The sequence below is a fragment of the Martes martes genome, assembly GCF_963455335.1.
Source record: "Martes martes genome assembly, chromosome: 3".
Lineage (NCBI taxonomy): Eukaryota > Metazoa > Chordata > Mammalia > Carnivora > Mustelidae > Martes > Martes martes.
The window spans coordinates 2,944,111-3,015,372 of record NC_137890.1 but is presented as its reverse complement, the minus strand read 5'-3'; the positions used below and the strand labels follow the sequence as shown (position 1 = coordinate 3,015,372).

Sequence of the window (71,262 nt, the reverse complement as noted above, 5' to 3'; positions counted from 1 at the left end):
CTACTTAATTTAATGTCCCCTGAACATTAGTGATTTGAAAAAAATCATTGTTGTTTTGACGACACTGTTGACATTTGAGACAGAGGAGCGGTTCACGGTGGGGACACGCAGGGCTCTGATCCAGCAAAGTGGAGAGACTCTGTGAGGCCAGACAGAGAAGGACCCGCCATGCTGGTCACGGGCAACCTTCTCGAATGCAAAGTGTGGGTTTGAACTCACCTCCTGCCTACAAGCCCTGTGGTCTTGAACGAGTTTCCGGAACTCTGCATCTCAGAGTCCCTGGGGACATGAGATGGCTGGGGGCCTCACGAGATGCTGCGTCCGAAGCCTTTTGCCCCACACCTTGCACGTGGGGAAGGTACAGTCGGTGGCAGAGATGCGTGTGTCCGTCCATATCCATCCCTACGTACACGTAATGTTTTAGGGTTACCGCTGGTTTTATGACACTGCTAGGACTGTCATGTCAAAGTACCACAGATCGGGGCTTACACACCAACAATATGACCACTCATACTTCTGGTGCTCAGAGTCCAAAATCAAAGTGCCGGTAGGGTTGTTTGTCCTGAGGGCTGAGAGCGAGAGTGTCTCCCTGCCTGTCTCCTCGGCGTGTCGACAGCTGTCTTCTCCTTGCCGCCTCACATCGTATGTCCTCTGTGCGTCCCTCCGTGTCCAAACGTCCCCTTTTCAAAAGGACACCTGTCATATTGGATCAGAGCCCATTCTGAACCTCGTTTCACCTTCATTTCCTCCATTAAGACTCTAACTCCAAGTACGGTCACATTCTGAGGTTAGGACTTCAACCTATCAAGTTGGAGAGAACACAATTCAACCCCAACACTGCTGCTGTAGATAGTAATAGTGATTGTTACCGTCACTCTAATTCCCATGGTTATTCTTGGGGCAGGGCTCAGTCATTGCAACAAAGTGCCTGATGGCTTTGGAGGTAGCAGATGACTTGCAGGGGTGAGGAGGTATGTGTATGAGTGACCCGGTGACAGGGGGGCAGGTTATGAGTATTGTTAAGGACTCACACCCCGCAGGGCTGGGCCAACAGAGCTCCCAGCCCCTTGGGGGATAACTCACAGACGTGAACAAGGAACCCTGTCAGGAGCCCCAGGCCATAGGAATGAGAGGACAAAGCAAGGACATCTGTCACAGAGGAATTAAGACCAGAAAGAAGGTTGCAGAGGCTGACTTGGGTTCCCTTCGCACCTCCCCCACGTGCCAGTTTAACCTCTTGGAAGCTCAAGGTCGGCCAAGGCTGACCTTTCTGGAAGGATTCGGTGGGTAATGCACAGAAAGCACCGTGCTCAGAGCCCGCACGCCGAATGCACACAGAAACGTTAGCGTCCTTTCCTTCCTGCAGTTCTGGACCCTTCGGGATGGCCTCTGACAGCCCCGCTGAGGGACCAGCTCAACGTGAGTCCTGGAGAAAGCGCCCAGGGCCCTCCTCACTGAGGAAGAGGAAGCCCCGTCTGAGCAGGCAGGACCGAAGCTGGCAGCAGACACCCATCTCCCCAGAACGTCCCGAGGAAGCTGTCCCAGGAGGTGACCCAGCCGCAATGGTCAGCCTTGCCTTCAGGGTACATTGACGCCGTGCGGAGAGCGTGGGGAACAGAAGCTTCACGGGGCGGAAGGCACTCCACGGACATCTGGTCATACTTAGAGACTTGTTTTAGTCCTGTTTGTTTGATTTTAATACAAGAGAAAAGCTGCTTCATTTTCAAGGCCAAACTTCCTTTCCTAGGAAACCTTGCTATTAATTCGTATATACCTACTAGCCAGCTGTGATTGAACTACGACCCAAAGATGAGACGTAAGAATGTCCTTTTAGGAAATCAATGGGACACACACACGAAATCTAATTCAACATAGTTGACTCAATGTGCTGGTTGGAAATGTGATCATACGTAGCCAATAGCTATCTCCTATAAAACCTGCTTTTTTAAAATTTTTTTGAGGAATGCCTGGAAATTCTCCCAGGCCATAGCAAACTCAGGCAAACAGATCATTTACAGGGGGGCTCTGCTTGATGTAAGAGGTTCTAGAGCAGAAGAGCTTTGGGAAAAGGGGAAGTAAAGAAGGTGGGCGGGACAGGAAAACTCTGCTCTGGGTTTGGCAAAATGGCTTCAGTTGTTCCTAAACGTGATTCACAGTTGATGTTACGGGCTGGACGGAAGGATGAAATATCTTAAAAATGGATGCTTGAAGACCCAGAATGGAATCAAGACCACTGTGAAACCGAACCCAAATCACACTTCCTTCAAGGATGATTATTTTTCAATCAACAACCTAAATATTTCAAGAGCACTTTTGGGAGACGAATGTTTTCTGGGGGTGAGAAACCATGTATTTTGCAAAGAAATAAAGAATATATCCAAAAGGACTTATTAAAAGTTCAGGGAAAAAAAAAAGCATGACTGAGGAATCACTGAAGTAGGAATGAGTGAAAGTTCACATGCATCCCCCCAAAACCCGGGAGCACACACAGTAAAACACAGGGTGGGCCAGGAGGGATTTCGTCACACGGTCCCGCTGCCGGAGTGGAAGCAGTGAGTGCTTTCTTCACGTGGTGGGTTACTGTATTAGAATGTTCTCAAATGAGAGAAAATGTTCGTGGTGACCTCTCACCAATTTCAGAGAAGTGAAGTTTCGCTTATGAGTCTCAGACCGTAAGCAAGGAGTGACCCAAGCAAAGCTAGCCTCACTCATCCTACAAAACAAGCTAAATTAAGCTTTGCCTGTAGGACTGACCTGCTTCCATCCGCTGAGAGACTTTCCAAGTCTTGTCTCTATTTGTGTTTGATTTCAATAGACTGAAATGTATGTGTGTGTACACGCACACACACGCACTTATATAATAATACTTATACATAACAGTGTAATAAATACTCCCATAATATCACACATGTCTGTATATACTTTATATCACATATATACACGAAATATATATGATACATACGCTAACAAGTATCTATAGCAAATCCATCTCGTGATTCTGTGATGCCCTCCGCACCTAGCCGCCATCCAATAGGGATATATTATCCTGGTGTTAACCACCAGGGCTCTAAGACTATGCTTATATTAACCTTAAAGTTAACCTTTATACTTAGAATTCAAGGCTGGTCTCTCATGCACAACCGGAATGGAGAATATCACAGTTCTCAATAGAACTTCATTAAAAAACGGTGAAAGAGGGAGACCACTGCTTTTGAACGAGAAGAAAATTAGTACTTTGCATGATAGTTATAAGAAAGTTGTTGGAATCCATCGCAAGAATTTTCCATCGCAAGAATTTGCCTTGAGAGTGAATGGGTGAATTGGCAATACCTGTGTCAACAAAGGGTCATTAACTCCTGCCCACACTCTGTTTAAGGACGTTTCGTAAGGAACAGCCACAGGATTTGGAAAAGTCCCTCGACCTTATCAGGAAACCCCCAGTTCCCATGTGTCCACCAGGTTTAACAGATCCTATTCTGGAGAGCTCAAAACTTGGTAGGACCCAGAAGGGCTCCAACGAGGGTCAGACTCACTACATAACGCTTCCGGTCCTCAGAGATCAGCCCCGGGGTCTGAAACACACAGGAACCCAGAACAGGGTTCAGGTTCTCTGGAAACTGGCAGCAGGTACAATTCCGACAGCCTGTTCACTTTCGGCTAGTCGGCGAAAGGATCGAGTTTAACTACCTGTGGGAGATAGTCTAGGATCCTGTTCCAAATATCTGAATAGACTTTCAAAGCCTGAGTATAGACACCTGCGCAATGTCCACAACCATCCACCGGGCATTCACGATCGACTCGGCACAGCGCTAGGCGCTATGGAGGACAGAGACGGCCATGAAGTCCCCTGCTCCCTTCAGGGCAGATGGTGTGACGGAGACAAGACACAAAACAGAGCAGAGGTCATCAAAGTTGTTCTGGTTTTTGTTGTTTCATTTTTCAGATATGAAGCCTGGATGGAGCCAGCCTTGGACTCTCAAGCTATCAGTTAAGGAGAAAGAGCGAAACAGGGACATCGTGTCACATCTACATCGCGTCTTCATGGGGTTCAAAAATACAGAGAGGAGAGGGAGTCAGAAGGGCTGGGATGGCCGGGGGCGCGACCCAAAGGCAAGGGGTCTCAGCAGGGCTTTCAAGAAGTAAGGTCCAGGTAGGCGGGTGAGAAAGGTTGACTTTCGGGGTCCCCCAAACCTGCAAACCCACCGTTCCCATTTTCTCATTAGCATTTGCCAGCACCATCGACTCTTAAAATTCTGCGTGAAAAAAACATGAAAAGCAGTTCGGTGATGAAAGACAATTATTTCAGTGGAAGAGATTTTTGTTTCCATAATCTCCTCTTTGTGTAGAGCTCGCTCTTGGCTATGTCTGCAGCCCAGAGCCTTTGCTCTGTTTACTTTAAAAGAATAAGCCACTGTTTGGTTGGGTTTCTCATCTTCAGTCAACCTGGTCTCTCGCTTCTCTGTTCCAGGAAGGGAAGATGAGAGAACGAGGCCCTTTCAATATCCGAGAGCGGCTGCTCCCACACAGACACACGTAGCCTCCACATTCTATGGAGACGTGACTCCCGAGTGCGGATGAGAACTTCCCAGCCCGCAGCCCTGATTTGGCGGGTGTTTCTCAATTGACCCAATCACTTCTTATTTGGCCATCAATCCGTTTGGTTTTTCTGGTCGCGCTGAGCCGGAGCGCGTGTTTACTGCCAAAGGTCATTCACCGACTCCACGGTTCAAAGGGACGGTTTTGGTCCCTGAAAGCATCACTGTAGCGGGACGTGCAGACGCAGCGAAGGAAGGTGAGTTGGAATCGTGGGTGCAACTGTAGGAAAACCCGGGAGAATCCAGCACAAAGCAGAAAAAAAAAAAAAAAAACAGAAATAAAATAAAAGCATCATTAAAAGCAATGACATTTTTTAATTGATTTAATTTTATTCCATTAAACAAACAAACAAATGGAGAACCACCCCCTCAAAAAAAATCCCAAAGCAAAAGCAAAAGATCTAGCCCCCAGCAAAGAACATTCTTCCGCGGTAACTAGCCACGAAATCCCTGCGACTGTGAACACTTCTCTCGTTTATGTTCCTCATCTTCTGCGCTGACAGCATCTTCCAGTTCCCTGCTTGGTTTAACTAATCAGGAGCAAATGAAAAGTCAGGATTTATAGAAATTTCATTTCATACATGGATCATAATAAAGTCTCGATTTACACTTCGGGGTTCACTGGAGTGGATGAACCTGTTTCCCACCAGTCAGCTTCCGGGAACCAAGACCAGGATGGCCCCAGAGTCCGTGTTCTGTCCTGCAAAAGCCATTCTTATAGCCAGGACGAGGAAAAATGTTTCCAAAACATAGCAGGATTCTTCGATACAATTCCATCTGATGGAAACACTCCTTGGCCAACAATGTGGCTATCTTCAGAGGAAAAATGGTTGCTGCTATTCGGTTTTACCCTATCAAATATTCGATTCTCAGGAGGTTTTTGTAATTGCACTACTGTGCTTTTTACCGATGTTTGGCCTGTAAAAATGTTGAAGTTGACAATGTATATGCCACCTTCTACCTGTGCCCATGGGGGCCTCAAGACAGAGAGCAGAGCCCCGTGGAAGCCGGGAAAGCTTTGAATGAACTCCACCCCTGTTTGTCATGTGACTTCCAGATCCCTGTTCTTTCCGAGTCTGACTTACCGCAAACGTGGAACTGGGGAGGGCATCGGATCTACAGCAGGGTGCCTGTGACCGCTGGCTGGAGAGAGGCACTTGGGCGATGCCAACCAGCCCCTTCCCGGGGAGAAACCACCACCTTGCTCCAAGGGGCACACGCACTGACAAGGTGTGTGTCTAGACCCTTCTGGGGGCGCCAGGGCTGGGAGCAGAAGTCAGGCGTCTTGATCCCCGCATTTTTCTCACTAACTGACCCCGTCTCTCATTAGGCTCATCCTGAAGATGCGGACTGGGGCCCCTGCTCTCCTCTGCAGCTCGAGAGGCAGGGTCGGGGATGTGAACCCCAGAGTGGCAGTGGGCTCCCTTCCAGCCTTTCCTGTTTACACACTCGGATAAACGTAGGTTGTGGCCACAAACACGGCACCAACTCCAGGGGCACGTACCAAACAGAACCTCAGATACAAACCAGAACAAACTGCCCTGATTTGCTGAACCCCAAACAGAGCCCAATTCAAAGCTTTTATTTTTGAAACTATGAACAGAACCACAGTTTCAGTAACACCAGGAAAATAGTCTCAACGAGACAGGACTGCAGGAAAGAGGTCCGCAGCCTCTTTTCAGGGCGAGAACACTGTGTCTTATTCCTCTTGCTAAAATCGCTGAATTTGTTATTCACACGATAACCTAAATAATGCGACGAACCCTGCATGGAGCCCCGGCCCGTCTTCCTGAAGATCCCTCCGTCAAACGGGGATATGATCAGTGTTACCAAGTTGGGTATTTCTGTGGTGTCTATTCCGGTGACATATTAAATCTATGTCTCTACGAGAGCAGTGCATTGATTTTTTTACAGCAGGATTTTTTTTTCAGCTCCGAGAACAGCTGACGGCTGCAGAACGAGCAGATGGCCACATGGAAGAATCTGCTTGGTTGATAAGATAGTTTAAAAGAAAAATCACCTTATCGCATCTCCTGAATAACGTCAAACTAGGTCACGAGCAATGTTCGACTGGACCATCCGAAATACTTGACGCATCGAGGAAGCCCTCCAAGGAGAGGTCCTGACAGCTTGCGCACGGACAGCTCGCACACATTTCCTTCATCTGTCGTTTGTTTGTTTGTTTGTTTCTGTTTGGGGGTTTTGTTGTTGTTGTTTGTTTGTTTGTTTTAGATTTTATGTATTTTGGAGAGAGAGAGAAAGAGAGAGGAGGAGCAGACTCCCAGCTGAGTGCGGAGCCTGATGCAGGGCTTGGTCCCAGGAGCCGAAGGAGGTCACGCCCTGAGCCAAAATCAAGAGTCAGATGCTCAACCGACTGAGCCCCCCAGGGGTCCCCACCCCTATGTCTAGAAAGCCTGGCCTGTGACCAGGGCAAGCAGCCTGGGCAGTTGCCACAGTGACTGCACGGTGGTCTTTACGACGATAGTGTGTCCGACCCAACGACAACGGAGTCCATAGTAACCCTCATAAAATGCGGACGCCCTGGGATGCAGTACGAGCACTCAGCCAGCCCCTGAGCCCAAACACGCTGAAGTCCTTTTGCAGATCCTCAAAACACGTGAAGTCCGGGGTTTATCAGAGAAAAAAGATTCTTCTTAGGAAAGAGATTATTTTCCTGATCTGAGAAAACAGCCTTCCAGACGGGCACGTCTCCTCTTTGAGGTGCTGGGTGGCCTCCGCCTTGAACAGCAAATCCGCAGATTAATGAAGATAGTAAAATATAACCCATCCTCCTGCCTCCAGGTATAATGTTTTATTCATAAAAGAGCTGCGTGAGCCTTGATTTATATGGACTTTCATTATTAGGCAAAATTTAGTCACAAGGTTTCCACTCCTCCCTCCAGGCTTCCTTGAATTCAACTCCCTGTCAAATGGGGATGCGCTTTCTCCCCTGGTGAGGGATAATTCCCGAAAAGAAAACAGCCATGGTGCAAGGCGTGCCCAGTGCCCACCCCCACAGGTGACAGGGGCCATCGTGGGGGGGGCGGCTGCCTCCGTTGCGGGCGGTCAGAGGTCCAGAACTTTGCACTTTATGTCCTCCTTACAGTGCAAACGTTTTCCACTTAGTCCCCGAAATTCTCGGAGATGTCCGGCTGCCCCAGATGAAGTTTGGTCCCTCCTGTTCGTCCCCTTTATTCTCCGGCGTTGGACTTGGTCAGGGTCACAGCCCTCATTCCTGCCTTCACGTGGTTCAGAGCCGTGCATGGAGCGAGAGCAGAATTTCAGGGAGGGCTTAAAGTCACGTAGGGCCCCCCAAAACTGTGATCCTTTGTAACTTTTCTGGAGCAGCATGTGTGTGTCAAGCACACGTCTGTGCGGAGCGATCAGGAGAGCAGGGCAGGGTGTCTTGGGATCTGAAGACGGGTATTCAATCTTCAGGCTTTCCCTGAGTTACGTGCTTGCCGACAGCATCGGATAGGACCCCCTCCAGCCACACCAGGGCACCTCCAGGCCGATCAGAGCAGAGGGGGGCTGGGCAGGGACCTGACCACCCCCCACCCCACCGAGCCGCCCCTCCCAAGAAAAACAGAGGGGTCGGCCTTGCCTTATGCAACTTCTGAAATTAATTTGGTGCTTAACATGGGAGGTGGACCGACACCGGGATTACCTGAGGTCGCCTTTGTGCGAACAAAGGCATCTCTTGAGCGTGGTGAATCGGGGCGATGGCCCTGGGCCCAGAGCGGGGATCTGAGAAAATCACCCGGGGCGACAGCTCGGCGGCGAGTCCTCCGCGACTGCCAGAAGCTCCGGGAACATTGGAGGCAGCGGGAACTTCTACGTCATCCCATTTAGAGCAACAACATCAACAACTCCGTGTTCCAAGGGCTGCCCAGGAGAAACCCGCCCCAGGTCTGCAACGAGCTGGAGCCGGAGGCCGGTACTCGTGACCCCTTCCCGGGGCCCCCCAGAATAGCTCCTGGCTCTCCAGCCCCACCGCTGCACCTAGCCAGGCGGGCCCCAAGGAAGAGGCGGCTTTGCCACCAAGCCTAGGCTTCCTCGTCTGGAACTGAGCACCTACCTCCTAGGCTTTGCAAGGATTCAACGTCAGCACGGAGCACATGCTCAGTAAATAACACTCCCCATTATCCTCCTCCTCCAGGCTGCTGTCTGTGCGAGAGGCACGTCCATAACTGAGAAGCAAAGGGCACGGGACAAGGCGACTTAGCCCTCTGTCCAAACAGGGGGCCCCAGGGACCCGAGCGTAAGCCCCGCGGAGGAACTCTGTGGCTTGGAGCTCCGCGGCCAGGCCCACTTTACCTCACCCTACAGCTTCCTTGGACACCTCAGAACATCTGAAAGCAGGGAGGAGCTTCAGGAGGGAGGACACGGTGAGAGGCCCCTAACAAGGCACGCTAGCGGCCCCTCCGTGCCCCGGCATCTCTGGTGAAAGGGACGCAGAGACCGGGTGGGCACTGAAGGGCTGAGTTTCCCACGCGCAGGCCTCCTTCTCCGGTGGAAAAGCCCCGCCTCGCATACAGCTCAGAGAGGGTCCTGTCCCTGCCCGCGGAGCTAGAGATGGCGAGGAACACAGCGTGCGGGGCGGAGAGAGACGCGGCCGATTCCCGGGAGTATCGCGGGCCTCGGGTCCAGCAGGGCGGCACCTCGGGCGGGCAGTCCCGAGTCGGGTCCCGGGCGCCGCACAGCGGCTGTGCTTGGGACGCGGCTGGATCAGCAAATTCCTGGCCACCGCAGACTCACTGAATTAGAAACTCCAGGCAGGACTCAGCCCCGGGTCTTCCCGCACCCTCCAGGGGAGGCCAGTGCAGGCCCCCCGGGGAAACCGCTGGTCTACATCCATCCAGGGACCTCCGTTTCCTGAGCCCATGAATTCTTAACTTTTTTTTCTTTTTGCCTAGACGTTGATTATAAGAAAAACAACACCAAGATAGTTTTGGGTTATTTTCATGTAAAAAAAAAAAAAAAAAGGAACAGAGTCCTTTTGTAAATTGCACAAGAACGTAATGATTTTGTAATGATAAGCTTTTCCTCACAAGGGTCCCTTTAAGGTTGTGTCTAATTTTGTTTTGTTTGTTTGGAGTGGAGGCAAGACATCGCCTGGACGTTTGCAGGAAAGAGGCCATCTGAGGCCTCACAGATAGGGCCCGTCTCTGCCGGTGGGGGCAGCGCAGCGCCGGGCGCGGGGAGGTGGGTACCAGTTTCCGACCCCGCCAACCAGAGAGCGGCCCGCAAAGCGCCCAGGCCACAGGCAGGTGGGCGGCACCAGACAGCGCGTGTCCGGCCGTGGGATAATTCCATCTTGGAAATGAGGCCATGCTCCAGCCAAGAGAAAATTACAGAAAGTGGAGCCTTTGCAGAGGGCTGGAAGTGAGGTGCCTCCTAAGACTGCCAACAGGCCGGGAGTCGGGGGCCCCGAGATCAGCGTGAAGGGGACAGGGGACAGGGGACCTGCTGGCTCACAAGGTGGCCAGCCATCCCAGAGAAGGAGGCTGTGGCCAGTGGCTTATAGCACTGCCCCCAGGTCCGAGGCTGTGGCTTACGAGAGTCCTTTGGATCCGTGGATCAAGAAGGCCGGTGAGCTTCCCGCCGAGCGTGGAGACCGTCACCCGGCTGAGCTGGAGAGTGAGCACGGAGATGTCGCAAGCAGCTGTCCTGGGGTTGAGGGGGCCAGGGGTATGCTGTGGTGTAGAACGTGGATGCAGGTGTGTCCTGCAGAGCCTGGGGCGGGGCTCGTCCTAGGACCTGGGGTGGAGTTAAGTACAAAGCCGTGACGTGGGGTAACCTATGAGCCAACACCCTCGGAGAAGTGGGAAGTTCACGGTGCAGGGCTGTGTGTGAGAGAGTCGGAGACAGAGACAGAGACAGAGGGAAATCACGTGGCTCGGGCCCGAGGGGGGCCGGAACCCCCGTCCTCTGACTCCGGGGCTCCATCCACGTCCCTCACCATGTCTCTCCAGAGGCATCCATCTGTGAACACAACACATGCGTGAGGCACCAGGCCTTGTCACTGTCTCTGCACAGACAGAGGGGCAACTCCCTGGGGGGTGTTGTTGGGGGTGGGGGTGGGACTGGGGCTGTAACTTCCACACCGTTAGGTCCACCAGCCCCTCAAGCCACCCAGATGCCCTCCCTGGGTCATCAGCCCTCTGTAGGTCACAGTTCTCGCTGCAGAAATCGGGGGCTGGCACCGCCCTGGGAGCTTCACCCACAAGGACACAGGGGACAGAACTTGTGAGGGCAGAAGCTCCGCGCCAAGTGGAGGAGACCCTCAGCCGGGACCGTACGGGCTGTGCTTGGGGAGGTGAACCCAGGGGGCGCCCGGTGGCAGATATCCGGGATGTAAGGAAGGTTCCATCACAGGAACAAGGAGCGTCCCGGAGGGAACAAGGGTGGTGTGAGCGCCAGGGACGCGAGGAGCTGGGCCTTCTGAAGACAGCCTGCAGGTGTCCCGGCAGAAGCACGAGGACGCAAGGTCCGGAACACCCACAGCACTCGACTTGCCCGGAGCAAGGCTCAAAGTCCCCCGGGACACGATGCCAAGCTGGCGTTTGGGCTGCTCAGGCGGCCACAGGGGTGCCCTGGGGAATGCGGAAACCCAACTCTGCCGGCGTGGGGACAGATGGGAAGGACCCCACGCTGGACGCTGGGATGTCACAGACAATCCAGGCAGAGCAGGGGTGTGTGGAATTCCAAACAGAGGCAGTGAGGGGCAGTTTCTAGAGGCGACCCTTTCACCGTGCCAGATGGGGTGCGCGAAACCCCCCGAAAATGCAAGCCAACTTTGCACACGTGGGCAAATATGCTTTTCCTCTGGTGGGAGAAGTTTAATTCTTAAAGAAGCGTGTGACCCAAGAACATGTCTGTGTCTGACTTTGGAGATGCTTGAGTGTTTGATGGGTAGGCCTGGGCGTCGTATCTGATGACGCTGTAGAACATCCCTCCACGCTCCTGGGCCCCCCCACGGGGTGTCTGAGGACCAGAAGCAGACGTTGCTCAATTATCTGAGGGCATGGAGAAGACAAGAGTCAGGACTCCCCGCCCCCCACTGTCACAGGTCAGCAAGTCCTTATGCTCCTTTAGTTGGGTTGATGGTTCGGCACTGAACGAAGCCATCTGAGTCCGATAGAGGGAAGACTTGTCGGCTCTGCTCCTTCACACGCCTCCCCTTGGGGGACCCTGGTCTTCGCCAGAGGCCGGTCCTGGCACAGGGAGCGTGGAATGCAGCCTGCCCAGGTCAGGGTAGGAGACCTCCCCCGGGGAAATGAGCCCCGCAGTCCCACCCCAGGCCGGTGCCCAGCGGCCTCCGGAACCACAGGACGCCCGCTCCCCGCATTCCAGAGGTGGCCTGCCCGGGAACAAAGGAAGCACCAGAAAGCCAGCCGGGCAGCAAGGCCCCGGTCCACACTGCTCTCAGCTGCTTTCCGCGGGCCCCGAACAACAGCGGCCGCCCAGAGCCCCCGGTAGGTTCCCACCGGAGGATGCATTGCAAATTAAAAACCACAGCCTGCCCGTCAGAGGCCCTGTGGAAGCGCAGAAGAGGACCGCCACGGTGGGGGGCAGTTGAAAGGGCCCGCCAGCACCTTCGGAGCTGCTCCCAGACAAAAGCCCGTCTGCGCCTTCAAACAGGAGCTGCTGTGAGTGTCCCAGGGTTTCCTAACCAGAGAGAGTTGCGCAGTGATGTGGTTTGGAAATTAACCTCGCTTTTCTCCCCACTGCTGTTTTACATATTAATTAAAGTGTTTTCCTCGGATTCCGGAATGCCTGCAGGCTGGCTGGGGTGCGTGGAGGCTCTGTGTTCCCAGCCCCTCCCTCCTGGGTTGCAGGGAGTTCAAGGGTGAGGATGTGCCTGAGTGGGCGGCACCCCCTCCCCCACCCCCATCCTACAGGGCACAGGTTTCCCCGTGGCCTCTAGAAAGGCATGGCTGCTTCCCCGTGCGACTGTGCAGCCTTGATCAGGGAGGCCGCCTCCTGGAAGAAATATTGACAAGGCACCGGGCACCGGGCTGCTTTCTGCACCGCACTTACCTCCCTCGGGAGCCTGTTTCCTTCTCTCTCTCCTCCCCCATCCCCCACTCCCCGGAAGCGCTGGGAGAAGGTGCTAACAACTCACAGGCCGTGAAAGAGTTTGGTGTAATTCATGCGTTTTTGGAGAATCCTGATGGCCTAACGTTGAAGACCAGGAAAGGTCCAGCTGCCGCCTTGTGAAATTAATTCTTCAAGAATTCAGATGCGTGCGGGCAGCCTGTTCCCTGTCCGACTCTGGGTACTGATCTGCAACTCCAAGAATCATTTTTAAACACCAAAGAATGCTAGTGGCACTTGAGATATTCAATAATGCCAACACTAATTTTCTAGCTAAGTACAAATGGTTAGGGTAGCTGAGACCCGAGAAAATAAAATTAAGTCCTAGTTACTTCTGTAGGTTTGGGTCACTTCAGTTCAATACATGCTTTTCAATCTTGAATTATAATTTGGACGGTATCCACGAAGCTCTTGGATTATGCTAAATAAATGTATTTCTGGGATTTTAGAGAACCTGTTTGTTTCCTATAAGTTCAAGTGTATGGTCACTTAAACTATAAAATGCAAAATGATGGGACAATTGGTAATCTATAATGAAGGCAATTAAGTTTATATACCAAAGGGCAGTTTATTCCAAAACTTACACAACAGATTTTTTATATGCAGAAGTACATTCCGGTATAAATAAGTAAATCCAGCTGATCTGTTGAAAATAAGATCAAGCTGCTCTATTTCCTGACTTGGCACTTAATCGGAAAATCTAAAAGGGATCCATGAAGGTCGGGATTCATTTTAAGGAAGGTTTCATGTGCCAGGGAAGGTGGCTCCTGCGCCACGGGTCGTCTGAATCACCAGAAATGCCATCCTTGTCACCTTGCTCCTTGGAGCTATGTCTGCGGCCCACCTGTCCTGAGTGTCGTGTGTGTGCGGTTAGGATGGCAGGAAACCTGGATTGAACTCGTTCCGTGAGAGAATGGGGTGTCCCCTGTGACCGTGAGCCCCAGGGCAGAGTCTGCTTCAGGACTGGAGGGGTCAGGGCCCACTGATGTTTCTGCGCTGAGAAGGAAATGGGACTCATCCTCGCCGGGCCTCTTCCAGTTCCAAGATTCCAGAACGTCAGTGCTGTTTCTAACAGAGCCCTGTCCCAGGTCGTCACGACAAAGGACTCACAGAGGGTGTGCTGAATGCCCGCTGTCCACACCAGGCACTCTTCGAGGGTCTGGATACCTAGGAGTGGCCACCTCACATACATTCTGGGAGGAAAGACGGACAACACACAAGATGAACACGACAAACCCGCTGTGCTGTAATGAGAGGCGCGTATGGGAAAGAAACGAAATAGGAAAGGCGTCTGGAACTCTTGAGGCAATGGCTGGAGTTTTTAGGTGGACAAGTAGCCAGGACAGGAGCCTGCGTCTTACCATGCCCAGGACAGTTCCTGCAACAAGGACTTGGGCTCACCTGGGGGATTTGGGGAGGCAGCTAGAAGCCCAAGGGGCGAGCCCAGTGGAGAGGGGGAGGGGAATGCAGAGAAGGGCAGGGAAGGGCAGTGGGTGGCTGAGCCCGACGGAGCACCTGGGGAGGGGTCAGCGCCCCGAGCTCAGCCCAGGGCTCCCCAGGACCGTGCATGGGGAGCCACCCTTGGGGATCGGGGGAGCTTTTCAGGACACAGTTAGAAGTTTGCTCTGAGCAAAGCCGGGACACATCTGACCTCTTCGCTTCTGAATAGAGAATCAAGGTTAAAACAAAGGGCAGGAGCCCTGTGAGGAAGGACAACAAAATCCAGGGCGGGAGGTGAGCCGGGGCCCCACGGGGGCGGGTGTCACACCTGGGTGGAGAGCCTGGCTTCCGCGGTCAAGCAGGAGGACCACCACCTCTGCTGTCCCGAGCACCTGGGAGGACCGAGATGCCATGCGGTGGGCTGGGGCAGCGGCAGGACTGTCCGGTGGAGGGAGGGGCTCAGCCTGGAACACAGTAAGCTTCTGGGGCTTGCCAGTCGTCCGGTGCATATGCCAGGAGGCGGTGGGTAGTAGTGTTAGCGGGTGTGCGCAGGCGGCAAGTGTAGCCGCGGTCCCGGGCTTGCAGAGGGAGGCTCTGAGGTGTTGTCGGTGAAGGGGCAAGCCCAGCAGACTAAGGACGGTGAGCAGAGATGAGACAGAGATGCTAACCAGTGCCTTCTGGAAATCACGTGCAGACTTGTGTAAGGAGGAAAGGTGGGTGGTGTCAGGGGCAGCCACTAGGTCAAAGCTACTGACTGAGACATTGAATGGAGGGAGACACATGGGAGGGAGATGAGACGGGGAGAGACGGAGAGAGACGGGAGAGTCGGGAGAAGGGAGGAAGAGGTAAAGGAAGGGAGGAAATACGAACAACTCTCCTTTTGTTTGCCTGCTCGTGGCTTTGCTTTTATGACACCAAGTGGAACCTTACATGCGGGGTGGGAATGTGCGGCATCTTGGAACAAGGGTATCTTGTACCTGCTGCTGATGGTGTAGGCGATGTGGCTTTGGGGACTGATTTTCCTTCCCCCGAAGATATCTTGGCCTTGGGGAGGGAAGGCTGGACCTACATCCCACACATTAAACTGTCATTTTATTTCTTGTGACGTCCTCGCATGTTCAGAATAATGCATGCGTGTCGCGTGGAGTTTCACAGAAGTTTCGGTGAAGGAGGGAATGCGGGTAGAGGGCTTCTCGAAGTGCCCGCGGTGCCCACTGGTGAGATCTTCTGAAGGCACGTCCGGGCTCCCCTGATGAATAGGGTTATTAAATCCAAGAGGCCAGAAAAATGGGACCCACGCTTTTGACGTATTTGCTGGTGTTACCCGTAATCACATTTTGGAAGAACAGAGCCGCCGAAACATACAGCACAGAGTATAGCTAGGTTCCCCCAACTGACCCCAAAACTCATTTATCAAATCCCCCAACTGACCCCAAAACTCATTTATCAAATCCCAACTTCATTCCCTACAGTGCAGCCTTTTCATATCAACCCACAATTCCACAAACAAATGACTTCGAAGACCCAAACACTCACATTCTTGGAGGGATCCTGCAGCGCTGGTACAAAAAGTCTAATCGGCGACAGCCTGCCGCCCCAGCAGCTCCCGGCCCCCCCAAAGCCGCGGCCCCTTAGCAACCCCATGGCGGACCTCTCCAGGCTGGTCTCTCGGAGTGTTTGCGCATTGCTGCAAGGATTATCCCTGAGTTCTAAAACCGTGGCTGCCACTGTGCTCGTAATCGTAACTTATTATTTCAAGGCCGTGTTCTAAATAATTACGATCCATGAGAGTCGAGGTTCCTGGCAGATGGGACGGTCCCTCTTTCCTGCTCTCTGAGTAGGGGGATCAAAGAGGTGCCCCGATTCAGAGGCAAACGTGGGCCAAAGGAGTGTCAAGTGTCAGTAATGGGTTCGAGGGCGTCAGGGAAGTCTTCCTGGAGGAGGTGACAGTGGAGAAGGGCGGCGGAGGATGGGCCGGCTAGCTTTCACCAGGCAGACGGGGGCGGGGGGGGGGGGACCCAGGAGCCTGAAGACACGGGTTGTATCTGTGACCGGCGACTGTGGCTCAGGGACTGTGTGGAGCGGCCGTCGCCGATCGGGCTGCCATGGATTCTCAGGGCTGGGACACCGCAAAGCGGATTTGGGACTCTATTCCGGCATCAGGGGATCCACAGAAGGTGGTCAGCGGCGGAGACGGGCCACAGGAAGGCTGGCGCAATAAGTGACGTGTTACCGGGGGAACAGCGGGGCGGGGTGGGGGGGGGTCCCCTGCCATCTCCAAGACTCAACTCCAGGGGCCGTGGGGCGGCCGTGGGGCTGCAGGAGCGGCCGCGCCCTCTAAGTTCTAGCCTCACGGACTCGGAGAAAATGGTCGGGAGGTGGAAGTGGTCTCCAGGGAAGACAGCAACCCTCTCCGCCCTCTCCGGACCAGCGGAAGCCCGGACGCCCTCGGGGGCACCAGATTCCTGCCTGTGGCACACACCCGCCAGGGCAGGGGCAAGGCTTCCAGGAGGAAGAAGGAGCTCACGGACCACGGGCGACAAGGGGTGAAGGATGAGGGAGGCTCAGCAAAGGAGGCAGGGCTCTGTGTGGACAGAGCGCCACGACACACACTGCGCCGCACGCCTGGCCCCTGCCCTGCCCGGCCCCAGCGCCCCTTCCTCTGCCCCTCCCCCACGCACCCCTGTCCCTGCTCCACCATCCTGGCCCCCCACACCTCTGCCCCTGCGCCCCCCCACACCCCTGTACCCGCTTCACCACGGCGCCCCCTCTCCCCTGTCCCTGCCACCTTCGCACTCCCACGACCCTGTCCCTGCTCCACAACCCTGCCCCCACCAGGGCTGCCCCCGACCCTCCGTACCCCTGTCCCACTACTTTCCCTCCGGCATTAGCCGTGAGCTGTCTCGAGGGAGACGTGGGATGCCAGGTGTTTGGTGCAAGGCCTGGCTGGTGCTGGCGATCCCGAGTCTCCCTGTGACTTCACCGAGCGGGGACCGGTCCCTTCCGCCGCTCAGGGGGCGTGAGCTACTGTTTGGATGGCTCAGAGGCCGGCCCCACGGCCATGTCGGGGCCAAAGCCAGATGCAGAGGCGGAGAGAGTGCGGGGGAGGCGGCAGACAGACGGCGGGGCTGTCCTCCTCCACCTGGAAGACGCCCTTCTGCGCCGGCCAAGGGACACCGGCTGCGCACGCCTCCCCCGCCTCCCCGGACTCCTCACAACGGAATCAGCCGCTCCAGCCTCCGGTGTCTCCAGGGCCTTTGTTCTTTATGTGAGGTTCCAGGGACACAATCCAGTCATTGATTTGCTCCCGGGCTCCCGTGTCCCTCCTCCCCCCCAGGAGGAGGCTGAGGGCCACTGGGGCAGGAAGATGTCCTCGCCGGGGACAGGTGCAGACCAGTGCGGAGGGGCAGTGCGCGGGCTGCGGAGGCAGAGGGGGAGGGGTGGGGCCAGGAAGAGGAGAGGAGAGGGAGCTCGCCGTGGAGGTGGGGCCCCCTGCACAGAGCTGGGTCTCCCCCTGCACAGAGCTGGAGCTCCGGTGAGGACCCGGTGAGGCAAAGTGAACTACAAGGGGGGGTGTGTGGAGGGGATGGGTTAGGGACGGGTGAAAACACCAGGATTTGCTGAAGGATGTAATGTGGGGTGTGGACGGAGGTGGCCCCCAGCTTCTTGGCCTGTGTGTTTGGTGGGTGGGTGTGCCCCGTGGTGCGGGGAGCAGATCGATCAGCAGTGCACTGTGGGTGCACGAGGGTGTCAGGGGAAGGGCGTCGAGTTAACAAGCAGTGGGACAGAGAGCATCACGGATTTCTAGGATAGGGAGAGGAAAGGCACCAATGAAAGGAGCCGTGTCACACAGACTTTAACCCTGCTGGAGGGTTTCCTCACCCCCCAACGCCCACCCCCGGGTTAGTGTCCCTGTCCTCTCTCGCCAAACATGGGGATTCTGGTCCTGAAGCAACAAGAAACTGAGCAGAGCGGGTTTGATTTCGTGATCCCTCCTAAGGACCGTGGGGAGAATTCGCAGGAAGGTAGGGGAAGCTGAGCTGGGTCGTGATCAAGTTGGAACCCAGGGGCCCCAGGGAGGAGAGCGGCTCTTCCCATGACTTCGCCTGACTCCACGTGGCTTCTGGTCTAAACTGCAGAAGCCGATGTTTGCTTAGACCTCTGTGACAACTGGGTGACAGACGGAGAGGCTCCATGCCCTGGGTCGGGGTTTGACGGAGATCATTCTCACGGCATGGCGGCACTGGTGGGACGGTCATGTGAGTCACATGGGACGATCCAGGCCACCCCGCCTTGGAGGCTGCCCGGTGGGACCATGGCCCTCGGCACCTCCGTGTGTGGATAAGCAGGTACAGTTCCCGCATTCCCATGTCACAAGTTGACCTTGTCATCTCACTCGGGTTCACTAGCCCTATTGCTAGGCAAGGAGGGTTTGCAGAATAACAGAGAAGGTAGGAGGCGCTGCAGCGGAGAGCGAGCTCCTCGTCCTACCCACGATGCTTTGCATCCTCTGCCCCTTGCTGCCCCAAGGACGGTGCCTACAGCATCAGCTGAAAACCATTATCATACGCTATTAAATGACGTCCACTTGGGTTTTGCCAAAGAAGAGCTTTCGAAGGAGCTAACCAGACTCCTCAACTTTCAGTGAAAGGCTCCCCTGACTTAGTCCGCGCATGCACCGCACCCCGATGGGAAACGGTGCAGACAATCCCCTTAGTGGCTGACGCGCTTGACTCACCCTTCAAAGAGCACCTTTGGGCCCCTTCGCTGTGCTGTGGGTGCCGCAGAGGCCCCCAGAGCTCTTCCCCTCCTCCTACTGCTCAGGAAGGGGGTCGCACCCCTCAAAGCCAGCCGGCCGCCCACCGCCATGTGCAAATTAATCTGGGGGCACACACACGTCCAGTCTATAACAACAAATAAAGATTAGAAGTTATTTGATAGGAAACAACACAGAAACTATTGCAACAGATATTTTAAATTTATCTACATGGGCACTTTGGTGTCCATCAATGGTTACAAGGTCACACCTTGCTGTCTGACCTTGAATGCAAAAGAAACATAGTGAAAAGTTTGCTCTTCTTCCTTGAGAGTGTGGATTAGAGCGCGCGAGATGGTGCGTGGGCCTGCAGGGAGGGGGCATGAGATCCCCTTTCCGAGGAACTGCTCTTAAGCCATCCCATGAAAGCGCGCCTTGCGGTCCATCTGGCCTCGGTGTCCCACCCGAGTCACCAAGGGAACAGCTGTGGGTCCCTGCGAGCACCCACGCTGTGGGCAGCCTGCCTTGCACTGCTGTGCGCGCCCCTTAGTGTAGACATTTACTTGGGGGGCTGAGCGTAGTTTGAGGCACGCCTGCATGCCTCCAGGTAATCAGGAGAAAACTCTTAGTGGAAGGGAAACGACACACCTTTGCATAATTGGAATGTGGGTGCAGAGGGAGGTAATTACCCTCTTTGGAATGGAGCAGCTTTGCTTCCTGTTGGAGAGGAGGTAGACACAGTCGAAGACTCTCGTTAGGGCTTCCTGCTGTATTCAATTAGCTTTCTAGAGGATGCTGGAAAGGAGGCTCCGTTACCAGAGCCAGGATTTAGGAGATCCCAGAGGAAACCCATCCCCCCTGCCCCAGGGGAGGGCCACCTCGTGGTCGGGGTGGAACCCGAGGTGGGGAATGACGTGATCAGTTGAACTGGGTTCGGCGTGTCACCAGGGCCTGGGTCAGACAGGCCGCCTTCCCGTGCGGTGTTCAGAAGGGCACTGACACCGAGTAACTCCTAGGGGGTTGTGGTGAGAAGAGGGGGCACACAGCTCTCTGGAGGCTGAGCCCCCCAGCCTCTGTGCACTCGGCAGGGACAACGGCGCTGCCCATGTGGGACTGGCTCGGGCAGCCGGCTGGACCCCGTTGGTTCAGGCCCGAGCGCATGAAAGCAGGAAGCAGTTAACTTCAAGCCAAGAGCTTCGTGTTTTCAGAAAATGGACCAGACGGCAGGAAGGAGTGCGGCTTTGCTTTGAGAGCAGTAAACAAAGTCCGGGCCAGCTGCCAGGGAGGAGCACGGACGTCTCCAGCAGGTCCTAGAAAGCTCAGGCGGCTGGGGGGGGGGGGGGGAGTGGCCAGTGCATATGCCGGCCCTTCCCGTGTCCCCTGGGGAAGAAGCCCCCAGGGTGGGCCCCGCCCTGGAGTCAACCTGACCTGGGGCCACAGGATGGAGGAGTGGAGACAGGCGGCACCGGCCGGGCTCTCGCCGCAAGACGCTCCGGCCGGCCAGCAGCTCCTTGTCTGGGCTCCCTTATCCCTCGTGCTCCTCAGGGAGGGCCCGGCTCACTCTCAGCCTGAGGCTTCCTCCTCCTCTGCAAGGACTCCGACAGGTGCATGCGAGAGCTCTGCAGACACGGACATGCATGTATGTCATCTTACGCCATTGCAGGTTAACCCGCCTCTGTTTCTTTTTAGGGGAAACCTGCTCCCCATGGACGCAGCTCGATGCAGTTAAAAGCTAAGCCTCTAATCTTACAAAGTTGCTGTGGGAGTGATTATTTCTGGACATCCGCCGGCATCGCCGGATGGCGGAGCGAGATGCCCTGTAAAATGATATAACCACGTGGCCTGAGAGAGGGCACATTCCTAAAACCTTGTCTTTGCTCCTTTTGGCAGGACACGCCCATCTCTGCCCCTCAGCAAGGCAGTGAGTGTCCCCTGCGCGAACCGGTGAGATCACCATGATGTTCTGTGCTTTGCTTTCTTTGGACAGCACGGACATTTTTAACAGAGGTCACGGATGGTGATCATACACAAGATCCCAATAATGTGGTAGCAGTAATCGCATCCGTGGGTAAAGAAACTGCACAGTCTGGTAAGCTTGGATGATGCTGACTCATGAATTTAACTCTCTGAAACGTGGGGCGATGGACCCAGCCAGTCAGCACCCCGCTGGCGAGGGGCCCGCCTCATTTCCGCTCTGGACCTCAGGAGCCCTCTGGGTGACCGGCCAGCGATGACACGGTGCAGGTGCTGCCCGGCAGCAGAGACCAGCCCAGCCGCGCGGGCTGCAGACAGCAGCTCATCCGCACATGTCCAGGCGACGGAGCGTGCTCGTCAGCCCCGACGGCCTCGGCTCCCACGTGCTGCCCTTGACCACGTCAGCGAGGGGGTCCCTCGCTCCCAGCCCTCTGGTGCTCTACAGGCGTAGCCTCCGCTAGGAGACATACTGTTTCTGATCATGTCCAGCCTGCCTCTGTCCTTCCCTTTCTCCTGGAATATATACTCACTGCAGATGAATAGCCCTTCAAAGCCAAGGAGAGTTTCTGTTTTTGCTTAATGCTCTTCGGTCTCCTATTCTGCCCACTCTCTGTATTAGGCAGTAAATCAAAGCTCTTAACAATCATAATACACTTTGATAGATTATTTGCATAACTGGTTCTCATTTAAACAAGAAACTAGTTCATTGAAAACCTGAAACGGCAGGGCGGGGACTGAGACTTCGGCCTCCTTGTTTCTCCAGTATGGCAAATCGGTTTCAGTCCCAGGGCCTTTGCACATGCTGGTCCCTTGGACTTTGATGCTCTTCCTCTGAATCTCCACCCAGAGGGCTCCCTCAGGGCTCTGTTCAAGGGTCACCTTCTAAGAGAGGCCTTTTCTGGCCACCACAGAAGGTAACGCTCCTGCCATTTCCCCCACGCTAGCCTCTCTATACTGTCCCCTGTCCTGTTCGTCTTCAATTCTTGTTTAGTGACAAGTTCTGTGAGTGCTAGGATGCAGGTTTCCTCCCCACGCTACGTCCTGTGCCTGGAAGAGTGTCCAGCACAGAGGAAGACACACGATAAACGTGGCTGAAGACACAAATGGTGGAGAAAGGAAAGGTTCTCAGTGACATGTTTCAAACTCACGGGCGCATGTAGTGACATGGCTTCTCAATTATTTGAAGGCAGACACCTTCACAGTCAGGCAGGGACAGTCATGCTTTTCTACGTCTTCTGAGCGGGAAAAACTGAGTGAATATCCTGGTCTAGTGATTCTTGTCATGAATTAGTGTTGAGCGAATGTCCCCATTGCCTCCAGGTAGCTGAGTGAGGGAGGGACCAGAGCTAAGGATGTCCCACCAGAATTGAGGTTCACATGTCATCTCAGCCATTTTAAATGTGTGCATGTTCCCCTGAGACAGCGGAGGCGTTCTCACGACGTAAGATCATACGTTGTTAACAGACCTGTCCCTGTGTGTATTTCCTTCCCAGCACTGCACAGGTCACAGTGAACACGTGTTAGTTAAACCATCACTCTGCTATGGGTGATGCTTTCGGTGCTTGTCCGTGAGCACCATGACCCTTGGGACTAAGTCCTTCATTCAGTTCGGAATCATGCCGAGTTTAAAAATCCTTGAGAGAAAAGGAAACCTAATAAAAGGTATATATTTTAAAAATCAAACCCCATGATGCTGTTATACAGAGGAAGCAGGTGTTTTTGAAGTCAGATCTACATACACGATGTGTCTCCCCTTCTTCCTTAGACCGAGAGCCCTGTCACATTTGGGGGTGGGATGCTCCCAGTTCCAAGTCTATCCCACAGCTTCTCCGGCAGCTTCTACATGTGTCTAAAGTCTAGCCTGTGAGGCTCAACCGGAAGGTTCACTTATAAAGCAGCTGACTTCACGTCCCCTTCATCATTTTGGTTGGAAAAGCACGTGTGATGGCTGGAGCTGCAGAAGCCACATTGGGTCATGAAGAAAAACTGAAGACAGAAGACGTGCACTGAGGATGGCAAAACTTAATGACAGAAGGAGATGTGATCCTGGGAAACTTCATGAAATGTCCACATCGGGTCTCATTTTACCTGAGAGAATAAACCCTTTGTTTGAACGATTGTTGTTTTGGTTTTTCTGGTCTAGGGAGCTACGTGTAATTCCTGCCCATGCTAGGTATTGAGGGAACACTGGGATTAAATATCGATCACTTATTGTAATTCAGATGTATTTTAATTCCCTGAGTAAGATTATGCATTCATAAAGCTAATAAACAAGATAAATTTTGAGAAATAATGCACACATACAGTATAATCATTCAAAACTGATGAGGTCACTTGGACTGGTACTGTTGGAAGTGTACAAGACAAAGGCATTCATTCAGAATCTTCAGCAAACACTTGGTCAGCCTACTCCCTATCAGGTGTTGTGTTAGCTCTACCGAAGCACAGCGGCAATGACCTCGCACTTGGAGCGAGAGCTCTGAGTGCTGACTCACTGTTTATGAGCTATGTGACCCTGAGCAAGCTGCACCATCTCTCTGAGCTCCAGTGCTCTGGATCACGCTTAGACCTTGAGGGTTTGTGAACCCAGAGAAGTGAGTAACCAGCTCTGCTTAGGTGAGTTGAAAATAGGTTGTGTTGTCATTAAGACGGCTCACCCAATGTTTCTGGATCTCCTTTCTGGTCCATGGTGCGTCCCATCCCCTTTGAAGATGTGGACATAACATGCGCTTGGGTCCATGAGAAATGAGCAGAAGTGATGACATGCCTCACTTCAGACTGTAAATTTTAAGAAACGGTGAACAATCTGCATTGTTTCCTACCGCGCAGTGGTCCTGGGAGCAAATCTGTGTGCCTCCATCCACCCGGGTCTCTGGTGACTACCATAAGCTAGACCTCGCTCCTCCCTCCGCCCGCTCACGTTGGAGATGTCATTGTGAGAAATATGCCTCTGAGTTCCGAGGCTTGCTTCTCACGGCAGCATCACCTAGCTTATCCTGACTGGTCCAGCTAACGATACCTGTCTTGAAGCCGGCGTCCAGGTTTCCAGGAGAAGAAGGCGCCCTCCACGCTCTAAGGCAAAGGGAACAGAGCCTTGAAAGGGTTCACACAGGTCATGAGTTCAGTGTAACTGTTACCAGCACTAGGAGTGTGGGGCAGAGAAGCGGAAGCTGAGTCTGGTTCGGTGGATGGGGGCAGGGTGTATCGTCGGTGGCAGCTTTCATGAGGCCAAGTCCCCGGAAATGACTCAAACTCGGAGACCATTCAGCCGAGTCTCCAGATTCAACACATTAAGGGCTCTGAAGTGAATCTGTAACAAAAGTCAGAATAAGATCAAAAGCAGAATGAAGTCCGAAAGCAACGAATTAGGACCAAGCAACACTGACGCGGCACGAATGCATTAGAAGCGTAAGCAGCGGGTTAGACACGGTTGGAGGGAATTACTGACGCGGAGGAAACTCTAACCATAGTGAATACAGACGTAAAATGGGGAACAGTATCAAGACATTTACAGAGCAGCTGATGACCGGATATGAAGAAGCACCAGAGGTAAAACCCATCCAATGATCATTGCCCCTAAAGTACAAAACTCAATAAGTTTCAAAATAAGAAGTTTCCAAAGTTTTATAGTACAAGGACGTTTTCAACATGATTTCAAGTCCGGCAGTTCTTACCGGCGTCATTCTATCTCCACGTGGTGAGCTGGTGGTGGCTCCCGGACTTTGGCAAGACTCGGGCGCGGACGAGCGGAAGGGGTGGCCGCGGCGGGAGCCTCGATGGGCCCGTCGAAGTCCATGGGCTGTGTCGACCAGGCTCAGGAAGCTGGACTCCCTGTAAGAAAGTGGGCTGGGGGAGGGGCAGAAGATCTTTAACCAAGATGGAGAGATGGTCACGCGTGGATTTTGTAAGGACCATTCTGTCACTTTGGCTGCGCCAAGTTTTGTCATCTCTCAACGTTGTATTACTGGTGGTCGTCTAGCAGCAGGACTTGATAATGTGGGTGATGGTCAGGATTGATCTAAGACCCTGATCTCGTCCTCAGGTTTTCAGACCTTTACTACAGATTCTTTTTTTTTTTTTTTAAGATTTTATTTATTTGAGAGGCGGGACGTAAGAAACAGAGCTCGAGAGTGGGGTGAGGGGCAGAGGGAGAAGCAGACTGTCCGCTGAGCAGGGAGCCGGACGCAGGACTCGATCCGAGGACCCCGGGATCGTGACCCGAGCCAAAAGCTGACGCCTCACTGGGCCCCCCGGGCGCCCTTCACTGCAGATTCTTAAACACTTGCTGGCTACGCACTGGCACGACAAAGTAAACTGCGCGTGATCGTTCTCCTGTTCCTGCGCAAACCCAATGCTGCGTAGAGTCCCCGTCTTCAGCGATGCCAGGACCAGAAACAGCAGCGGCTCCACGGGCTTCCAGGCCGCGCTGCTCCGGAGGGCATCTGGGACAGCGGCCTCTGGCGCCCGGAGCTGAGCAAGGCCGGAAGGGCCCGCCCGCTGTTCTCGGTTCCCTTCCAAAACGTCCTATTTCTTCAGGCTTCCGAGAACGTACACTACAGTCCTTTCAGCGTCAATGTTGGCATTCAACAATCCTCGTTATTATCGAGTTACTCCTCGTGGAAAATGAACACGTCTCTCCCACTGCCTTTTGTCCCTTTCTCTGGTGCTATCTTCTTTCAAGAAGGTCGGTGACAAATCTCTTTTCTTACCATAGCCTCTAACGGCACTGATGGGGATAAGTCACGGCGGCCTTCTCTCTTCCAACCCAAACAGTCCTTGCTTTTAGAGCTGCTGCAAAGGCCCGACTTTCCGTCCTTTGCATGCTGAGCGTTCACAACATAGCTCCCAGCGCCACACGGAGTAACAGAGAAGCCCACCCGCCCAAGACTGTGGCGGAGTGAGTCCAGGGTCTGGAAAACAACAACTCTGCAAACGCAGGCTGGCATCACTACTATGTCTTTGATCAAGCTAAACGCACCACTTTATTCCACGGGTACGTTACTAGGAGCCCCCTTTCCGAAGCCGCCCGGAGATAGGGGGTGCGTGCACCTTGAACGTAGAGGGCCTGTTTGAGGTCTACTTGCATTGGAAAGGGTTCTGATCATGGGTCCACTTTCTGCTGCCCGTGCAGCCGCGGCAGCCCCGCCCTGCGAAACCCCACGCCCTCTCCGAGCTTGTCACCAGCATCCAACACCACGTGGTACCTGGCGTGTCCCGGGATGCTGACGGCTCCCAGGCGCAGCGGGCAAGCGTCATTCCGTGCAAACCAGCTGTGGGGATCTCCCTCCCCAGGGAACAGCATCACGATGGTCAGGGACCTGGTTCTGGTCTGTGGGAGCGAGGTCTGGCTGCTCTGGGACCATTTGCACCCCTTCCGAAAGTACCCAAGGACAAGCGACTGTCTTTATTGGATATTTTGACAGGAGGATATGCCCTATGGGGCCACTACACCCATCTTATAAGCACGAGGGGACAGTCTGAGAAAGAAAAACCAAGATGCTGAGTGTGGCTAAGTAGAAGGTGAGAAAGTCCTGGGCCCTTGACGAGGCCAGGTAGTCTCTGGACCCAGCTCTGGACCCTTGTTACCGGAGATAACAAATCCCTTTACTGTTCAGTGGTTCTCAAAGTGGGGTCCCAGACCAGCAGCCCCAGCAGCCCCTGGGACGGTTGCTAGAACTGCAAATCCTTGAGCCCCAGCCCCCAGATGACCGGAAAGAAAATCTGGGGACCGACCCTCCGGAGATCTGGTCTAACAAGCACTCGGGGTGATTCTGATCCGCCCACGTGTGGGAGAGCAGACGTCAGCCACTGCCCTGGGTTTTCTGTCACCTGCAGCAGACTCTGCCTCGTGGATACCTGCATGGTACTTCACACCCCCTTTCCCGGGAAATGCAATCAATTTGACGTTTTTGTTCTACGTGGGGGTCACCCGGGAATCTGTGACATCTGAGATGGGCAGGCTGGAGAGGGGGGGCTGGGGCCGCTCCAGCAGCATTCTTGAGGTGTAAGGAATTTTGTGAAAATTTAGAGCTTTTAGAGTTCCTGTCCTCGGTGAAAGGAGTGCACTCACTCTGAAAAAAACGGGAAACCAACCAACCAACCAACCAACCCACCCAGGAGGCACAGCTCAGGTCAGAGGAGCCCAGAACTCTCTACACGTCGGGGCAAAGGCCATGAGTCACTCGAGGGCCGGGCGGATGCAAGGAGGTCGTTCTAGCACGAAGTCAAGGAGGTACTAAGGACAGGCAGGCAGGAATCTGCCCGACAGCTCAGCGGCGTCCTTCGGAGAGGCGGGAATGAGCTGGGGAGCAGGACAGAGCCAGGCTGCAGGAGAGGACCCCGGCCAGATCCCGGAGGGACGGTCATGTTGCCCAGCTGTCGAGGGCACGAGGTGACACGGCCCTGTCTCCCGCATCACTGCCGAAGCAAGAATCGGAGACCTCACATCCCGCCGAGTTGCATCCATCAAAGAAACGCGGGAGGGCGGCGCAGGGCAGCAGTGATGGAGAAGACGCAGGGCACATTTCAAGGCACCAATTATCATCCCTTGTCCTTCAAGCGGGGCATCAAAGCGCCGCTACGATAGGTCCGTCGTGCTGGCTTCACCCAAATGCGCGCACACCTTGTCTCCTCAGACCTCCCTGCGCCCGCGGGCGGACAGCCTGCTCCCTACTGTCGACCGGGGGCCCCGGTCCCACAGGGCAGCTTGGATACCGGACCTCCACGGAGGACGCCAGGCCGGGAGACCGGGAGCGAGACGCGTCTCCCAAGCTCACTACGGAGACCCTCCACGGGTCAGAACCACGCTCTTCCCCAAATCAAAAGAGGGGGCTCTCCACCCTTCACATCGTTCCGTCCTACGACGCTTCGCCTTCTCCTCCAAGTTTCTAGGTCAGTTTCAAGCGAGCGCTCCTGGCATTTGCGGGTTCTGGCAATGACTCCTCACTTCATTTGGGATGAGATCTTTTGAGTAAATCCATTTGCCGATTCCTACTTTATATGACTCTCCCAGGATGGCGACCATGACCTGCTCTTTTCATTAAAGTAGATTTCGGAGGCATCAGACCTGGCAGGCCATCTTTCCCCTGTGGCTAACGGGACCCCCACCCCCACCCCCGCCCCGCCACGGTGTCATCTGTCCCACCTCCGTCCGGCCGTCCTGCCACCTCCAAGTCCCCAGACACCCCTACACAGAGGACGTCAGTCTCAGGACTTAAAAACCAACATTTAAAATCGTCTTCCCGGGCGCCTGGGTGGCTCAGTGGGTTAAAGCCTCTGCCTTCAGCTCAGGTCATGATCTCAGGGTCTTGGGATTGAGCCCCACATCAGGCTCTCTGCTCAGCAGGGAGCCTGCTTCCTCCTCTCTCTCTCTCTCTCTCTGCCTGCTTCTCTGCCTACTTGTGATTTCTGACTGTCAAATAAATAAATAAAATCTTAAAAAATAAAAAAATAAAAAATAAATAAAATCGTCTTCCCAACTGCTCCGGTTCTACTTGCTCAAAAGAGGGGACACCCACATGTTGTATTCCTGTGACGTGAGGGTAACGTGGAGGGGCAAAAAAATTATTTCCAACAAGGAGGTAAAGTTGTTCTCGATAAAAATCAAGAGTCATCATTTTTATATTTTCTGCCTCCTAAATTCCAACCTGCCGGCCGCCGCAGTGACCCCGCCTGGTGGCTTCGGGTCACCCCGTCACGTGGGCATCCCCGGGAGGAGGCAGGGCCCGGAGCGTGACTGTGCCCATCGGCCTGGACCCTGGCTCCTGGGCTCAGAGCTCCGTGCCCCCGCCCTCCCGCCGCGTCATCTGTATAATGGGTCGGGGGCTCCGACCGCCGCGGTGGTTGGGGACTACAAAGGACTTGGTGTGGGGACAGACTCCTAACGGCGGGTGGGCAGCACGCAGGGAGCAGTCTGTGTGTTTTGCGAAGTAACATCTTTGTTTTCCTAATACACTTCCTTTTCATAAGTTCTATCATTTGGGGACCATTATCAGGCTCCCGGGATGAAAACATTTAAATTACAAGGCATCAAAGTATTTGAAGAGCTTCGTGTTTACTCTTTCACTCTCAAACAGCAGGAGTGGCTTTACCCGAAACTCAACATCCACGCGGAAGAAGACATCCTCGAGGCGCTCTTCATTTCATAAATAATGTATTTTATTTTATTGCATATGGCTGTTAAGGAGAGCATCCATGATCAATACAGACTAAGTACAATGCACTACTCTAGGCCCGTTATCGCCGTCTCCAGCAGTGTCTCATCGACGCTTTATGTACAGCGTGGACAGTGGAAGACAGAGCAAGTAAGTCTTTCGTCATATCACAATAGCAAGAAATATATTTAACATCTTGATATCCAGAAACAATACGTAGCCAAAAAGAAAACACTGTTTAATAACTGTTAAAGTTTATATAGCAAAAAATATTTTAAATTTAAGGTAAGTCAGGCAAAATGTACAAAGACCCAATATACACTGTGAAGTTTTAGCAAACATAACATTTATACATTTTGGTTCCATTCTGTAAACTAAATTAAAAATGTAAATATTGCATATGCCTTTTTTTTCTTTTTTGAAATGTACAGGATAGAGGAAAATTTAGTATATTATCAACTTTTTATTCTGCTTGTTGTAAGCTGCGGTATGGACGGGAGCCACGGGGAAGGTGCCGAGACCTACTGTAAGTGTAGAGCACTATTCAACCACGCCAGACGTGCGCACGCTGTGTCCAACAGGGTCCGCACTCAGTCCTACTGGACCGGGGGGGACTACATGGCAAATACCACCCACCGATCCCGAGTCCCCAAAACTAAATGCAAATTTCAGGATGTTTATACATTTTCATAAAGTATATGTATCATACACTGAAACTGATCTTCGCGCCAACATCGTACGGTCCATACGCTGTTGCTACGTGTAATTTTAGAAAAGTAAAACTTTAAAAATGTTCTGGGGGATCACTTTACATTCAACTTTGTCTTGCAATACAATCCTCTGTTCTAGAAGTCAGCATGGAAGCAGGAAGACGTTTGCCAGTCAATATTTTTTTTAAGACATTGAATTTTTTTGGTCTTCCTCTTAAAAAGCCTCATTTTATTAATGCATTATTCTATAGTGATATATATCTATATATTTATATATATTTTTTCTCCAAAAAAAAAAAAAAAAGCTCCCATCTCCAACGAATTAGTGTAACCTCTACAGGACTATCCCCAGCACACAGGCACCGCAGACGTGCCCGCGGGAGGGGGCTCCACAGCCCTCCGCCACGTGTCAAGGGGGCAGCGAGGTGCCAGGACATTCTGCTGGTCAAGGTCAGCAGTTGTGGGTGACACCTGCAGAAATCAGGACGCTGGAAACACATAATGAGGGCAGCCTTGTCGGGGACTTTTCGACAAGTCAGATGTACCGTGAGGTTTTTCTTTGTCTCCTCCTTTTTCTTCTTCCTTTAACACAGGGGCCAGAACGGCTCTTCTACCGACTTCTTTGCTTCCCTTGTCTTTTTTTGAGTTGTTTTGTGTTTTGTTTTTTTTTTAATTGTTGCTCAAGACAGCCTCATTGGCTGACACAACAGCATCGAGTAAAGATAACACACTTTTTTCTTCTAAATCTGCCGAAGCCGTGACCACCCTGGGACCGCTAGCGCGCCTGCGTGAATTTTTGGTTAAAGAAATGCGAGCTCAAGGTGAAGGACAGCAGAGACGGCTGAGCCGGGGACAGGACCGAAGGCTTTTGCCGTCTGAAGTACCTACAGAAACATCTATAGAGAGAAGAGTCAACAAGTCTGTTAAAGGTAAAAACAGATAGTTACCCCTGCCCCAACCCCCACCCCCCACTCCCCAATATAGTTGATGATTTTTTCAAAAGTAGGTTGCTTCCGTTACGCATCATTATCGTCATTTATGAATCCATCTTCGAAGTCCAACCCCAAACTGCCTTTCCGTCGAGAAACGTCAGTCCCGCACTGGGCTCTGTCTGAGTAAACACGCAGGGACCTGGATTGGAGCCCACGGAGCAGATGCGTCCTGGGACCAGTTAATAAGGCTGAAGGGCCGTCCTCGAGCCACGCTCAGCAGCGGCGCGCAGAGGTCCCGCCAGCCCCCCACCGCACAAATCCGGCTTCACCTGGAACTGAGGTAGGACTGTGGTAGGTCTGAGTGCATGCCAGCAAATGCCAGAGTTCACCACCTCCGTGGGCATCGGTAGAACCTCCCAGCATGCCAAGGGATCAATTTGCTTTGCCAAAATGAAAGTAAGAAGAAATTAAGACACTGGCCATGATTTAGAAGGCCAATGGGAACATCCAATTTTCTTGAGAGTAACTTCTTCGGTGAGTTTTGTCAACAAACAAACAAAACACAGCACAAAGAGCAGAGTGATGAATGCGCCCTCCCCCACCGCGGGAGCCAGGAGCGGGGCAGGCGTCCTCATCTTGTTGGTTCAGAGTCTAACACGCTCGCAGATGTTCCCAAACCTAGTCATTGCTCAGATCCAAAAGAAAATTGTAAGCAGCTTCAGATTTAAAAACAGAACAAAAAACCCCACGCTGAGCATCTTCCTTTGATGTCATTCTCGGACGTGTGACGTCATAGTGGTCGAGCCAGACAGATCCTCACTCTGGAAGAGAAAGGAAAGAAGTCAGTGGTGACTGTCGCAGGAACAGAGCCATCCTGAGTGACAAAAAGTCCCCTCACGACGCGTGTCACTTGCAAGCGTGATGCACTCCGGGAAGGACCACCTCCTCATTGTGTTTTCTAGGGTGGTCACCCCCTCCCCCCCACACACACACCCCGCGCCCCTGGAAGCGCGGCCCAGGGCTAGTGACTTGTGAGGGTCGTGCATGCTCTCTTGTGAGGCCAGGCTTGGACGAGACACAGAGATAGGACGCCGCCCTTGCCCTCGGGGACAGAAGCCGTGGAGCCAGTGGCCAGCCTGCCGCCCAGGGCCCGGCTCTAGGCAGGGGCTGCAGGGGAAAGCTCACGAGGGGACGGACACCAGGGCCCGGGAGCACGTCCTGGAAATCGAGCCATCGGGGGTTGGTGGGAACATGGGACAGGCAGTGAGTCTGCACCTGCCTCGGAAAACCATCCCCCTGGATCATGTATCCCTTTCCGAAAACGGCCAGGACCACACACATTACTGCAGGGACACGCTTGTCGTCCCACACCCTCCTCACGGGCCTCGCCGCCCCGGGCCAGGTTAGGTCACTGACTCCCACGAGCCCACTGATGACACGGCCGTCGGACCCCAACCTGCCTAACAGCTTCCTGCCTTCCAGGCCCAAGGATCAAACTTCTTCAACCTGTTCCTAATTTCCATCGTTTCCGGCATGTTTTTAACTTCCTGTGTTCTTTAACGGACAGACCAAGTTGGAGACTTTGCCATTTCATAGCAAACTGCCTTTCTTTTTAAACTTCTTGGCTTTTTTTTTCCTTTTTTTTTTTTTTTTTTTGGTTTTATTGATTTGCGGGGGGAGAGAAGGCACAATAACAAGAACGAGCAGGGTTGGGGGGCGCAGAGGAAGAAGCAGGCTCCCCGCTGAGCAAGGAGCCCGACCAGGACTTGATCCCAGGACCCTGAGATCATGCCCTGAGCCAAAGGCAGACACTTCACCCACTGAGCCCCCCAGGCGCCCAAAGCTTCCTGGCTTTGTAATCAAATTGCCGAGTGGTCTGTTTGCATCACCCCCCCCCACTTCGTCGTCCCCGCGAGAGCCCGTGTGACGGCCTAACCTGAACGCTGGGACCCCTCCAACCGCGGGCGCTGCCGAATTCCACCTCGGACTCCCACCTCTCCCCAAACACGAGCTCGCGTTTGTCCTGAGGCTCTGAGTGGGAGGTGAGTCCCCAGAGGGCCCAAGCGGGTGTTCAGGGCACTGGATCCGCCAGCACGAAGGTCTGGGGTCGCGGCTGACTTTAATGATCAGCCAAACGTGGTAGACTTGTCTCGTGCTAAGCCCACACCCACCGCCTCGGGAACCACTAGGCAAGTGCATCCCTCCATCTGCCAAGCGGAAGCACCGTCCCAGAAACCCGCATCAGCCGCTCCCGAGGACGTGCTCCCCCCTCGCACCAGCGGACTCTCGGGGGCCTGGTGGCCAGGCACAGCGCAGGCGGGGGGGACGCTCCATCCCGAGAGCCAGCTCCCAGCACGGGACCTCCCGGAGCGCTCCTCCGGGGCACACGGGACTCTATCCCTCCGAAGTACAGCCAGTGTCAAAACCTTCCCCTCTGTGCTTTGTAGAGCAGGGAGGAGTGGAGGACAGGGGGCCCCTTTCATTCCTGCATTTGTGCATGCGGTGACTCTGTAGGACAAGGGCCTCCCTGAGGCTGCGGGGTGCTGGTGGGGGAGGAGGAGCCCCCGGGCAGGGAGTGGAAGCAGGCTCCCACACACACTCGCCCGCTGGGGCCAACGGAACCGGGGCTCAGAGGGTCGAGAGGCAGCGGCTTCCCAGACCCCCCTCACCGCACCCTGCTCTGCCCACTCCCCCCTCCCTGGAGCCTGGGAACCGAGCACATTTGCCTCTTCCTTTGTTTACTGACTTTTAGAGGAAGTTCAATGATCCCTCCTCCTGAAAATTAATTTGCTTCATCCAGACTAGGAAAAAAGTCTTCTAACACGACCAACCTGACATCCTCACCTTTAAACATGTATGCTTTCTAAGGGTGATACCAGCAAACTTTTTCATGGGCTTTATTATCTACGTTAATTCTAGTAGGAGCAAAGTACAAATTATTAATTTTATGATCATTCCACACGGAATATTCATCAGGACAGAAGACACTCCTTGAGCCCATTAGATGTAGCAGCAAAACAAAAAGGAAACATCAAAGAATCACACGTTGCTCGTGAATGTGATCACCAGGATATCTAGAGGCTGTCCTGGGGGTATGCGTCTCCAAGTAATTGAAACTTACTGGCATTCATTGAATTTGTCGTATCATCACACACAGTAATGGTCTGCAGCTTAGACACTGCTTTGGAAAGAAACCCACTCGCAGAAGCACGGCCCTAAAATTAGTTGATTTACCTTGCATTAACAAGATCTAAATTGTTCCACTGGATGTGTCCCCCTGGCCTGCTACTCCCCATCTTGGGACAAATGATGGCCGCAGGAAGGACATGTTTCCACGTGCCTGGCATCCTCATTCCCGGGAGGAGGGATAATCCCAGGACTTTTCCATTTAAAAGAGCAATCAGAACGCAAACGAGCAAGGGCACCGTCATTAAAGACCCTGCCTCCCGTCTGCTCTGCTCTACAAGCAGCAGCAGCAGAAACAGAAAACAGGTCACTGAAGACCTTGTCATGAAAACAAGCGGGAAGATGTCTTTGCCGCGCACAGCGCCAACGTCGAAACACAGACACGTGTGCCGTCGGTGCACGGGGCTCCACGATTCCCAATACGGTGCGCGCTTTGGGTCTAGAATGTTCTAGAGATAAATCGGGGACATCTGCACTGGCAAATTAATTCAAGCAGCAATTTCGATACCCATTCTGGCCCCTGACGTTTTCGTTTTGATTCCTCAGGAGTCTGTGGTTTCGGGTGGCTTCACGGTCCGTATCTCAGTGCCAGAACTCAGCGCAGTCCTGAGTGGTGGCGAGTCAGCCCGGGAGGCCCTGGTTCCCTCTGCAGAGAGCCTCGTTCCCACCGGCGTTCCACGTGGGGCCCTGGGGCAGGCTGGGTGGGGATGTGCGTGGGGCCCCATGCTGGCCCCCTCTGTGGGGCCCCATGCAGAAAGAGCCCCACACCTGACTCGTCAGTGCGGGGAGCTCCCCGGGCAGCGGCAGGGACCTGACCTGGACCCAACCCGACCGAATTTAACCCTTGCAGGCGCTTAGGAGAACCGCAGAGGACGACTTACATGACAAAGAAACAACATATTCTCAAAATGAAAACCTCTATTTCCAGCGGCAACTATGATTAGGAGGAAAGAAACCTGCAATGAACCCAGACACGTCCTTTGGCCCATTTAAACCTTTGATGTTAAACACAGACTTACAGGAGAACATAAACTTTTCAGTTACACAAGAAATTCCTAGAAAAATAACCCTGATAATACAGTATCTCCGCACTTGGCTAAAGGCAAAGCTCTCTTGACTATACCAGCTGGAAAAAAAAAAAAAAAAAAGTAAGGTGAAATGTGATAACAAACAAGCCAGAGATTCTAAGAAAAACGGTTACTTGAACTTTTCATTTAAATAGGAGAAAAAAGAAAAACACACAAGTTAAAAGGAAACTAGGGAAGACGTTCCCCCAGGACAAACGGGGGCAGTAAATTACTTCACCAACCCTACTCGTGAGAGACTTCAAACTGTCTGTCCTATGAGATCACCGTTGCCACTAACAAGTAAGATCATTTCATCCTGACGGCTTGCTGCTGAAGAAATGTCCCAGCCCCAAGTTGAAACTTGATGGAAATGACACAGCACAGATGGGGACGAGACGGTCCAGCCCTGGGAGGTGGCTGAGGGTCAGAAAAGGGGCTGCTCCTCCTCCCTTCGCTCCCATTTAATCCTTCGGGTGAGACCTTGTGTTAATCACCGCACACTGGAGCCCCCAGCGGTCCCGGGCCGGGGATCCCAGCAGCTCCCACCGCACGCGTGTGCTTCCTTCCTGTGCTTGTTGGTACAAAGTCCGACGTGCACTTCCTACAAGCCGTTCCGTGGCGCGAGCACCCCTCTGCGCGCGAGGCAGTGCTGTTCAACAGCGCAGAAGAAACAGGACACTCGCCCGAGGGGCAGGTCCCCCTGAATTCCTGGGGGACGCTGCTCTTCAACCATGAAATGTCAGACCTTCCTAGGTACCAACCAGATGGTGGAGCGTCAGAGACTAGTCAGCAGTGAAGGACGGACTGTAACTGTCCCCTGGGCTCCCCTCCCTGCTCCGCTGGGGCCATCACTGTCCATTTTACAAATAAGGAGAGGAGTGGGGCCGGGGAGGTGGAGAGAGGGTCTGTAACTGGGACGGGGTCCCTGGAGTTTACACTCTTTACACAGCCCCAAGGGCTCGTTCCAGAACTCTCCCCAGTGACACAAAACACTGCCAGGGCCACGGGCTGCGGCCGCACACACCTGTCTCCCCTGTGAGTGGAGCCCTCAAACCCTGCCTGTCCCCAGCACCCCACACAATGCTTGGTGCCCCTTCCTAAAGCTTCAGTGAATTACCTTGAAATAAAGACCCGTGCGGTTTATGCCATCTCTCACAGGCAGAAAAGCTAAAAAAAAAAAAAAAGAAAAAGGGAAAAAAATATTCTTCTAAAGGAGAACGAATATTTAGGACTGTCTGAGGCCCAACAGAAAAGAAAAACCTCTTCAGTTCACAAGACAGAGAGAGCGAGAGAGCAAGAGAGAGACAGAGGCATTCTAAGGCAGAGGTCCACAAAGTATGCCAAGTCTGACCTGTTGCCTGTTTCTGTAAATAAAGTTTTATTGAAACAAAGCAAATGCTCATTCATTTGCAGATGGTTGCTTCCGCACTCAACAGCAGAGGGGAGTGGTCCTGGAGACACTGCCTGCCCCTGGACAGGAGGAAAACTTTGAGGACAAAGGAGGCTGAAGCAGTCAAAATAACACCATATATTTCCATCTGTGCATTACACCTGGAGACTAATTGATTCTCCCTCTGGAGATCATCTGCAAGCTTCCGTCCTTTAGAAACGCAACACCATGGACTAAAATCCATGCTATCTTGTTACAGGCCCTGCTGAAAAGGACGAAGCAAGTCACACACTCATTTATGAAGCCAGCACGCTTTGGGGATTAACTTCCCTTTCCCATGGCTCCTTCGCTTGGTTCTCCACACACAACACAGAAGCACGGAGTGCGTATGATTATCACGAAACACAACCCCCTCCACCAGAGGTGAGCTCAACAGTATGTTCGTCCAAGTCTTTTCTCTTCCTGGGGCCATCTAAGAACGGGAATATAAGCGTTGTGCTTCCACCCTATGAAACAGTAAGAATGCTTGAGCCAAGTGACACCACGTGCATTGAAAGTGCACAGATCCAATGAACGGTGTAATTCTTTCCTCAGATTTAACACATTATTATGCTTACGCATTTACGCTGATATAAAGAATATGTACTTTATGTAAACTACAAAAGTGTTTGTTACATTGTTGATATCTGAAGTTCTCAAACCTAAATATTATGTGTTTCCTTCGAAATTAATGCATGTACAGTAACAATTTATTCCAAGTATATTCACCCCAAATATCCTGTTTTTGTATCTCATTTCAAATGCACCTTTCTTTCCTTCAAATATTTAAATACTTAAGAACTGCTATAGGGGTTATTTTAGCTTTATGATTTCATCCCTTTTTTATTTTTATTACTGAAATTGAAATAAGCATTTTTTGGAAGTCTGAAATTATGCCAAATACAACTCAGATCCCCTCTATAATATCACTGAATAGGAAACAGACACAGGAGAGTCGTTAAAAAGGGACGGCCTCAAGATTCTAAAATATACTTTGGCCTTCACATTTAATAATAATACTATAATTTGGAAATGTATTAAAAATAGAGAATAAGCAGTAAAACACTTGTCTTTCATTACAGGAAAAAAGAAAGAAACATTTAATGGCAACAGGAAGATTCTGGAATCCACTGCCCCCACCCCGGCCTGCCTCACCCCTGCCCAGCCACCCCCCACCCCGGCCCACCTCACCCCTGCCCAGCCACCCCCCACCCCGGCCCGCCTCACCCCTGCCCAGCCACCCCCCCACCCCAGCCCGCCTCACCCCTGCCCAGCCACCCCCCACCCCGGCCCGCCTCACCCCTGCCCAGCCACCCCCCCCACCCCCGGCCCGCCTCACCCCTGCCCAGCCACCTCCCTTCCAGCCAGGAGCGTCCACGGGGCACCAAGGCACACAAACGCGCCTGACAGCCCGAGCGCCCCCGGCTTCCCCGCTGACTCCCTCCCTGTCCCTACCATGCTCATGATACGGGGTGTCATTGCTGCCTCCCGGGGGCTCAGAACTGAGCTCATTTAAAGGCTCTGGTGGGAAGGGGCGGCCAGCCCTCAGGGGCAGGACCCTTCAGCAAAGTCAAGGCTGAGGGTCCCGCCCTGCTGCGCGCTGGCTCATTCCCACCACCACTCATCTCCAAAGCATCCTGGGAGCTCAGGAGTGACTCCGGTCAAGCCATCCCCACCCCTTAGAACCGAATGCCCTTCCAATGGCTCAGTACGACGTGGGAGTGGGTGGCCACGGGTCCCACCGGAGTCAGGGTCCTGGGGCCCAGGATCCGGCACTGACCAATCCGTTCCTTCTTCTGAAAACGGGGACCTTATTGTCCTACGCGGAGTTCCTCCCTGGGCCACGGAGAAGCTACCAAATGAGACTTTACGTGGGCCGGTTACACATAAAGGAGTCAGCACGGTACAGGACACACCTGAGTTTCTGCGTGCAGAGGACCCCCTGCCACTGGCCTGACTTGCGCCTTGCGGCTGGGTCCCTTAGCTTTCTTCAAGCTACTGTAAACGACATCCGCTTGTCACCACCTGTCTCTGCGAACTACAAGGACTTCTTAGCAAGACCCGCAGCCCTGGGCCACCGAGAAAGCCCGAGTCCTCCCACGGCGCTCCCGGGGCTCGGCGCCCCGCCGCGACCTCTTGGCCATCCCAGCACTTCCCTGCATTCAAAATCCCACCCGCGGATGACAGCACGAACTGGACCCGCGGGCAGCGAACAAACCGATGAACGCGGAGAAACAAGGGCAAGCGGCCCCCGGAGAGACGTGAGAGAGCTTCGGGGTAACCGCACAGAAGCGGAACAGAAGCCGAACTGCTTCTCGGGGTGGCTCCGGGCCAGTCACAGCTGCCCGCTCCCAGCGCTGCACGGACGCCGGCGGCTCACTGCGGGATGCGCGGGACAGAACGCACGGACGGGGCCGGGGTCGGGGGCATCCCCGCGAGGGCAGGTCCCCTGCGGGCGCGCGCAGCAGGGCAGGCACCCACGTCTCTCTGAGTGCACGGTGAACCCCACAAGCGCGCGGCTAGCTGGGCTCCCGCACGGGCCTCTGCATCCCTGGTTTACGCACAAAAGCGCAGCGAACGGTGGGTGAGCAGTCAGGCTCCGCGGCACACGAGAAAGACCCACACCCAAAGGAAGCACCATTTATTCAAGTTTCAGTAACGACACACGCCAAGGCTAAGCTGCAAGCCGTCTTCGTCAAGTTCATTTACCAAAAAGGAACATCGCGTGAGACAGCAGCTGCCCACGGCCAGGCCCTCCCAGGCGGAGGGGACAGGACAACGGTGGCTCCTGCCCCGCCCTGGCCCCACCCCAGCCCACGGGGGGGGGGGCCCACCTCCACACCCCCCCTCCCAGCCACACAGCACCTGGGGCAGGGTGGGGTGCCGCACGCGCTCTCCGTCAAGAGTGCCAGAGTGCCAGAGCCGGACCCCGCTCAGGGCAGTTGTCTGCGCAGAGGAAGGGCTCTCCGCCTGCACAGAACTCAGTGGCCCGACCTGGTGGGCCTTTTCCATGCTGGTTTGCTGGGAGGGACTTCCCACAGGACGGGCTCTGGTCAGGGGCCCAGCCTGGGATTTCTCACGGCGTCTTGGGAGATTCAAGAGAGCAGGCAGGTTGAACACCTTGGCCCCGGGCGCCTGCTGGAAGCCAGGGCCACGGCGGACACACCCAGAGCCAGGAGAGCACCTGCTTCGGTGCTCCGGTGCTCCTGGAGAGATTCCCCCGGGGATGGAGGCCCCGGCTCCGCCCACAAGGCGGCACACTGGGGACAGGAGCCCACGGTCTCTCACCCTTCCCTCTCCTCTGGCGAGAGGAAAGCCCAGTGAAGGAGCAAAACTGGCCAACCAGAGAAAGACACAGCTTCCCAAAGGGCTCAAGGCTTGGGGAGGGGGACACAGGAAATTGGGTATGAAGACATCGCTCCTTCCACTGCGAGAAGGCTGGATGGTTCTCGCGGACCGGCCTGGTCACATCCCCAGTCCCTCCAAGCGGGACAGAATTCTCTAGGACTTTTAAGAATGGATTTAAAAGACACACGCCTTCCTGGCCACCTGTTTAGGGACCAAAACAACAAAAATGCGACAGAGCAGACAGAAGCTTCTACACAGCGGTTCCATCACACACCAGAGTGCAACCCACCCGCCGCGACAGTCCACCCACGGAAATCCCTCCTCCAACTCACAGGTACCAGTGCAAGGATTCGGTGACACACAGTCCACAGGAGTTAAGAGAAAAATAATGGTTATTTTCACAATTTTCCTTAGAGAGCAACAAGCCATTCTGTAATTTCTACCTGTTGCACTGAACTGACCACGATTGGGCTTCGAAGTGGCCTAACCCAAGAGGAATGGGAAGAAAATGGCCTCACTCTGAACACTGCCCGGCGACAGCGAGACCCCCAGGGGCTGGGGTGTGGGACTCTGCCGGCCATCCACTGTGGAGTCCACGGCGCCTCAGCCACGCATCTCTGCGAAGGCCCTGCGCGCGGGCCGGACGGCCACTCAGGGACACGCTGCCTCCCACTCCCGCCACTCGCCGCCGTGGGGTCCACAGCAAGTTCTCTAGAGTTTAGGCCCCGGAGAAATCAAGGAGACCCACGAGCACAGACGTACTTTCGAGCACACGCACTTGAGCATGAAAACTGAAATTTCCCATTTCTGGCCCGGACGAGGCAAGAGCATCCCTGAGTGGAAGAGGACCTGCTCCCAGGGACGCAAGCCATGAGGAGAAGGCCGTCCACCCCACCGAGACGGAGGAACCAAACACGGTCTATGTCTGCTACTGTGTTCTGTACACAGTTCACCGAAATTAAGTGAAACAAGCCTAAATCCTGAGGACGGACCTCCACGCTACGTCAAGTCTGAGAACCACAGAAGCTACAAGTAACTGCACAGAAATCCACGTGCAAAATGTGCATTCGCCTCCCACAGAGGCTGGGGCGGGCGGGTCTTCCCAGTGGGCGGCCGCATTTCCCCGCTCACTCAGCACCAGCGCTGTCCTGTCGGGGGTCCTCGCCAAGGGTACGGGGAAGACTCGGTCCTCCGCCGGCTGCAGGACGGAGCCGGGCACTCCCTGGGACAAGCTGCTGGGCCCCCAGCTCGGGGTCAGTCGTCAGCGGCCCCACGAGGCCCTGACCCAGCTCCCGACTCAGCCACGGTCTGTCTTGTCGGGGTGACGGCCTTTCCCCCGACCCCAAAGAAGCCACCGCGTCAGCTGGAAGACCCAGAACCGGGCAGCAGCAAACCAACCAGGGCCACGCCACCTTCCAGGCCCAGGGGGTCTCTCCAGCCACAGGTTTTTCCTCTAAAACGAAGAATAACAAGAACCTCCCCCCAAGGAGGTCCTGAGCACTCGGCCACGTTCAGAAACGTTTTATAAATTATAAAGTGCTTTGCAGACGTTTGTGTAACCAAGTCTGTGACTCCTCGCGTAGGCAGGGGCTTGGCGGCTTAAATCGGTTATCCGCACCCGGTCGCATCTCAGTGCCTCAGCCCGCTTTAAGGGCTTCTGCCACCTTCTCTGCTAGTTTGGAGGAGCAAAGTCCAGAGCTGCCGTCTCCTTCACCAGGCAGAAACCACAAGATGGAAGGATCAGATGACTCCGGTAGGAAGGTTTTTAAATGCTCTGTGTGTTACTCCGAACACTCTACTCTCCTTCTATACTGTGAGATATGAGCTGACAGCTTTATAACAGCTGACCGGGCCCTACAGGTCACTGTCGCTTGTCACCTCTTCCATCGCCTGATAAGCTCTGCCCTTCTTTCTCCCTCCTCATCAGTCACACGGATCCACTTCTCGTTTCTCACTCAGGAATGCGGCAGCAATCTTCTGCCCCAGGACCTTTGCATGGCTCTTTGTTCCCTTTGCATATATGGATTCTCCCCCCAAATAGCTATAAGACCTGCTTCCTCGTCACCTTCAAGTTGCCCCCTTTTCCCCCTGTCCCTTCCCCACTTTATTTTCTGGAGCAGCTATTACTACCTGCAATGCTCCACCGTCTGAACCCATTTCAAAATTAAATTTATTTCCTAGGTCTCAAATACAGACCTGAAGACTGAATACCTTTCACTTTTCTTTTTAGCATGGAAACCAAACCAATTTCTTTTTTTTTTTTTAAAGATTTTATTTATTTATTTGACAGACAGAGATCACAAGTAGGCAGAGAGGCAGGCAGAGAGAGAGAGGGGGAAGCAGGCTCCCTGTGGAGCAGAGAGCCCAATGCGGGGCTCGATCCCAGGACCCTGGGATCATGACCTGAGCCGAAGGCAGAGGCTTTAACCCACTGAGCCACCCAGGTGCCCCAAAACCTATTTCTTTTTAACCCACACTTTAATATTTTTCGAACGCATGAAACATTTTAATTGTTTAACAAGTAACAACTGGCATCTTTGTAATGAAAAAATATTCAACGATTTGAATGAATCTGCAAGTTGAAGTCAGATCTGACCTTTCTGCCCCTGTCCCTCCCACCCACTGCCCTTCCTTCTATCAAGCAGCTGCTACGTGAAGTCCCCAACCCCCCTTTAATTAAAAGGTAAAAGCACAGGAAAGTTGCCTGGAACCACCTCCCACATCAGCCTGATGGGCCGGTAACACAGAGCCGCCAAGCCGATGGACTGCCTGCCTCCAACCACAGTGGCCACCGTGGCAGAGGATGGGGCTCCAGCAGCGACAGGTCCCAGAGCGGGAGGCTCCGTGAGCAGAGGGGGATGCTGGTGGCCATGGGGACTCTCCTCCGCACAGGAGAGGTAGGGGCCTTCCCAGCTAGGTCACAAGGTCTATAAAAGGACAGGATCTAGGCATTCAACAAGGGCTTCAGATCCACCTGCATACCATCAAAGGTGCGTTATAGCTGGGTCTTAAGCAAACACAGTCCTATTTGGAAATTATTAGGACGGTGGCTAAAATCTCCAGGTTCACTTTTCACGGAAGGGCACCGCGGCACGCAAGCAGCCTCCGCAAACATTTTAAATGTGAGCTTTCCACATGCCCGGCGTGAGCGCTTGGGGGTTACAGAATAAAGGACGAGCTCACAGAAAGAACTCCCAGCAGCCCAGCTGAAGACCGCGCGTACTCTGTGAAGCAGCAGCGCATGGTGAGCCGAGACGAACCAGAAGACTCCGGAAAGGGAAGCCATTAACCTAGTGTGGGAAGTTTCTGGAAAACTCCCTCTGACAGTGAAGACGGGGCACAAAGACGGATCCCGAGACAGTTCCAGGGCACAGGCTGGAGTGAGCTACACCCAGCAGCTCGGACCCCAGCAAAATCAAACCTATTGCTTCTGAGCCGGAAACCGATCCAGAATCCTGGGAGGTCACCCCAGGGTGTGGGGGGAGGGGCCCCGCGCTGGAGATGCTCCCCCACCAGAACCTTCGGAGAGGCCAGCCCCTGCGAAGGGTGGACACCCACCTCTCGGAGCGCTGCGGGCGGTGCCCAGGGAACAGTCTGTGTGGGGAGCTCCGAGGGGCCAGAGGCTGGCATCACATCACCCCTGCGAGGACTCGGACATTGGGACACACTGAACCTCAACCGAGGGACGGCTGAACCGTCTTCAACTCTAGGAAATGGCTTAAGACCCGAAGAATTCTGAACATTCCAGCGGAACAGGACAGACTCCAGACTGTGCAGCTGAATGCTTCACCCAGAGTTACTCTAGGAACTTAATTAAATGCTCCACGCCAGGGAAACTTGGGTACTTTACGGCTGGGGTTATTTCATTTGGAACGGAGGCTACTAATAAACCAGCCCTACTGATAAGCTAAACTGCAAATAATGATAAGAAGTAAAATGGAATTAAGGTGAGTCAGTTCTTCTGCCTCTTTTCTGATATGACCCCAAATACCAAAATGTCATTATATTTGGAAGCCACACAAACTTCTAACTTGAAAAGAAAGCGCTCATTTGAAAACCTGTCAAAGTAAGGAAAAGCTAAAGAATGTTTTTGAATTCATTAATTAATGTTTACAAGTTTGTCAGGCTTTCATATCTAATATTTTCACACCATACATTATTTAAGTTTTTTTTTTTTAACCAGCTGAAGTTAGTTTTCTGATGCCAACTATAATGCAACCGTACCCTCGGGGTTTACAATATCCTAAAAAAGGAAAAAATGCAGCTTTTGCGGTTTTGCAACTAATATATTTTGCTAAATCCTACCTAAATGTTTTCAGTTGACTGTATATTTAGAAGTCTACTCAGGGAACGAATGAAACTCTTTGAAGACATGTCTTCAAACTTACCTGATATATACAACCAGAAGAGGGTAGGAGTAGCTAATGGTTTTGTTTTCCATTTCGTCTGTGTACACAAAGTGCTATTTTCGGTCACGTTTATGCCAGAAAACAATTCCTGAAAACACTACTATCATATAAGAATAAAACAGAAGCACCCACTGCCAGTCACCGGAGTGATTTATCTTCTGAAACACGCATCCAGGCTGCTGTGTAAGAAACTGACCGCTTTCTAGCAACCTCGCCCGCCCGAGGAGTCCAGGAGCTCCACAGTGACCACAGTGTCCCGACATCCTCCTGCCTCCGCGTCTCACCTTCCAACAAAATCAAGCTGCTCCACACACACTAATCCCTGCCTGGTTTAACCCTGCTTGTTGCTCAGAGTTTCTAAAGCATGATTTGCTTAGTTTTCAAACTTAGTAAGAACATCCTGGCCGATTTCCAAAACTACTTCCCCACCTCACAATTCCCCCAACTCATCCACCCACCAGGTGCCCAAGACCCTGCTTGGGGACAGGAGAGGAGGTGCTGGTCAGACTCCTCAGTGGGGACAACTCCCCCCCCCACCCCGCCCCGGCCCCAGGGGGCGTGGGCGTGGCTTCTCCAACAGGCCTGGGAATTCCAGGGCTTCACAGGGTGGGGGGGAGACACTGCAGTCCCTACTTCAGCTGGCATCTCCCGCACCCCCACCCCACACACTTGGCGGGCAGCCATGCCAGTTCAGGGGTGCTCTATGGAAGGGATCCAAACCTCACCCGGGGAAAGACTGCTGGGCTTATCTTTGAAGACTCCCTACAGAGGGGCACACCACAAACTTTATGGGTCGGCTTTTCTATTTATCCTGGTAAGTGCTCCCCAGACCCAGAACCAAAGAAGACAGGGCACTCTGAACTCTGCTCTCCCTGCTCCCCAAAAAGCTGCACTGATGGGGAGGGCAGGGCAGTGTCCCCTGTTTCGCTGAGCCCCCCCGCGGCAGGTGGCCCAGGGTCCCGCGCAGCTGGGTAGATTACCGGGTCTCCCTGTCTACCAGGCAGGCGCGTGGGCCCAAGGCTGCCATCTGCTCGGAAGGAAGTCGTCTCTCCAAGGATGCGAGGGACCAGCAGCCGTGCAAACAAAACCGAGTCACCCGCAGCGGCACGAGCCCGCGGATGCCCACTACAGTTCCTAAAACTACGGACAGCTTCTGAGCTCAGGTTGGCGGGCGTCTTCCCTTATACCTCGGAAAGTGGAGTTATAGTTCCATCATTAGGAAGGTAGAAAAACCACCTTTCTTGGTGTAAAACTTCAGTTACATGATAAAAAAAAAAAATCTTGCAAACAAGACAGGCACTCATGGAAGAACCCAGTGCCCAGAAGATCACGACCTAGCAGAACGGACGAGTGAACGCATCGGTCCTTAGGCAAATTCTAAATTGGTTAGTTTTCAAATACACTCATCATGAAAGAGGTTAATGACTCATTTCTGAGGAAACTGTTAATGGACTTATTCATAATGAGGAGATTGTGATATTTCACTTATAGAATGAATACATGGTAAAGACACCTCAAGCCGTGACCAGGACAACCGTGCAGGTTGAACCCATCACAGAGATCAAGGACGTCTGTCTCCCCAGGTGCAAGAGGCTTTTCCGTTTGAACGACGCCGGGAATTCCCTTCTTCTTCTCCTGTTTCTTTCCCTTTTTTTTTTTTTAACAAGTAAGTACATGATCTTGAATATCGGCCAAACCTTCGCTCTTCTGCCTCACAGTAAACACTGCCCACACGGCCGTGAGCGGGCGCGTCCCCGGACTGACAGCCCACGGCCTTGCTTCGGTGCGTCCCCTACTTCTGGCGACCAGCAAACCTTTTAGTCCATGCGTGGAGCACAGTGTCCCCAAGTAAGACGGGCAGATAGCACTTCTACGAGCTCTGAGCTCTTCTGCAGCAAATGACAGCCCCGGGACAAAGTTACTCATCAGCACACAAAGGACCCACAGAGACAGCGCACACTCGATTCTTTCTTGATACTATTTACAAACATTTCTACCGACTAATTAAATGGTGACCTTGGAGAAGACATCTGACCTCCCTCAGCCTCCCTGTTCACAACCTTAAGTGAGTTACATCATACCAACACTTCCCAGCTCTTCTCCTTTCAAACTCTCCTTTCAATGCCCTTTGGGTCCCCCCCCCCCCCCCCGCTTCGTGGAAGGAGTCTGAACGCATGTGGGGCTGGGAGGGCAGGGAGGTGTCTTCCCGAGTGTAAGGAGGCACAGCCAGCTTTGCTGAAGTAAAAACAGCTGGGGGGACAGCAGCTGTCCTCGCCGCAGACCCTCAGAACGCCGGGAAGCCAGCCTGGAAACCCCCAGAACCCGTCACCAACCAACAACCCGAGACGACGCCGCCAGCGACACCATAACAGCCATCAAAGACCCATCAGATTCCAAGCTCTTCACACTGCTGGGCGTATCACTGGTTTAAAAAAATTAGGGTGCTTTCCTCCCGTGTCCTACTTCCTGCTCACCTGCCCACATTTTCTTGGGAATGAATACATACACGGGAAAAAAAAAGAGAGAAATGAAGTAACTATCCCCAAGTGAGATAAAACACCACACAGTCCCCAGAGAGTTGCCGGAGGCGGGTCCACGGTCAAGTCCGCACGTTAACTGCCGGCTGGGACCTTTGGAGGCAGAGACCAGGAGACGATGGGACAGAACGAAATGCGCATGAGGACACAGAGCCCCAGGACGAGGCTGGACCGTGCGTTGGGCCTCCCAACAGTCCTCCCTTCGGCTCGGGGAACCTGGCACGTCCCAGAGCCTCCCTCAGCGGCAGACTCCTGCAGCACTGGGTTTTGGAGTATTAGCTGATACCACAGGTAGGAAAATGTCTCTCCACCGTGAAGTGGGAAAACACACTCTCTGGATTTTAAACAATTCCTTTGACCTAAAGGGGATAGAGATGCACAATAATCTTTCAATATTAATCAGGATAATGGTTACGGTGTCACCAGCTCCAGCTCCAGCCGCCCGTCAAGCTCCGCGACTGTCCCCACCACTGGAGGCAAAAGCTGGACTGAAACGGCTACTGATACATCTGCATGGGGAGAGCGCTGTCTCACGCTCATAAACACGACACACTACGCATTAGGACTACAGAAAAGCATAAATCCTTCAGATAAACATATGGATTTTAAGGTAATTATGAAAATCACATATTATAATGAGATCTTTCACAATCCCCCTTCTTACACATTATAAAAACTGAAATTTAATCCTAGACTGTAATAACTCACACAATGATTTACACAAATACCAATACTGGGGCTAGATTAAAGCACCAGTAAGACTCCAATTGTACTTGCGGTTTTAAAGTTTTAACACGATTAGAGAATATGTCATTATTCAATATTCGAGTTTCAATTTAAAAAGAAATTCACATCAAGCCTCTTGGTGCACAACCAGATGAGACAGGGAGGCCCTCACCCCATCACACACACACACACAAAGTATTTCTTTCTGGAAAATCTGATACTCAAAAATCAATACTAAAGGGGCCCCTGGGCTCAGTCATTTGAGCATCAGACTCTCAATTTGGACTCAGGTCCCCATCTCGGTGTCGTGCGATCAGGCCCCGAGTGGGGCTCTGTGGTCAGCACGGAGTCTGCCTGTCCCTCTGCCTCTGCTCCTCCCCCATCTCTAAAATAAATAAGTAAAACCTTAAGAATAAATAAATAAATAAAATCAACACTAAAATAAAACCCAGTATTTACAAGGTGCTATGAACCTTTAAAGTAGATCTACCACAAAGTTTGACCAAATATTCCAAATTACAGTAAAAGCACAGCAGGCAAAGACTATTTTGTAAGGCTTTTCTGTAGGCATCTACATCATGTGTGACGCAAGCAAAGAGGGCAAACTGGAAGACGCATTCACCTGACGGGAGTTTTACAACGTCTCTGGACACGTCAAAGCAACTTTATGCAAACTTCGTATCATTCCAGTCCCATCGCCAAGAAATCAGAACCACTAACTTGCCGATTTTATCGCTTGTAAACACGCAGCCTTCACACGGTAACCCAGTTCTAGGTCAGCGTTCCCATGAAGGAATTCAACAAAGCAGCGAGAACACCACTCCCGGGGGGGATCCCGGACCGTCAGCTTCCACCGAGCAAGATGGAGCGTACGGAGCGCGTTCCAGCTCCCTCTCCCCAAAGCCGCTGCGCCTCTCACGTCCGCGCCCAGTTCAAGCGAGTCTCTGCGGCAATCCAGAGACAATCCGACGATCACTGGCAACGTCCAGCCTCAGCATTTCCCCCGTCCTGACGAGGACGCCCCCCAGCTCCCCACGGAACTCAGTCTGCAGGTAAAATTAACACAGAGCCTCCCCCACTGAAATTCAGAGAGTATGTTTTCAGAAAACCCACGACCTGATCAATAACATGCTTATAACGGATCCTATGGGAAGGTCAGAACATTCTGTTTTCATTTGTTTACTAAAAAGCCGACATTAAGATGCGGTCCCCGTCTTGTATAGAAATACACATCCTCCCCCCTCCCCCATCTGTACTAGACAAAATCGGCAGCGAATTCTCCTGTTATTAGTGGACTCCGGTGAAGAACGGGCTTTGGGCGGGGCTCTACTTCCCACTGAGTTCTTCCCCACTCTACTTGGCAACGCAGATAAGAGTCAAGTTACATTTTCCCTTAAGTTTCTAAGGTGAAGCGGGAACACTCGATTCTGCGCTACCCAAAAAAACAAAACAAAAAGAACCCTCTCCACGTGCCAAATCTGATACCAAAAGTTAACCAGCTCCTGGAACTATGCTTCTACAGAAAATGCCTTAGTGGGAATTTTAACAGAAAACCCATTATACCTATGCTGTTCGTTAAACTGCTTCAAGTTCTCCTCTCCAGAAAAAAGAGAGATTCATTTAATCCACAGAGCTCCAGAGAAAATAAAACATTAATTATCTACGAGAATTCCTTTTGTGGGGGAGGGGGCCTGCGGAAGAGCAAATGACTCCAGCAAACTTCGGAGGTTCCCCTACGGTGTCTGACAACCACACAAACCCGAACTGCAGGAGGGGCGACCCTAATTGAAGCAACCCAGGCCCAACACTGGATTCAGCAGCTCAAAGCTGAAGGGTTCTGGTGTCCTTTCAACACACCCCACGCTGAGAGCCAACACTATCCGTTAACAACAACAACAACAACAAAAGATGTATATTCTAATTGCAAATTTTCATCTTGACAGTGTCTTTTACATATAAACAAATCATAAAAGGTAATCAAAAGGACAGTCTTAATGCAGTTTCAGCATTAGGACGCTGTTTTCCTCAACTGTTATTTTCCTATGTAATTCAACCACTGCTTCTCTGCAGTGGATAATTATCTATGCACAACATCTCAAGTTAAGTAAAGGGGGGGGGGAAACACGGTTCTTCGAGACTGGAGTGGAACTAGCAAGGAAGCAAGAAGACACACGTTTCTTAAAAGGGTATTAGCTCCATTTTCAGATTGAGGTTTTTTGGGTTTTTTTAAGAACACTCAGGGGCAAAAGTGACTTTCCTATAAATACTCACGGTTTCAAGGCAGTAAGTATCAAGGGCATCAGTGGGTTTATGAGCAGGGCCCTTTAGAAGGGCACTTTAACTGTTCTTGATTTTTATGATCTGCTGGACCGCCCAGCGGCCAAGGACACGGAAGGGAGAGAGTTATAATTACCCCATTTTACAGACAGAGAAAGTGAGAAAGTGGGCTTAAATGGTTTTCCTCTGTCCCACAATGACTCATTAAGATCAGCAACCAGAAACCTGGTTTCCTGATTCCTGGTTTAATGTTCCACATACTACGCTTCCTTCTACGAAGTACTATTTTTGTAAAGGTTTCTCTTTCAATAAAGGAAGTAGACCAAGTCATGTGACTTTCATTCACGAAAGCCTGTGTGTTTTCATTAGCACCTGAGTCCTCTGTTCCTGGGAACAGGGCAGGAGCGGCGTCCGTTATTATCTTATTACCACAGGAGCTGGCCAACCAAAGCAGGAGACCACGCACAACAGAAAAACAAAGGGCATGTGGTTTGTCAAGGGATCTCATGTAGTTCTAAAAATATGCACGTTCTTGGCTTTCAGATTTCCAATAGGCAATCCTTTCAAACGTAAATCGTGATTATATTGTTCCTTTGGAGACATTCCTCTTGTCCCCAGACTCTCTGGCCATAGGACATGCATGAATAGTCCTTTTAGCAAACAGAATTTAAATACAGATGCTTTCAATGGTAACTCTTATCTAACCTGCCTTATACATACATGAAAACCAATTTTAGAATAAAATCCCACGACAGAGGAACAGAACACTGACATAGCACCTTTTACGACATACAGCAACCTCCAATCATAGGACAAAATGTATACAGTTAGTTTTCAAATGCTGCTTTAAAACAGATCTGTACTCTAGTTCCAGTTCTGAAACAATGCTCAGACAAAAGACAAATGGGTTGGATTTTTCTACACACACACACACACACACACGCAGAACACACAGTAAGACCCTTCCCTTGCTCCCAAGATGCGTAACTGAGAGTTCAATTTTTATTTGCTCTGGGATAATATATATATCTATCATATCATATATATTATCATATATTAACCCAGAGTGCGCGCGCGCGCACACACACACACACACCCGCTAAGGTGTACTAACTTGTTTCCTTTGCTAAGGCACAGAAATCCCACCATCCCCAATTCTATTGTAAACAACCATCAAGCCTTGCAGAAAACCAGTATCTTTGTTACCACTTATGCAAATGCCAAACCCTACCCAAACAACCCCAAATTACTTGGCTTCAGCATAATTAATGACGTCTCCTCACGGGGCGCCCGAGGAGCTCAGTGTGCACACAGGAGCCTCTTCTGAGCACCAGGCCAGCGCACGCAATGACCCAGGAAGTTCTTCTCCCATTTCATCTTCAAAGAAAAGCTTTCCAAGTCTTCCTCCCTATAAATCATTCTCTCAAAGGACGCTTATCTCCTGTGAACTTTTTATTTACCAGCACCACAAACCGATTTCTACACGCGCACGTGAGTTACATAGAAGTGGACGTTCCCTCTGGGTTCCACTCTCCACAGACCACAACTCAGGTTCACGTCCGTAAAGTCGACATCCGTCCTTCCTGCTCTCCGGTGCTCTGTGTCGCGTCCGTTCACTACATCTATTGAGCACGCAGTCCTTTTAAAAAACTGGTTTGGGCACCACAATGGACCACAGCTCTCTATGTGCTTCGAGAGTCGCTCTCCTCCTAACCAGGGGGCTTACCATAACGCCCACAGAGACCAGAAAAACGGCAAGCAAATCGGCCTCATCCCTGTTCAGCCAGTGTGCAGCGTGTGAACGGCTGTTTCGGTTTCAGAGTCCTGAATCCTATAGGTTGAAAGGAATTTTATACTGGTGGGAAAACTAACAAAACAAAGCGAAATCAGGTCTCCAACTAAACTCCTCCCTTGAGGTTTAAAATTTTCTCTAGTCTGCAAAGGACATTCTATCATACACGAGTCACGCTCCCGAATGTATCTCCTTCACCAGAAAGGCCTTGAATCCTTGCAGGCCTGGCCACACAAACCCCGGCTCCCTCCTCCTGCAGCTGCCAGAACCCGCTCCCGGGGCCTTGTGCGGTCCTGTCCAGGTTTTTGCTGCCTCCTTCCCCAAAAGGCGTAAAAGGTGTTATGTTCTCAGGCTGCTTTTCTGATTAGAATCAGATTTCAGCAAAATGTACTTTCACGTTCACTAGGGCATATACCCTATACACCCATCTGGGCGGACAAAAAGAACTTTTTGCAAGGATGCATCTTTCCCCCGACCCAGTTCCCGTTTCTCTGGTCTGTGTCCTGGGAGGCGGCTCTTCCTTCAACCCCGGGACACACACAAGCCATTTTTCAGAAGTACCTGCAAGGGCTTCACTTAACTCCAAGCGCAGTGACCTTCAGGGGAGAGTCGTCGGTTACGGGATACATTCCGACCAGTTCCACGGGATCTAATCAGATGCCACAGCTCTATGCTCCTGCTAACTCCCTAGGACTCTCTCCTCTTTGACTCTATGGTTTAAATGAAGCAAAACAGCTTCCTCTGTCCTAACAGGACAACTGGCTGTTTACCCTATCGCTGTACTTCCCAACGCCAGGGACTAACCGTCCCAGGCAAACTCCAAACCCCATGCTGCACTAAGGTGGCATTCAGCTACTCTGTTGGTTTTAAGGACAAAAGGTACACACGGATCCCCAAGCCCTGAGATCATCCCCTGGACCCTCGGCAGCCTGCTGACCTCAGGCTAGCACAGAACTCAGGCTACAGAACGCTATTCGCTACTTTGCGTTTTGGGATTTGTCTTATAGCTCCCCCAGAGCCTCTACCTGCCCAGCAGCCCACCCACCACCACCAAAGAAAATGAGGAAATGAACACTCGCTCCCCCTTGTTCTCCACCCCACCCCCACCCCTCAGCCATTCCAAGTTTGAGATCCTCAGAACACACCACCAGCCCAGCAAGCCCAGCCCTCCCTCCTCGTGGGTATTTGATGAGTCTGTGAACAACACGGGGCACCCTCCCGCCCCGTTGTTCTGGAAAAGACCCACGAGGTCGTCTCCCACTTGTTCTCCCTAAAGCACTGGTACCAGACCCCGGCTGCACGTTCCCATCACCTGGGCAAACTCTGTACTGCGCCGGGGCCTGTGGTCTGCCGGCTGGAGGCTTCACTCGTTTGTGTCTGGGCCAGGCCCCGGAGGTTAACTTCCTCAGGTGAGCCTCACAGGGGACAGGGCACTCAGAGGACGCCCCCCAACCAGCAGCATCAACGCAGCCTTCTTAGGAAGGCGCACTCTGGGCCACACCCTACACCTCGGGCATCGGAACCTCGGCAGCCCTGCCACCTGGGTTTAGCTCGGACCAGGTGACGGCCAGGTAGACCTGGACTGCGCCGCTTTCCTGCCGTGCGCGGGCACCGCCCCCATTTCAGACCCTCAGGAGAGAAAATGGTTCACTGTTCCTCGCTGCAGCCACCAAAATGGACACTCATTTTCTAAATGACTTGCAGACCTGTTGTGATAACCTCGGAGCCGCCACAAAGATCAGGTGGGACGTGGTTCCAGGAAAACAAAGCGAAAGGTGAGGCAGCTGTCAAACTTAAGGTCAAGAACCCGCAGCTGGCACTGTGGGGCGGCTGACCTGGGAAGACACCGCCCTGGGAACCGATGGGAAGAGGGGGCTGGGCCGGAAAAACAAACCCGAGTCTCCCGAGTGGGGAGCTTCACCTTCGACTCAAAGACCACCGGACCGCTCTTGGTGTTTGGAGAAGAAGGAAGCCAGGGGAGGGGCCCCAAGGAGAACTAAACAAGAAGGCGGTCCAGGATTTTGGCGCTCAGGTCAAGGTACCAGAGAAGAGAATGGCAGGGAACCCGGAGCCCGCTCACGGGCTTCCCCACCCTTCCACCCGCCAACCGCAAGATCCAAGGGCCTCACCTTTCACAGCGGTGGCCTCCTTCAGGTGATGGGACAAGAAGTCAATGCTGGCATAGGTGTTGGCAGAGGGGAGGGCGCCAGGGCCCGGTCCCCCGCAAACCCCACTGCTGCCGCTGCCCCCCACAGCGCTGATGAGACCCCCGAGGCTGCGGGTCCGGCCCCAGGCGCTCTTGTCTCCGGGCTGGGGATGCGGATGCTGCTGTGGGGTCGGTGACAGCCCAGGCTCGTCCCTCACGTCGATGGCAATGTAGTTGAGGCCATTCTGGAAGCCGGCAGAGGTCTCCCTGCACATTGGAGAGCTACTGCCCCCGGGGCAGCCCACCAAGCCACCCGGCTGACTCGGTACCCATGGGCGCGCCTGCTGGGGGGGCGGCGGCTGCAACTGGCGGGGGGACATGGGGTGCTCGTCACCCCCACCCAGGACGCCGCTGCCGCCCCCTTCGCTGCTTTTCCTGAGAGAGACGTTTTCCACGGAGGCCGAGTTGTGGCGCTTAGGGTTATGGGCGAAGGACGGGGACACGGGGGTCACAGTGGTGGTCGAGGAGAAGGTCTCGGAACTGTGGCGCCGGCGGCCCCCCTGTGGGTCTGCGCGGATGACCTTGGCTCCCCGGTGAGGGTCTGGGGGCTGGCTAGCCTGCAGGAAGGCCTCGACTCCTGACACCTGATCCATGAGACTCAGCCTCTTCAAGCCGGACGTCGGGCTGGTAACACGGGCACCTTCCGGCTTCGGGGGGGCCGCGATGGGTTGTGGCGGGGTGGCAGCCACGCCAAAGGCCATCTCGGTGTAGTCACCGTTGTCCCCAGTCTCCGAGGACGAAGAGGAGGCAGCGCTGGGGCCCTGGCAAGTGGACGCCTGGGGCAGGCGGTACAGCTCCCCTGGGGGGGGCGGTGGGGGATGCTGCGGCTGCAGCGAGGAAGCAGGGGCGGCAGGGCGCGGGGGAAGGGGCGGGTAGGGGGACGAGGCCTCGGGGGACAGCAGGGCATCCAGGGAGCCCACGGGGTCCCCGCTCTGGGTGCCCGGCTTGGGCGACTTGGGCGAGCTGAAGTCGAGGTTCATGTAGTCGGAGAGCGGGGAGCGCTGCCTGCTGTCGCTGCTTGTGCCCGGGGTGCCGGAGCCCAGGGACGAGGCCGGGCTGCTGGCGGACAGCAGCGAGGACGAAGAGGCCGCGGAAGCCAGCAGCGGAGGCGCGGGTGGAGACAGGCGAGCTCCGGCGTCGCCAAAGTCAATGTTGATGTACTCGCCGGGGCTCTTGGGCTCGGGCGGCAGAGGGTACTCGTGCATGCTGGGCAGGGTCTGCAGCCCCTCCAGGGACAGGCGTGTGGGCCGCACTAACCGGGCGCGCTGGTTCAGGAAGCCCTCTGGGCGGCTGCCGCTGCTGCCACTCGGCCTGCTGGGTGAAGGCACTACTGGGTGAGGAGGCTGACTGTGGCCGGCTCCCGCCGCGAAAGCGCTGCTGGACAGCGCGGCCCCGGGGCTGGCCGGCGGTTCGAGCCTCTCCTCTTCCAGGATGCGCCCCACGGGGGAGCTCATGAGCACGTACTGGTCGTTGTCCCCGTTGCACGTGTAGGGAGCCTTGTAGGAGCGGGGCAGGGAGCTATAGCAGTAGCCAGGGACTCCCCTGAGCATCTCCCCGCTGCCATGCAAGGCGGCCGAGAAGAAGTCGGGAGGGGTCCCCGAGGTACCCGCGTCGCTGGGGGACATATTGAGGTAGTCCCCGTTGGGGAGCAGCTTGGTGTCGGCATTCTCCATGGACAGCTTGGAGCCACACCACATACGCATGTACCCACTGTCCTCGGGGGAGCTCTCGGCTGGGGAGCTCGTCTTGTAGCTGCCCCCGCTCGCTGGAAACGCCCTGCTGACCGTAGGGGTGGGCGCGGGCACCGCGGTTCCCGTGGGGGGCAGGGCTGCGGCGACAGCGGCGCGAGGCTGCAGGATCTGCTTCGGGGCGGACACGCTAGTGGGGCTCATAGGCATGTAGTCATCACTCTTACAGCTGCCACTGCCCCCACCCAGGAGGGCCACACCAGGGGTCATGGGCACGTAGCCATCGTCGGCACCCAGGTTACTGCTGGAGCTCCTGTGGGACCCGATCTCGATGTCGCCGTAGTCCTCGGGATAGGGGTGGTAGGCCACTTGGGGAGACGACGCGGGACAGGTCGGGCAGAGGCGGCCGGAGCTGCCGGAGAAGGTGGCCCGCATCAGGGTGTACTCGTCCAGCGAGGCGGAGGAGGGCTGCGGCACCGGCCGCTGCCGGGCAGGCGTGGTCAGGGAGTAAGTCCTCTTCCTCAGCCCTCGGTCCAGGTCCTGGGCCCCGTCCCCGGACACTCTGCGGTAGGGGCGGCCGCAGTGGCTCAGGGGCCGGTCCATGGTCATGTACCCGTACAGCTCGCCCCCGCCGTCCCTGGCCGGGGGGGTCTCGGCGACGGACTCGGGCGTGTCGCTCCTGTGGCTGCAGAAGGCTCTGAGGTCGCCGGGGCTGGAGCCGTACTCGTCCAGCGACATGAAGCCGGGGTCGCTGGGGGAGCCCGAGGCCGAGGCGCTGCCGCTGGAGGGCCGCTGGCCGGCGGGCTGGTGCAGGGGGTGCTGCAGGGGCGGGGGCGGCCCGGGGGGCGGCGGGTAGGAGCCGGAGCCGTGCCCGCTGCTGGACGACAGGCTGCCGGGGCTGGTGGCGGCCGGCGGCGAGTGCGCCCCGGGCATGGACATGGACCGGCTGTGCTGCAGGGCGCCCCCTGCCGGCGCCGGCGCCACCTTGCTCGCGCGGGCCCCGCAGCCGCCGCTCAGGGTGTGCGAGCGGCTCAGGGGCGCGCGCACCGGCCCGGGGCTCAGGGGACTCCCGGCCACCGACACGGGCCTGCCGCCCGCCGCCCCCGCGCCCGCCGCCGCGCCGCCGTCGCCCTCGCTGGCCGTGCGCACCCGACACGAGCTGCACTTGGCGGCCGGCGGGGTGGCGGCCAGGCTGTCCGTGCGCGAGCGGCGCACCAGGCCCGTCTGGCTCGGGGGCAGGTTGACCAGGTGGTGGTGGCGGCGCGCGCCGGGGACGCTGATGGGGTGCGTGGAGGACGAGCCCGACGACTGGCTCTTGCTGCGCGGCCGGAACTCGAAGAGCTCCTTGAGGGCCTTCATGGCCTCCAGGATGGTCTCGTGGATGTTCTGCGCCACCACCGAGTCGTCCGCCTGCATCCACAGCTCGCCCGGGCCCGTGACGGCCGAGCGGCCCACCTCGATGAAGAAGAAGCTGTCCGAGTGGCCGCAGCGCCGGATGTTCATGAGCTGCAGCGTCACCGACGGCTGCTCGCAGTTGAGCTTCACGAAGCCGATGGTGCGCGCCGACAGGCACAGGCGGTACACGCCCGTCAGGTTCCTGCTCTGGCCCAGGCCCTTGGGCTTCAGGTTCACCTGCCACACCTCGCGGTAGGCGGCCGTGGCGGGCGCCACCAGCCCGTAGCTGTCATCGGCCGCGGCGGCGCCGGCCGAGCCGCCCAGGGCGCCGGGCAGGGAGGCGCTGCAGGACGCGGCGGTGGCGGCGGCCGGGGGCGCGTCGCCGGCGCGGCCCTCGCTGACCAGGTCGGTGAGCGCGCGGTACCAGCCCTCCTGCTCCTGCTCGTTCTCGGCCGCCACCGCGAAGTACTCGTCCTTGGTGTAGAGCGCGATCAGGTACTTGTGCTTGGCGTCGGCGCGCTTGTTGATGTTCAGGCAGCAGTCGAGCGCGATGACCCGCTTCGGGGCGCCCGCCTTGCTCCGCCACTTCTTCTCGCTCTCGTAGTACTCGAGCCGCGGCGGCTGCGGCGCCGGCCCCCCGCCCGCCGCCGCCGCCGCCTCGTCGCCGGGTCCGCGCAGCACGAAGAAGCGCTTGTGGCCGTGCTTCTGCTTGCGCAGGTAGCCGCACTTGCGCACGCTGTGGTTGTTGTTGTTGTTGTTGTTGAGGTTGGGGCCGTCGCCGCCCGCCGGCCCGGGGGCCCCGTGCGGCGGCGGGCTCGCCATCGCCGGCGTTTCAGGCCGCGCCGCCCGGCCGGGCGCGGAGGAGCTGGGGGCGCGCGGAGGGGGGCGGGGGCGCGGGCGGGGGCGGCTCCCTCCCCCCCTCTGTTCGTCCGCCGGAGCCCGCGTCCCTCGGGCCCGGAGGTGGGGAAGGCTGGGGGAGGCCCGCGGGGGCCGGCACCGAGCGGTGGCGCGGCGCCCTCCGCGCTCCCGGGCCCCGGAGGATGCCCGGCGCGAGCGGTGGCCGCCCCCCGGCCCGGCTGCCCGCGGCCGCTGCCTCCCGGGCGAGATCTCTCGGGCGGCGCCTGGGGACTCGCTGGCTGGGCCGAGAGTCGGGGTCCCCGCGCCGAGCCGCGGGGCCGAGCCTAAGGCGCGCGCAGCCGCACGGGTCCCGCCGCTGCGCCGCGCTCCGGGGTGCCGGGGTGCGCCCAGGCACTCGGGGTCCGCGCCGCCGCCGGGGCTGCTGCCGCCGCCGCCGCCGCCGCCGCCGCTGCCGCTGCTGCCAACGGCGACCCGGGTTCGTCGCGGTCCCCGCCGCACAGTGAGTAACACATCGCGCACCGAGTGACTGAACTAAGAAGAGCAAAACAACATGTGACTCGGCGTTACGCAGGCACACACGGCGCGGCCGCCCCGCCCCGCCGCCCGCATTGGCGCCGCGCCCCCCGACGGACGGCCGGCGCAGCCAATGGGCGCGGGCCGCGGGGGGGGCGGGCCGCGCGCCCCCGCCCCGCCCCCCTTTCTCCCGGGGCTGCGTTTCCCGCCGTCCCCTCCCCCTCCCGCGGAGGCCGGGGCCCGGGCGGGGTGGGGGCCGGCCCGAGCCTCATTAATCAGAGGCTCGTTGTGGATGCCGGCGGAGGAGATGCCACCCAGGGCGGGAAAAGGGGCGCGCGGGAGGGGCGGGGGCCGGCCTCCGCGCGGAGGGCCCTTCCCTCCCGCCTCGGACTCAATTAATTGGGCTCGCAGCTTCCGCCGGGGAGGAGACCGGGGGAGGGGACGCCGCGCGGGGCGGGGGCCGCGGAGATCAAGGGCCGGGACCGCCGGCCGGGGCTGGGCGCCGCGGCGGGGGGCGGGGGCCGCAGCGCCCCTCCTCGGGCCCCGCATCGCCGCCGCCGCCCTCGCGGGGGCCGGGGGCGGGGGCCGTGAACTCGGCTGCCCTCGCCTCACCCCCTCCCTCCATCACGCACTTGGGCGCGCGGATCTGGCGCCCAAACTCGGGGTGGGCGCGCGCCCGGCCGCCGCGGCGGGTGTGCGCCTGGGTGGTTCCCGGGAGCCCGGCCCGCGCCTTGTTTACGAGCATCCATTAGTCACCGGAGCGCGCCGGGTCGGTGGCCGCGCGGGGCCCTTTCCCCGGGAGGAGGGGAGGGGCGCGGGCGGCGCCCCCGACCCCGGACCGCTCTCCCCTCGGGCGGCTCCCGGGGTGCCCCCCCGCCCGGGGGCGCCCTTCCCCCGCACCCGGGTCGCGGGCTCTTCCGGGGCGTCATCGGCGCCATTCACTTGTCGGGCGCCCGGGAAGTTGCCGTCCCCGGCTCGGGATGCGGTCGGAGGAGGAGCGGCAGGACGAGCGGGCGCGCAAGAATGCGGTTTCCATAGCGCCGCGGAGAGGGCGGGCGCCGGCGGGGGCGCGAGCCGGGCCCGGGTCCCCGAGCCGGGGCCCTCCCCGCCCGACCCTCGCGGCCCCGGGCGCGGGGCGGGCGGCTCCAGACCTGCGCGCCCTTCGCGGGCGGCGACGGCCTCCTCGAAAATGCCCTTGAAGAAGCGCTTCTAGTATTTTCCTTCTACAGGGCTTTTGTGGTGGCTTTTGTGACTTTCGAAGTCGATCACAAATAAGCAACCCTGCAGCCGCGTCTCCTAAATGTCACGGGGGGGGCGGGGGGGCGTCCCTGGGCGGAGAGCGGCGCGGGCTCCGGGCCCCTGCGGAACCCGAGAAGGATAACAAAACCAGCCCTTGTCTATTCTGTTCCTTTAATTTGTGTGTCTTCGTGAAATAATTGGAAACAATAATGTTGGTTATTTTCTATTAAGTCCTGGAAGTTTGCCTTTGAATGTCCTCTCTAGTTTACAAAGGTCTTTATTTTAAATATAATGAAATCTTAAGTCTAAAGATAATAACTTAAGATTGTGATTTCTGAAAGGGTAATAAATATTTTCACATATTTGTCTGCATGTGACTTAAGGATTCTGCCAGTTGATCTTTGTGCCAAAAGAGCCCTATTTACACAAAGATAACAAGGGTTTTAGCCCGAATAGTTACGTTTCTTGGGGAGTACCTGAATTTGGGAGGAAGAATCAGTGAGGCATGCATCATAGCAGAGCTTGCCTCAAAGACGCATATTTAAAGTCGATCTTACATTTTAAGTCATGCTTTAAAAAATAATACCTTTTGGAACGTCGTATGAAGTGTGTGTGCCTGTATGTGCGCGCGCACGTGTGTGTGTGTGTGTGTGTGTGTGTGTGTGTAAGATCGTGTGTCTGGCACACCTTCGTAGACTTGGTGGTTTTCTATTCTTTTTAGATCTTGTTGTCCTTTCTGTGTTAACAAATGTTGCCTAGCAATATGTCTACTCAGAAAAGAGAGATGATGGGATTCTTGGAATTTGAAAGAAATGTGGCCCATTTTGTCTGCTTTGTGATGGTTTCCATCTCACTTTGTGAGGGATGCAAATGGGCCCTGACTAGCCAAGGGTGATCCTGGGATAACCTCTTCTCAGCCTCGTGGACTAATGATCTCTGAGAAAGTATCTCTTGCAATTGTTTCATTCTTCTCCTCTTGTCTCTGGCCTCTCCTACAAAATTAGATTTTCACATATTCTCTGAATCCTTGTTTGCTGTGCCCCTCAGACGTTAACAAGTGTCATCTCTGGAGTGTTTGTTTTTTTCCTTAGGGCTATTCTCGTGTTAAATGCCATATTCAAGTTAAGGTGTTAGAAGCCCTAAGTCGGCACTTGGCACTTTCCCCATGTGCTGCCTCCGTCACCAAGGGAGGAGGGTGACGAGCTCTCACCTACATCAGTGGCATTCTCATACCAGGAAGATCACAAATCTGGAGCAAAACTGCAAACTAATTGTCATTCTCAAGTCCTAGAACCTCTAAATACAAGTGTGGGAGGCACAATTTCCATTCTCATTAAGAAGTCAGCCCATGAAACCAACAGTAAGGAACTCTGTAATTAGAAGTACCCCTGTCTTCTTCCTCAACGAAGGAGCTCATTGTCTTTCTCCCTTTCTACTGCCAAATAAGCTATTTATTTATTTAAAGCTTGTCCGACACCTTGTGATTTTCCAACTGTTCTCCCGTACTTTTTCAGCAAAAGTCAGCTAATAACATCTGTCAACCAGCTCTCCACGCAGGACTGGGTGCTGTTTCGCATGGCCTGTTGCCAGCCAGCAGCCTGGATGAAATTTTTTCTCGTGGTCCAAGATCCTTCGTTGGAAGTTCTCCTTGGTTTTACGGATAACTCAATGGCCATATCTTAGCCAGGAGTGTTTTTTGTTTGTCCTTTCTGTTTTATTTACATAGAATCCTACACAATGATTCTTTGATTAAAACAAATGTCCTTCCTGGGATCCTTTAATGACCTTTCACAAAGCAGTCAATTTCATAAAAAGGTAGACATTAAAAATGTATCACAAATCCATAATACAAATAATACAAACAAGAGTAAGCATCATTCTCTTCGCTGTTTCATGGAAGGCAGACACACCTAGGAGGACAAAAGTAGATAACATTTGGGGCGCCTGGGTGGCTCAGTGGGTTAAAGCCTCTTCCTTCGGCTCAGGTGGTGGTCCCAGGGTCCTGGGATCGAGCCCTGCACTGGTCTCTCTGCTCGGCGGGAAGCCTGCTTCCCCCTCTCTCTCTGCCCACCTCTCTGCCTACTTGTGATCTCTCTCTCTCTATGTCAAATAAATAAATAAAATCTTAAAAAAAAAAAGTAGATAGCATTTTAGTGCTTGGGAAGTTTTTGGTTTTTTGGTTGTTTTTTTTTTTTCCTTTGTAATTCTTAACCCAGTAGTTTTGACAGTTTTTCCTATCTGGATGAGCTGTATCTGAAAACGGTCTGAGCAGATAGTTAAGTGGAACACTATACAACCAGTTAGAATAGCTTCAATTTAAAATGTGCTTTAGGGGGAAAAAAACACAATGACATAACATAAAATATGCTTTAGGAAGAGGTATATATTTGAACCTCAAGAGCCTTACATCAGAGGACCTAGTTAGTCTTTTTAAAAAGTGACAGCATTTTATCACATTTTGCTTTGTTAAATAATGTATTTCAGTAGCTCATTTAATACAGTTCTCTTTCTCTAATGCATGAGCCATGCAAAGACAGCCTTTTTCCTCATCTAGAGTTCATAAGAGGACTTCCGGGTTTTTCATAGCTTTTTTTTTCCCCCACCAATATATTTGCTAATATGTTTCAACTGAAATTTCACAAGAATTTTGTAACATGCTAATTGTGTGCAACAGAATGATTGACATGAGAGAATGTAAGTACTGTTTGGATAGCTTACTATCTATGCATGGCATTCCAAATGTCTGAGGAATCAGGGTTTGTTAATAGATCAGATTGGTTCCTTGGAAATTATAAAGGCTTCCCACTTAGGTGTTTATGTTGCTCATTTATTACGAATACTTACGTCTTTCTTAAATACTCATTAGGGAGGAGGGATTTTCTTAAAGAGGAATTTTCTAAAATAAATGACTTTCATGGGTGTATTTGGTGGAGCAGACTACTGTACCTTTTAATATAACTTAAAAATAAGAATTCTTCTGAAAAATGCATGCACTGAATTAATACCTTTTAGGGAAACTCTCAGTTATGTTGTAGGAACAAGCACAGCTCACCCAATACCCAAAACATTTTCATTTTAAATATAATTATGTTGAAGAAATTTAAACATAAACCACCAATTACAAAGTGACTATAGTTAGTGACTTAACATTTTTATCAGTTCACCTCTGGATTTTGTTGTTAGAATTTTGAGAATATATTTCTAAATTGAAAAAAAAAAAAACACCTTTTCTTCCCTGTGGACTTTCCATGATCAAAATAAAAATTTTACATTAATGACTGTATAACATTACTGTACCATGAAAAAAAAAGGGGGGGGGTTCCTTCTTAGAGTATCCCTCTTGGAATACTTGGCCCTGTAGCCTAATACACTCACATTTTGCACGACCAGATTGGTGCCCTGGGTAGTGCTGGCTGACAGTGTCCTAGCTGCTGGGTTAAAACGTTGTTTGTTTGTTGTCATTGTGGCTTTCTGTCAGAGCAGAACAGAATTGTCTGCTTCTCAATCTGTAGATCATGAGCAGACGACATAAAAGAAAAAAAAAGTCTCTAAAATGACACAGCTCTATTTTCTAGGGGGGAGGGGGAAGGAGCAGTGAGGAGCTCTGTGTGTCCTTGAACAGAGCAAATGTTAGGAAGCAGAGATCAGCCTTCAATTGATCCCACTGTTTGCTCTCCAGCGAGCTTTCACCCTGTTTGTAAACCGCTCGGGAGGTAAGTAGGACACGAGCCACCCTGCTTTTTGCCAGATGCTCCGGGGTTTTGTGGAACTGGATTGTAGTCAGAAACCTTCTACTTTTCTGCAGTTCACGTGCTGTTTCTAGGCTCGCCTTTGAGTCTGTTTTCTAGAGTTGTTTTGAAATCCAACCTAAAGATAACAGCGAAATGTGACCCAGTCTTGTGAATGGTGCCACCAACTGGCAACGCTTTTTCCTAAGGCAGAGCAGGCTTTTTTTGCAAGACATTGCAGTCAGAGTAGGGGCAGAAAGTTGGTTTCAACCTAACATCCATTTGCTTTGCACAAATCTTTAAACAAGCTGCTAGAAACAGTGGGAGAGAAAACAAAAAAATACGGGCAGTGAGCGACCCCAGGGCATTATCAGGGGACAAACGAATGGCTGCATTCAGTTTAAAAACGTATTTTTTTATGCCTGGGGAAGTATCAAGTTAATACATTCAAATTCAAAATCCATTTCATATCTCAATTTGCATATGTATTTACCGAGAATAGTCAGTGGATAAAAAATGAACATCAGTGTTCGTTTAAGAGCTTAGAAAGCCACCTAGCCAACAAAGTTAAAACAAACAAGGATTTAAACTCTGGACTATTTTGGAGTAAACGTGAGTTTACAATCAAGGTTTGCTTGTCTTGCAAGCAAACTTTTTTTTTATCATATTTCTTCACTACATTGACCTACCAGTCTCAAATTTTTTGAGAATAAATGCTGGTCATCTTCAAGGATATTGGAAAGCAAAATTTGAAAAAGTTATGGGTGGGAAAGAAAATATATCTTAAAAGCTAGGAATAACAAAAACACTTTTAAACTATAAACAATAAATGGCAGTTAATAAATGTCCAATGTGGCTATTTTTTATTGAAATAATTTAAACTTACACACTGGACTTATTTATCAACTCTAAATGTATAAATTACATCTTCTTTTTAATTGTTCTAATTCGTCCTCAGGCCGTGCAAATAATAGAGATGCTCAGGTTAGTAATGCCACTTAGAGGTAAGTTCTCTTTCTAAATAGAGTGAGGTGATTGGAAGATTCAATTTCTTTGCCACCAAGCATGTCCTCCAGGTACCTTTACCTGTGGATGAAAAAAAAAAATGCCAGATATGGAAAAAGCAATATTATAACTGGTAAGGGCAGTTCATCAGTATACGCATGTATGTTACGATATTTGATTCTTACCGGCTTATGGGACGAGTGAAATATATGTAATTATCCCATGATGCTGACACCGTGTAAAGACATGATTCCAGCGCAAGTGGGAATGGAACCTCGATCTTTCAGTACCACTCACGTGTGCTATGTGCCCACATACGATTGTAAGAAGAACAAGTAACTACTCACATAGTTACTATACTTTTGCGTTGTCTAGGACACTTAACAGCCAATGATATGGACTGAAACGGCTTGAGGAAATACGAGTTAGTGAGGTTCGCAAGAAAATAACAACGATGCTCTCAGGGCTGTTTCCTGCGGGCTGTTGAGTGTTGGGTGGAAAGGTCAGTTCAAATAAGCTCGTTCTAAGAATGACCACTTTGAGTGTGAATACTGGCCAGAATTTCACCTTTGCCGGCTCTTTATGAAGATTTCAGCCTCTCATCTTGCTAAAAGATGGAAAAAATGAGAATTCTATATAAAACTTCTCTTAAAATTACATTTTATACTGCGAGAATGCCTTTTTATGTGGTAAATAGAAAAACTAAAAAGCCATATTTATCACTGCAACTGAAAAGCAAACAGAAAGTGAACTATATTGCTATTTTGAGAGCTGATGTTTTTCTGTTTTTATTTTGGTAAACTTGTACCTGACTTGAACATTTCTACACACCGAGAGTGTATTACAATTTCAACATGACACCCATACCCCTTCTAGTACGAATTAAAAAGGAAACCAATATGCTTGTAGCCATTTGGCCCCACTGATTAAAGTCACACTGTTTTTAAATTATAGAATAATAGGGAAGGAGGGATATCCTTTACTACTCAGGTGAATTAGTATCTTCCTCAATCCAAAATATAAAAATCACTAAACATATGTTCAGTATTTGTTAAGCTTCAAATGTATTTTAGGAATTATCTAGAATGTAAGTCTTTGCCCTTTTGGTTTTCTATCTAAATAATAAGGCACTATTTCCTTAAATGATTAATGTTCAAGAAATTTCTTTTTTTCTCTACCTTTTATTCGATATTATCTCATAATTTGGAAATAAAAATTATTATATGTTATTATGACCATCATCTGGCATGTTCTTAATTTTCTTAACAGTTGATATTAATTCCTAATATTGCTAATTTTAGCCTCTTCTTGCCAATAATATATGGCAGAGAAAGTGATTTTCACCTCTGAGCACAAAGGTTTTACAAACCATCTCCCACCACATCACATTACATGTTCAGAAAAATTGTAGGACAAGGCGGGATGAAAAAAAAAAAGAAGAACTGAACTTCACCTTGCTAAGTAGCAGCATTGTCCATTATAATTTTGTTTGCACCACAAGAAAGAAAGGAGATACACAAGAACCAGTGCAAGGCGACTTCAAAATGAATCTCTTTTAAGGTGTCTTGATTTGTTGTGCTTGATGTTGGGCACTGAGTAGTTAACATGGAAATTAACCTTGTGCTGTTGAATCTCGCTGCTGGTCCCATTGGTTCTCCTCTTCCCTTTACATTATTTTTAAAATTATTATTGTAATTTTTTTAGTAAACATTCTTGGGCGAACTTGTCCCTTTTTTTTTTTTAAGACTTTATTTATTAGAGAGATGGAAAGAGAACACAAGCAGACAGAGCAGCAGGCAGAGGGAGAGGGAGAAGCAGGCTCCCCACTGAGCAGGGAGCCTGATGTGGGACTCGATCCCACGACCCTGGGATCACGACCTGAGCCGAAGGCACCCGCTCAACCGACTGAGCCACCCAGATGCCCCTTCCCTTTACATTCTTAATCCAGTTCCCTTTTCTGCCTTTTGAATGGTGTTTGCAATCTGCAGCTAATTCCATAGAGGGACCAGCCCTTCTTTTGTCTCCCAGCTTTCTTTACTGGATAGTGTTCCTAGTCATGACTGGATTACAGTTTCAAACATGACAATGCATCATTAAAACATTTTAGTGATAATAATCAAGTGCCCATTTTATAAATAAGGCACATCCATTTAAAAGATTAAGGGCACTTACACCCAGAGCCCGCCTTCCAAATTACCGGCTGAACACATCCCAGGGAATGAAACTAGTAAATACAGTCTCCAAATTTTGTTTCATGGAGCTCAGTTTTAATTAGACAAACATGACTAATTCTATTTAGTCCAGTGTTAGGTTAATTTTTTAAAAGCCCATGTGCTGAGCCCACCCCAGGCTCCAGGCTAAGGAACTAATTTTTTTTTTTTTTAAGATTTTATTTATTTATTTGACAGAGACACAGCGAGAGAGGGAACACAAGCAGGGAGAGTGGGAGAGGGAGAAGCAGGCTTCCCGCCAAGCCGAGAGCCCGATGCAGGGCTCGATCCCAGGATCCTGGGATCATGACCTGAGCCAAAGGCAGACGCTTAACGACTGAGCCACCCAGGCGCCCCTCCAGGCTAAGGAACTATTTGCATAGTGTGGAATGATGCGGGATACCTGGTTTCTGGTTATGTTATCTGGTGATAAATCCCTAATAACCAATGACATATTTGATTCTGGAAAATTGACCAATATATTTCAAGCATTCACTTTGTGCTAGACACTGTGTGGGGTCCTCTGGGGACAAAAATGCAAACCCCCAACAACGCAAACCGACAGCCACCCCCCAGTGGGCCCTGCTGGGAGGGACCATCTTCCCAGGCTCGCGCCTGCTCCCACGCCTCCTGCTGAGTTCGTGAATGAGCGGTAAGCAGCGGCCACCCTTCGCTTAAGGCTCTCTAGGGACGGGTTTGCAGACAACCACCCTAACAGAGAGAGCGACGGCTCCTTCCTGGACAAACGGCAAACTTGCTTATTTGGGCTACAAAGGAGGTGGCCTCTCCAAGCCCCCGCGAGTCCGCTGGGACAGCCTGTCGCAGACGCAGGTGCACGGGGTCTCTCCAGGCCGCCCCCTTGGGGCTTGGGTGCAGCAGAAGCAAGGCCCACCCTGGGTCTCTGAGCCAAGATGTTCCCGTCCTCGCCTGGCGCTGGGGTCACGAGGCGGACTAGCCAGTGAGCTGGTGAGGCGATGGAATGAAGTTTCCAGCCCCGGCAGCGCCTTCAGGAAGCTCGCAGTCCCGCGGGAAGAAGGGGACGTGTATGCAGAGAGCTGAATCGGAGCCCGTCGTGCTGCGTCCACAGCCAGAGCGACCGCCCCGGGGGACCTGGTGCGTTTCCCGAGTGGGCACTGCACCGCACCAGGGTAGAAGACAGGGTGTCACTAAACGGGGCTGGCAAAGCCGGACGTACATCTGAAGACTCGTTAGGCTTGCACGTCCGTCTGCTTTCACCGAAATATCAGTTGAACCAAAGATTTCAGTATTAAAACACGAAACCATAGAGCTTAAGAGAAAATGAAAGAAATTTGGATGAATTTGACTTCCTAAACCAGAATTCTGTGAGGGGAGGTAATCACAGCTGTACCGCAGATAATGCTTTAATTCTGTATTTAGTCAGTACCTGATGGGCTCCCGTAAGACCATAATAAAGAATCCAAAAATGGGCAACAGGTCTGAACACAAACGTCACGATAAACTAAGTAAGCACCAGAAAGTCTGGAAAATACCGAAGTCTGCTTAACCTTTCCCGTAATAAGATAAATGCAAATTAAAACCACAAAGTGGTACAATCATTCACCTATCAGATTGGCTCAGACTAAGAAGTTTGATAGCACAGCGAGTTTGCCAGAATGTCAGGAGAGGTTCCCGCAGCGGGCTGCAGGGGTACCAACAGAGGCACGTGCGCCCAGCCCTTTCGCCGAATCTACCCGAATGGCAAACGCCCACGGTCCTTGACCGATGGTTTAACTTCTAGGAATTACTTGTGCATACACGAGGCGATTTCTTTATAAGGGTGTTTATCGCATTAATGACTGGACTAGAAAGAAATACGCCTGTGTGAAATCACACGTACGTATGCAAGTGTATTTGTTTCAGGCTTGCCTGGGAGAGCAAAAACTTGGAAGCAAGTCGAATGCCAACAATTTGGGACTGATCAAACGTTGTCTGTTCCTCTATGTATCTAGCCATCTATATTAGCTTGTAAGGAAATAGATGGTGTCCCTAATCAAGACTGGATTATAATTTTAAATATAATCATAATGAAAACATTTTAATGATGAGAACCAAGTGCCCATTTCATAAACAGGGCACATCCGTGTAAAACCTAGCAGGTGTAAGGGTAGTATTAATGCATACCAGAATGTTCTGCGACAGGACGGGGCAGCTCTAGCTACACTGACCGCAATCCCATTGGAGAATACACTGCAAGGTGGGATAGACGTCACAGAGCAGTGTGTTTAATAGAATGCTGCTATTTTTATAAAAAGGAAATGTGTGTGTACACACACAGACGCTCTGGAACCATCCTCTCAAGGCTGGTGACAGTGCAGACCTGGGTTGGGGGGGTGGGAAGTGGGGTGAGGACTCCCACTGTACCAAATTACTTTTGGGGTTTTCTGGATTTTGTAACACAAGAACCTATTAAATAGTCAAAGATGTGAAAATAGTTTTAGCTCTAACGAATGGCTCAGTTGCCCTTGGGATGGTTCGGGTGTGCGGAAAGAGGGGGGGCGTCAGAAATGGCTCCTGGAACGTCTTGCATGGTGACTGGGACCTGCAGTGCCCTCTCCTGAGAGAAGGTCGGGGAGGGAGCATGGAGTGAATGATTCTGGAAAGGAGCCGTGTGACAGAGCTGTCAGCTGCCCCAGGGAAGAGGTCAGCAGACCTTCAGACGGACAGGTTTGGACAGGGGATCAGTTTGGGGGGCGGGGCCCAGAGCTGCAGTCAACCGGGTGCCGCGCTGGGAGGGTGGGTGAGAGGCGGTCACAGCTGCCCAGACCACGCCGGCACTGACAGGCGGTGGGAGAGGAACCCACCGAGGGTCCTGGGCAGGAGCAGCCTTTGAAGTGGGAGACAACCAGCGGGGGGAGGAGTCCCGGCGGGGAGCAGAGGGGAGCGTGGCGGCAGGCGCCGTGATGGAGCACGGCCAGGCACAATGTGGGGAATCGTCCCGCGAAGGGGGCCTTGACCTCCACGGCAAGAGCGCTTCCCCCCGGCATCGGCGGAGATGAGGAGGTTGGAACGCAGCCCAGAGGCACACGGAAGACTGGCCAGGGTCCCTGCGGAGAAAATGCCATGGGTGCGGCACTTCCCTTCCCTGTGCCGGCAAAGCCCTGGGGGTCACCAGGGACACCAGGAGCCAGAGAGCTGAGATGGGGAACAGGCCAGTCCTGAGGGCAAAGGGCAGCAGCGTCCTCAGGACGGAACCGGGGTCCCCACAGGACACTCGGGTGTACAGTGGGGTGACACGTAGAAGAACGTACTAGAAGTGTCTGGGAAACAAAGGAGGAAAATGGGGCTGGTTGAAAGGCACGGACCGCTTAGCGCAAGCGTGTGGGAGCGGGTGGCTGGCAGGAGGGGCTTTGCTGTGGGCGGGAGCCTGATGCCCACAGCAGGTTGGGTTTAACAGCGGCAGTGAAGGTGCCCACTGAGCTGCGGGCAGCCCTCATAAGGCCAGAGCGCTCGAGACCCCTTCCCTCAGTGTTGCTTGTGTTGGCATCCACAGCTGGTGACCAGAGAGGCTCCAGCCAGGGGGTCCCTTGTGTGGGACAGGGACAGGGACAAGGAGACATCTACATGTGCCCCTGATCGTTCTGGGGGAGTCCCTGGCATGGAGATTCTGGGGGCCTCGGACATGTCCGGACACTGGGTCCCCACCATTCCTTTCAATCTCACGGTTCTGCTTTGTTGCAAATCATAGAACCCCCCTTCCCAACTTTCCCCCAAAGTGTCGTCTTGCTATCTCTCTTCCGCTTTTGCATTTTTGGATCACGGGTCAGAATCCCTTTCCTTGACTCTCAAGCTGACAGCTTGTTAGAACTTGCTCACATAGTACCTGGGGTAGATGCAACTTGTTTATACCAGCAGATCCCTCTGAAAGCTCAGGTCAAGAATTTCCAGACATTGTGCCATTAGACGACCGTCAGGTGCCACTGACCACGCGGGACGAGCATTGACGTCATTCTGGAACAGACAGAAACCGTGCCTGACCTTTCCTCCTGTCCTCAGTGCTGCGGGTTGGCGGGCTCTCCTCACGGCCCATCCTGAAAGAACTCCCTTCACGGCCCCTTGAACCCGCCCCGGGCTTTTGCTGACTTGACCCGCTTTCTTAAGGAACCCACCCCCTAGCAGGTGCTCGATCCATTCTCATCAGGATTGTTCTTCTACCTTTCTGGATTGTGCTTGTATACTTTGTCCTCTAATTGGACATTCTTGTAATTACAGAAAAACTCAAATAAAGCGATCTCTTAAGCCTTTTCAATGATAAAGGGCCTGCACGGTTTAAATAGTCAATAAACGTTTGTTGTTACTATTTTGTGTTCTGCGTCATACCTTCTGTGCGCCACAAGCATGGAGACCTCGGGGCCCTTCTGTTCAGGGAGTGGGGGGCCGACGCCCAAGGATATACAGAGTCTTGTTTCTTGAGGTCGAGCTGTGGGAATTCCAGAGGGTACAGCAAATGACTGGGAAGGGAGGGCAGAAGTGGGTGTTGGGTGCAGGAAGGGGACGGGGTGCGGGGGAGAAAGAGGGGACCCGGGAAACCGACACTGTGAGTGTGACCACGAGTTACAGAGCTCTGAGCCGTACGGGAGTTCACTGACCTCAAGGTTTCCAGAAGAATCCGGGTTCGTGCCTCCTGGGAAAGGGATGGAATGAGGTAGGGAAATTGAGGTCTTCTGTGGGGGGAGTCAGACAAGGTTGACACCTAAAAAAATGACTCTTCTTTGTGCCAAGTTGTGCATTCTGGAAGAATATATGTGAAGTGGATACATAGTATAAACTAGTAGATATTTAGTAACTATTTCTATACTTAATTCTAGAAAAGCGATGGTTTGTTTTCTAACCATGGCTAGAGGCAAAAAATGAGTGAAGTCAATCAGAAAAAGCTACAGGTTTCTAGGGAGAAAAAAAAAATGTCATTTTGGCAGGAAATTGGATTAATGTATAAAATCTTAGTCATTTCTCCGGTGCTAGTATGGTAAT

The 71,262-nt window shown here is 53.1% G+C and overlaps 1 protein-coding gene across 1 annotated transcript; it reads right to left on the bottom strand.

Annotated features, from left to right (window-relative positions):
* Positions 1 to 30,399: 30,399 nt before the first annotated feature.
* Positions 30,400 to 57,664, bottom strand: IRS2 (insulin receptor substrate 2). The gene is made up of 2 exons (XM_080797964.1): positions 53,561 to 57,664; positions 30,400 to 31,481 (listed from the first exon to the last, which is right to left on the bottom strand). Exons 1-2 carry the CDS (start codon positions 57,540 to 57,542, stop codon positions 31,477 to 31,479), a joined length of 3,987 nt encoding a protein of 1,328 aa, XP_080654090.1. The 5' UTR covers positions 57,543 to 57,664; the 3' UTR covers positions 30,400 to 31,476.
* Between the last annotated feature and the right edge of the window lie 13,598 nt (positions 57,665 to 71,262).

What these genes read in the sequence shown, in the direction of transcription:
- IRS2 (XM_080797964.1), bottom strand. Translation starts at nt 57,542, where the DNA reads ATGGCGAGCCCGCCGCCGCACGGGGCCCCCGGGCCGGCGGGCGGCGAC.